At 41.2% G+C, this 72089-nt stretch overlaps 2 protein-coding genes across 4 annotated transcripts; one reads left to right on the top strand and one right to left on the bottom strand.

Moving 5' to 3' along the window:
* Window positions 1-11888: 11888 nt before the first annotated feature.
* znf385a (zinc finger protein 385A) lies at window positions 11889-67221 on the bottom strand. 3 transcript variants are annotated; one of them, XM_026153826.2, is made up of 8 exons: window positions 66993-67221; window positions 34133-34284; window positions 28561-28671; window positions 22912-23086; window positions 16355-16714; window positions 12905-13089; window positions 12549-12641; window positions 11889-12243 (listed from the first exon to the last, which is right to left on the bottom strand). In XM_026153826.2, the coding sequence occupies exons 1-8, from the start codon at window positions 67003-67005 to the stop codon at window positions 11995-11997; spliced, it is 1338 nt and encodes a 445-aa protein (XP_026009611.1). In that variant the 5' UTR covers window positions 67006-67221; the 3' UTR covers window positions 11889-11994. The 3 variants fall into 3 exon arrangements, with proteins under 3 accessions (XP_026009611.1, XP_026009612.1, XP_026009613.1); XM_026153827.2 differs by lacking the exon at window positions 66993-67221 and adding an exon at window positions 60646-61300; XM_026153828.2 differs by lacking the exons at window positions 34133-34284; window positions 66993-67221 and adding an exon at window positions 31028-31368.
* Window positions 67222-68746: 1525 nt separating this feature from the next.
* On the top strand, window positions 68747-71098 carry birc5b (baculoviral IAP repeat containing 5b). Its single transcript, XM_026154221.2, has 4 exons — window positions 68747-68927; window positions 69585-69694; window positions 69871-69985; window positions 70085-71098. The coding sequence occupies exons 1-4, from the start codon at window positions 68802-68804 to the stop codon at window positions 70166-70168; spliced, it is 435 nt and encodes a 144-aa protein (XP_026010006.1). The 5' UTR covers window positions 68747-68801; the 3' UTR covers window positions 70169-71098.
* The last annotated feature ends 991 nt before the right edge of the window (window positions 71099-72089 follow it).

Genomic DNA, 72089 nt, shown 5'->3' with positions numbered 1-72089 from the left:
AAAGCAAATGACAAAAATGTTTTTCCAAATCTTTATTTCCTGAAATAAAAAGACATTAAAGAATCTGATAGCTGATTGTTTTCATTCAAATACTAAATGCTCAAACCACAAGCACAAAAAAACAAAACAACAGCTGATAAGGTTATATTTTAAATTGCATATTAATATTCATTGGGAAATTAGTCAAAGGAAACATGTAAACATGTATTTTAAATTGTAATTTGTAGATATATATTTATTTATTGGTTGTTGACGTATAAGAACCCGAATATAAAGTTTCTTTGCTGTTGTCAGGTCAATATTCTTTGTTCTTAAATCTTTTTTATTTGTTTGTTTGATTTCACTGTTATGCAGCACTAGATAAAAGTTATGAAGTATACAAATAAATCCTAAATCCTGGTACACCCATTGTCAGTATGTGGGACAGTTAATGGAATATATCTATATATCTATCTATCTCTCTCTATATATATATATCTTAATTGCCCCTTGGGGATAAATAGAATCAGAATCTTTCTGATTCTGATTGTCTTGCCCCTGAGGGCGGTCTATCCTTCAAGCTCAGGTCCTCTACCAGAGGCCTGGGAACTTGAGGGTCCTGCACAGTTTCTTAGCTGTTCCTAGGACGGCGCTATTCTGGACAGAGATCTCCGATGTTGTTCCTGGGATCTGCTGGAGCCACTCGCCTAGCTTGGCAGTCACCGCACCGAGTGCTCCGATCACCCCTGGGACCACTGTTACCTTCACCTGCTCTTCTCTGAGCCCTTGGTATTGGTCAAGTTTCTAGCAGCTGGGTAGCGTAGTGGAGAGGAGGGTTGCCAGATCAATTCCCGCCTGGGGCGTCTGTATCCAGTCCTGAGGCTAGAACCCCCCCCCCCCCCCCCCCCCCCCCGCCTTCCACATTCATGAGTGTGAGAGATAAATACGAAGTCATGACACAGATGTATATTTTAATGTGTTAAACATCATTTTCCATCAAATATCAAATTGCTGTGAAAAAGTATTTTCAATGAAAACATTGGCCAACCAGTCTGAAAAGTGGCCCAGTCATCCAGAATAACTTTAAACACCCGTGTGGGAAGGATGCTGGAACAAAATGGAAAGAAGGACGACATCTGCCTTTAATGTGGAATTTGTGATTTATTTAACTGACATGTTGATTTAGTGAAGTCAGCTTCAATTCTTTGATGTTAGGTTTTGGTTCTGACTGAGAAACTCTGTGCACTCATGGTGTTGACTTTTGAATCATGAGACAACCACGATTTATCCTTAATTTTATATAAATATGGATATAATTTAGAAAATCATTATGTTATCCTAAATTAAACTTGAAACTGAGCTTTTATTGATGTTATTAGTCAAGTTACTGGTTCAGAGCAACTTCATTCAATCACAACCACTGTTGTCTCAAGGCTGTTTCAGGTAATAGTGGAAAATTTTCTAGTACTCTGCAATTTAGGAAAAACATTTACAACCTGCAAATGGGAACTCTTAAATATTTTTGATGATTTTTGTGATTCTGGCTTCAAGGCTCTTGAGCAGCTACTTTGCGTATGATAAGATGCTGCAAGATAAAAAGATAATATTAGCCCCAAATTTAACTGATCACTATCTGAGCCCATGTATTTGTGTAATTATTGTAAACAGTGCTACCAGTGCTGATTTCAGTCAACTGTTTGTTCTCTCCATGTTGTTCAGGCAAAGCTTCTCCACGAGTTTGAGCATAATTTAAAGATTCACAAAGAAATCAAGACTGAGATTAAAGTAGGGAAGCTGATTGGGGGTTTTAGGTCATTTTTAATGTAATGTAATAATAAAGTATTTGTGGGTGCTGTTGGTGATAGTTTTCATTAAAGGCTATAATATACAAAAATTGTTACATGGCTCATTTGCCTTTTGGGAAGCATGGGAACCCTGCTGACACCTCAGAGCTAAGTGTAGCTCATCAGTAGCTGCCCACGCAATCAGGGGTTGCTGCTTGTAGAGGCCACAAGTGCTCACCAGAGGTGCAGTTTTAAATAAATGGTTGATAAATAAAAAATAACAAAAGTAGGTTTGCACCATATCTTACATCTGCCTGCAGTCATTGTAGCCTAACTGCTCAATGGTCATTCGTCAGAGGTGGGCATTTCCAGAAACTTCACTGTAGGAGTTGCCCTTGCTGGCAGTTGTCAAATTGAAAGAATCCACATTTATGGCACTTTTCAGAGTCATGTCAGTCTGTAATATACAGTGGATTATACAGGATGTAGCAATTCATGTGAACAATCAGGAAACTAACTTCTAGATGTTTAGGTTGCAGCTGTTGTGGCTTTATATCAAAAAGCTATACATTTTTCCTCTGACAGTTTTTAGCAGGATTTATTAATCATCATTTATTAATCATCCGGTTCTTTATTTAGATGCTACACTAAACACCAAGACACATTAATGATATTTGGCTTTAACAGCTAAGAAAAGGAAAACAGATGCATGACAGGACAGAAAGATAATTAGTGAGTGGCTGTCACAACAGGATACAGCTGAATGACAACATTATTTGTTTCCTCTCGTCAGTAACTCATCTTCTAATTAAAAGTGGCACCCTATCTTTCACATTGCATCCAGTGTCTGACCATCAAGCTTCAGTGTCACCATTTCTCTCATCCGCTGCTCTCCCCACCATAGTTTTCATCACCATCATTTCCTGAAACGCTTCAGGGTGTACGCTCATGCATTATGGAAGCTTTAAATAGAAAATTCTTGGAAAAACATCTGTGTCTCCCTGTGGCTTTTGGCTAATCACAACAGCAAGGTGTACAGTACTGACAGTAGTATATTTGCTGCTAAATACTCCAGGGGCAGTATGTTAAAATGATACTATTACGGTCATATTGTCTTTTTAACCTTGAAGAAGTAATCACAAATATTTTAAAAATGAATACTAGTAAAGTTACTTTTGGAGTTGCAGCTGCTTCTCTGTTATGTTTTCTACACAGTGCTGTAATGGATGCACTTAAGAAAATTAAGGTTCTGTTACAAATTCTGCTTTTTAAATTTTTTATTTCAGTGTAGATGTCCATATGCTGCTATATGGTGCATGAACTTCTGTCATTGCCGGAAGACTAAATATCGAGCCACAGATCTGGTAAAAGGTTCAGAAAAACATCTGCAGCATTGGGGGTCCCAATGAGCACCTCCATCATCTCTAAATGGATGGTTTGTTACCACCAGAACTCTTTCTGGAGCTGGTCGACTGGGAAATTCTATGTGATTGAGGAAGAAGGGCCTTAGTCAAAGAGGTGACCAAGGACCTGATGGTCACTCTGAGAGCAGAGAACCGTCCAGAAGGATCTCTGCAGCAGTCAACCATTCAGGCCTTTATAGTAGAGTGGCTAGACAGACGTCACTCCTCAATAAAAGGCACATGACACCCCTGCTGTAGTTTTTCAAAAGATGAAACTGCAGATCATGAGAAACAAAATTCTCTAGTCTGATGAAACTTGATGGAAGATTGAACTCTTTGGCCTGAAGTCAAGCATCATGTCTGCAAGAAACCAGGGACCACACATCACCTGGCCCATACCATACCTTTGCCAACAGTGAAGCACGGTGGTGGAAACATCATGCTATGGGGATTTTTTTCTGCAGCAAGAACTGGAAGGCTATCCAGGGTTAAGGGAAACTGCTGAATGCAGCAATGAGATATGCTTGGAGACAAGAGGCAAAGGTTCATCTTTTAACAGCACAATAACCCTAAGCACACAGCCAGGATAAGAAAGAAGTGGCTTTGCGCCCACTCTGTGAATATACTTGAGTGGGCCAGCCAGAGCCCAGACTTGAACCTGATTGAACAACTCTGGAGAGATCTTAAAATACCCGTGCATCAATGCTTCCCATCCAACCCGATGGAGCTCGAGAGGTTCCGCAAAGAAAAATAGGTGTTTCTAGCTTGTAACTTAATACTTAAAAAGACTTGAGGCTGTAATTGCTGCCAAAGATTTTTCAACAAAGTATTGAGCAAAGGCTGTGAACAAACTTTGTCATTTTGGGGTATTGTGTGTAGAATTTACAGGTGAAAATGTATTTTGCTAACAAGCTGTAACATGACATAATCTGAAACAAGTGAAGTGCTGTGAATACTTTCCAGATGCACTGTAGAGGGCAAAAAGAGGTGAGTGAAGAAGAAATGCTCAGTGCATTGTGGGAAAATAAATAGGCAGAGGCCTCAAATTCTCAAGCATTTAAAAGATATTTAATATATTTTATTTAAATGCACTGTGCATTTTTTTTCTATCACATTTGTCACAAGGACAAAAATCAGTGCAGGCAGTGGATTTTATTCATGGGTTTCAAATCACTTCTTCGTAATAGTTAATTCAATTCACTCCTTCCGTGACCCATGCTGTGATAGAGCAGAAGGCCAATTCGACTGGCCCGCCTACTCCTGCACGAAGGACTGAAGATCATTCTTTCACATTTGCGTTATGAGATCCCGACACCAACACCGCAGCCTTGAAACTGCAGAGATGCTACATGAAAGCATATTTGGCAACTGTCTCTCAAGAGTTCATAATGACCAGCATAGTAGACTCAAGGTCTGCTGCAATGCACTTACATTATTGTTATATTACATGGGCTCTTTGTATCCACACATTTCCTCTGGGACCGTTTTCTTGTGAGTGACCCCGAGCTGCAGTTTGGCTATTGTTGAGGACTGACTTAATTTCCCAAAGGAGAACAACATATTAGTCAGAGGATTGATCGCTTAATTTCACGTTTTCCTCGGATGCCTGTTGGGTGTCTAAAGGTTTCTTAATTTTTATTAAGATTGTTCTTTGTAGTTAAGAAAAATAGAAAGAACATGAATGAAACAAATGAGAGACATGTTTCAAATGAAGGAAGGAAGTCGTTTTATCTGAAACGAGGAGCCTATGCTATACTGTAATTCTGGTAAACGAAGTTGCACAAACACTGCACAGAACAGAAAGACATTCAACATTTGAAAAAAGAAGATGACAAGTTGAACTGAAAAAAGAAAGAGCTACATTTGGCATCAACACAATATTGCAACTAGTTAAAGAAATTGCATTATGGAATCATTTGCTCCATTGCGTCTTCTCTGTCTCCTTCCAGGCTATCTGCAGAGTCTGCTCTAATTATCTGTTCTGATGTACCTGACCCTGCCATGTCATGTTGGTGGAGGCAGCATGCAGTTAAATTAACCTTAGCCGTAAGAGTGAGAGAGGGATGTCTTTTCATGCTGGTGATCCATTAGCTCTGTGTCTGATATGATATTAATTATCCGTGGGGTTTGAATTGTAATTACGATTTGATTTGCGACTCAGCTTGGTCATTCTCTAGTTGAAATGCAACAACGGGCTTTGTAACACACCGAGTCGCTGCACTGGCAACTATTTGCTCAAAAAATATCTCAGTGGGCTCCCATGACTTTCAATAATTCAGAAACCTTTACAGTTTATACTAATATCTGCTTTCATTTCTTGCATACAGAAAGTGGATTAATACTCAGAATATGTCAAATTGATGACTTTTTTTGTGCATGTTACAATTTGTTTTTCCTCCAAGAATTTTCCATTGGTGATATATTTAGACTTCATATTTTCTCTACTGTATAACACTTTTAGAGTCACTGTGTAAAAATTTCTTTGTATTTCTACAGATTTCGAAAAGGTTCTTCCACAAAATGCCTTTCTTCTATTTTTTCTTTTTTAAATTCCAACTTAAAAAGATGTTTAAGTTGGAAGAAGATTGCACGGCATGCAACGATTATTTATTTGTCATGCACTAAACTGGCCCAGATGACTTTATAGAGTTTAAACCTGCTGAAGTGCTGAAGTAGACACCTGTATGGCAAATTATGCAGCGAAACCTGCTAAAGAGAAGATGTGTGTCTCATGCGTGTATGTTTAGGACTAAAAACAGGTGTAGAAATCACCTTTCTCTGATTTTTCCCCCCGTTAGCACAAATGTAAAACGGCTCCATCTACAATTACATAGAAGGAGCTCTTTATATGCAATATTTTTGTTGAGTGACTTTTGTGAATATTTATTTGAACGCTTTTGTTTTTGATGGTAGATTTTGGTTGTTGCTGCTTGAACAGCTGCACCCATTGCCCAAAGTGCTCCAGGTACTCTGCACTTTATTGCATTGCGTGACTTCATGAACACATAAACTGAAACAGCAAACTCTGTATGTTGTATGCCTCCTTATTTACACAGACAGGATGTGAGTTATATCAACATATCTTATTTGGGATGGTATGATAAGGTGAAATGTTAGAATCAATATAAACCAGCTTTATAAGTGATAATACCCCCACTTAGTGTGCCAATATGACTGTAATGCATTTATCACATTGTCACAGTCTGTATTTTTAACTAATAGCATATTGATAACTTGAAACTATGAGTTACTGATGGGTATACATCGTCCCATCATCCCGTCTCATGGGATGCAACAATATCTTATACTTTTTCCAACTATGCCACCAGGAGGGCTCCCTACATATCTTTCTTTTTCCTGCAACATGTATGATACAAAACTATTAAAAGAAAAAACCCTCTTAGAAATAAGAAGAGTGTCAGGAAGAAAGAAAAGTAGACCTGAAACACACCCTCTCCACTCAAAAGCAGACTTCCATTAAGAGAAAAGTGCATCTCTGCCTCTTCAGATTCCATTTGAAAACCTCTTTCTGACCACCTCACTGTTTTATTTCCACGTCTCAATGCATGGACCTCTCGAGAAAGAACTTGTCATGTCTGCCTCTTATAGGCAAAAAAAAAACAAAAAGAAGAAGTCGTGGCACTCTAATTTTAAACCAATATATTTTCCTTAAAATGCAATAATCAAATAAATATCTTAAAAAACTTTTATTTTTATTAGTGTTTTTTATTCCCACACTGGTACTTCTTACGAGGCTTCAGCACATAAAATAACAACATGGAAGGACCCAAACTTGTAAAATTCTCCTTTGAAACTAAAGACAGTAGCATAGGAGCCATCTGTACAATTTCCCTATCCTGTCTCTGCCATATGGCAATGCATTGCATCTGTACGTTGCCGACAGGCAGTCAAACAATAGATATTTATACGTGGTGTACATTCAATACTGAATGTACGTGATTATCAGTCTTCATAATTTTAACTGAAGAACTGCAGTGTTACACAAGTCTGACGTGCTTGCATTGTGAGACTTGCTTCTCGGTAATCACAGCAGGACCATCTAGTGGCCAAATTGTGTATTGATATAAGAATCACACAGCTACTGTCAAGCAGTCGATCTGTTTGGTAATGCTCAAAAGAAGTCTCGTGGGAACAGCTTGAGGGCTGTGTATCACAAGAAATCAGCAATAGTCTCCAGGCAGTACAATGCTGCTTTTCATTTGAAGATGCAATGCAGGACCAGTCAGCTACTCCTTCTCATAGTTGCATCTGCTGTCACAAAAGATATTGTTCTTCTATATGCTCTTGTGGAACACATCTTCAACCCTTAGATTTTTTTTATTAAGGTCCCAAAGCTTTAACAAACACCAGTGCCACCAACTGTCCTCCCACTGTCTAGTTTTCCTATGACTAAAATGTTCATTTCATGACCTCAGCTATCTTTTAATATATATTTGACCACTGAGCTCATAGAGTTGGTGGGCTATTTTTTAAAAACTGTTTTATTTGTCTAGCTAAATTACACCTTCATGCAGGGATTTGCAGCCATTTTTACTTGTGACCTATTTAAAATAAGTCACTTTGTGATTTTTCTGACAGGTTTGACATAACAGTGAGACATGAGCTCTTTTTTAATAGATTCATATGTTTCATAATAATCACCTTTCCTAATAGAAAAGAAAGACAAACAGAATTTGTGTCACAGAGCCATTTATTGTCTTTACTGTTCTCTTTGTGTTCTTGTGACTGTTGGAACAGTTATTTTCTATGTTGCTATGTTATTTTCTGTCGTCCAGTTTAGGTGAGTGGGTACAAATTGTAGCCTCAGTTTTCCTCATAGCTTACTGGAGTGGTACCTCGTGTGGTCTTCTGCTGCTACGGCCCCTCTGCTGTTGTACCTGCAGAAGTACTCTTCTGCATACTTTGGTTGTATCAAGTGGCTGTTCAGTTTACTGATGCTTTCCTTTCAGCCTGAAGCAATTGGGTATTTTCCTTTGACCTCTGAAAACAGCACATTTTCACCCAGAGAACTGCTGCAAACAGGATGTAATCTTTAATTTGGATAGTTATATTCAACCCTAGACGTGGTTGTGTGGAAAAATCCCAGTAGTTCAGCAGCTTCTTAGACCAGCCCAGCTGGCACCAACAACCATGCCACGTTTCAAGTCTGTTAAATTGCTTTTCTTCGACATTCTGATGCCTGGTTTGAACTTCAGAAGGTTGGCTTGACCATGTGTACATGCCTAAATATATTAAGTGTGATTGACTGATTAGAGGACGGGGAACTCCAGGCCTCAAGGGCTGGTGTCCTGCAAGTTTTAGATGTCCTTGATCCAACAATGGCTAAATTACCTCCTCGACTTGTCTTAAAGTTCTCCAGAGTAAGAGTCCTGGTAATGAGCTAATCATTTGATTCAGGTTTGTTGATAGGGTGATATCTGAAACCTGCAGGACACTGGCCGTTAAGGCCTGGAGTCTCCACCCATGATTTAAAGCAGTTCACTCATTTTAATTCCAGCTCTGTGACTGGACACTCCCAGCTAGGGTCATGCAGTTGGATGGCTGGCATTAGAAAGCACCACACTGTTTGATTCATAAAAACTCCACAGACAGTATCATTTAATGATTTATTGACATTTACTTTTTCCACCATGGTTTCTCTTGATACCAGTAGTACTTACCATAAAGTTTCTTTTTCATTTAAATTACATTTATAATGTTTTACTCACATACACATTTATTGTTTAATTTTCTTATTGCAATAAACAAGAGTAGCCAGAATGAGTCAGGTATTGCTACAATTCGCCATACAAAGTCTTTGTCCCTCTAATAATGAAATTCAAAAATAAATTTATTGGCAAGACAAAATTACACCATAGCCTCTCCATCTCTCTCTCTCTGCTCTGAGAAAGACCGAGGGCAGAATAAGGCTAAGGCTAGTAGCCTAAACACAGCTAACATGAAATACCTGCCCAGAAAATAGGAATACCATTTATTTCCCACATGTGAATGATGAAAATGACTCTCTGGTGTTTACCACTTTATGAACATATCAAGGACAAGTGGTGCTACTTGACTGACCTACCAGGGACATCTTTGCAGTACTCTGATAAGGCTCGGTTATTGGTCAACTCTGTGACTTGAATCGAGAACGACTGATGAATCTCACTGTACCAAACACACGCAGGTTTTTGTCCCCATAGTTGTGTTAGGCCACTCTATAGATCCAGGCTGCCTCTGTCTCTGATTGGTGGGGAGTGGGGACAGAGCAGGTCCCAACACACACTAGAATACTTATAGTACACACACCAACAGGAAGAAAAGCAAGGATGCTGGAATAGCATTTCACTCACAAAATGAACTTGAAGATTACGTTCAGCAACAAAAAGAGCACAATGGTGGAAGCTGACACAGAGCCAGCTTCTCTTTTTAAGTAATGGCATTGATAATGTTCCTCTAGGTTTTCACTTAGACATATTTCTCACACACAGAAAACAAAAAACAAAAACAACAACAAAATGCAATTCGTTAAGTCCAAATAAAACAAAAAACCCGTTGAACAGATCTAGCTTTAATCCCTTGATACCTGGTGTTGTACCCTGTTCCCCAAGCAGAGATTACCATAGTAAAAAGGCCCTTTAATATGAAGGGTCAGTCCCTATCTCTAGCTACACCTCTGTCTCTCCGTCCCCACCTCAATCCCCTCAAGAAGTTGCACTCCCCATGGAAGAACAGAAAAGTCAGTCAGCTGGCGTGCTCCCACTTTACACATGACTCCAGACAATATGTCACAACATGTCACAATGATAACAAGTCACTCTGATAAAAATTGCTCATTGCATTGCAATATTCAGACAAAGGTAAGACATTAGAGCTCATTGCTTCTCAATGAAAGGGCACAGTGTACATCTCGTTCAGAAAAGGGTGTTAGTTTCAAGCTGTCAGGCAAGATAAGTCTGCTGCTGCTTAGCTAGTGTTTGTGGCTCCCCACCGAGTCAGTCGATCTGCCTGTTTATATCATTCTGGCTGAGTCCCTTATATAATTCACTCTCTGATAATTTCACCCTTTTCCTTGTTTCCCTTGATGACGTTAATAACATTTCCTACCTACAAAAATATTTTTTTTATCATGTTTTCTATTTTGCTCTTTTTTTAAAATGTGTGATATAAATGTAAACCAACAGTCCAAACCAAACAAGAAAAACAAAGTGCTCACCAGTCTTTGTAAAAGAAAACAAATCATGGTGTGTTTCATGGCTTTCAGTTGTAAGACAGGAAGTATCAATAGATGCCTTGGGCTGGACGTCTCGGCTCCTGCTCCGGGCGGCTTCTCTGGGCTTCTGGCTTGGTTGTCGCTTCAGCTCAAGATCATTTGTCAAAGAATGTATTTGGCTTTCAACTTCCTCTATTTAATTTGTTGCCTTTCAGCATCGTGGTTGCCAGTGTTGATGTGTCTCCCACAATAGACTCATATGAACCTTTGGATAATAGGGAGCTGAGGAGAAGGATAGTGCAGGAATTGGGAGAGGTCAACCCAGTGATGCAGAACGCTGTGTAGCATCCTGTTGTGAGGTGGCATGGAGAAGAAATTAGGACAAAGGGTGGTACACAAGTCATACTTGCCCACCTACACAGACAGCCTGCGAATGAAGACCAGGGAGATGTGAGGATGATGATTGGCTTTGAAATAATTCAAGCTGAAGCATAACACCTATTCTCTCTTTCTCTCTCCCAAGTACTTTATTTCAAACTGCTGTTCGTAAAACTGCAGAATTCTTTCCATAAAATGCAATCAAAGCTAAAGATGGTGATCGAGTATTTAAACCCGGCAGTACAATATGTATTAATGTGTGATTTCTGCTGCTTCTTTCATCTCCTCTCCCCTTTGGTGAGCCTATTCTCTGACTGTTATGGAGGTTGGCAGATGTGGCCTGTAGCAATTTTTGTTGGTACAATCTATTTTAAAACATATTTGTCCAGGCCTGTGTATGTCTGCAAGTTGCCTGTGGTGAATCCATCCAGTGACCCGTGCCAGCCTTCCTCTCACCTCACCCTCTCAGGAAATGACAGCAAAGAACAACCCCCCACAGTCACTTTTCTGCTCCACTCATCCCCCCAACCATCAGACATGTTCGGATGTGGCTACCACCTGCCTGTCAGCCAAAGTCATGTTGTATCTAGCGGAGACCTAATGTCACAAATTGGAGAGCTGCTGACCTCCGGCACGGAGCAGGACATGTACAGTGCCGTTGAAGCCTGTACAGCTACATGTGGCGCACACAGCAAAGACTGATGGAAGCAGCTACCCTACTGACATAACATTATTGTCTTTGTTTTTGAGGTGCATAGGATGAGAAGAACACATTTAGCCATGGTGACAGGTGGAAAAAACAACCTGTCCCGGAATAATTATGTAACACTACATGTGGTTGAACGTTTCTAGAAAGGTCTGCATGTGTTTCTTCTGTAGCTATTGAGGTGGCCACAAGAGGGCCACAGTGCAAGGGAGGGACCAGGAGGTGAGAAATGTACAAGGGAGTTTGATGCATAATGACTATCAATCTCTGATAATTCCATCTGCAGATCACTCAAAAAGTCTTTTGAAATGGAGGGAGAGTGAATGGAGAGTTTCAGGTAAAGGGAAAAATAGAGATACTCCTTTCCACTGTTCCCTTGCTATTCTCTCAGTCAGATATTTATATTATCAGATCCCCCCCCCCCCCCCCCCCCCCCCCCCAATCAATTGCTGTTAGTTGATCATGTTTGTAGCTTCACAGTGTGCTTTTGGAGTGGATGTTCCTGACTGGCTGAAGTCAGATGGTTATGTGTCAGTAAGGAGAGAAGAGGATTGGCCCGTGAGTGGTGCGGATGGGCCCCGGGGCAGGTCTCAGGATTGCGTGGCTGAGAGGCGGGCCTTGCAAAATGTGATGAGGTGGATGGTGTGCGGGAGCAGCCGCGCGGAGAGCCAGTGGGTTTGAGGACGCTGCGGCGGCCATTGCTGCCGCAACCGCCAAAGGGTTGGGCAACAGCCCGGCACCCAAAGCTTTGGTGAGATCCTTGGAGAAGGTCAAAGAAGACTAAAAACAGAATCAATAACAGTACAAGACAAGAGAGAAAGGAGGGGGGGGGGGTAACATTGATTAGTTTCAGAAGGTCAACACATGCAAGTGAAACAACTGTACACCATGCACTTTTGTAATTCAGAAAGTTCAGTTAGGTTGAGGTAGGAGGATGAAGACAGAACACCTGATGGGCTTTTGTGGAGATCAAACCAACTCCAAAGCTTCACAACCTTAATGTCCTTAAGTATCACTGGCTATCTGATCTCTGGAGTTCAGGTGTGCTTTGTCATAGGAGCTAAAAATCAGCAGTAAAATGTTACCGTTAGATCAGCTCCCCTGTGCTTCTTGTGTCGGCTGAGGAGAGGGTTAGGCTTGCCCGCCATACCATCCCGGTGCCTTCTACTTGATATGTGCTAAAAAATAAAGATCACAGCAAACTGCATTACTTTTCCTATTGCCTTACACCATGGACACTGACTGGAGAAAACATAATGAAAAAATACAGCTATGTAATTACACAATTGTTTAACTTGAATAAACATGAATAAAACAACATAATTTAAAATTTAGAATATTGACCACTGAATTGATCTTGTGCTTAACAAAAAAAATCAAATCTAAATGCCTGTCTAATCTTTAGACTTTAGGTACAGAAATATATCCACTGCTACCTTACCTGTTTTAGTTGCAGTTCAGAGTTGACCCGCACATTGCAGATCTCACAGTGGAAGGTTCGTTCCTGAGTGTTGGGGTCCACCGGCCCTCCTCCCTGCTCTCCACTGGGCTTGGGGCCCAGGCGAGGATATGCCTTTATAGGGCCCAGCCCGCTCCGTGCCTCCAGGATAGTTTTGTGTTTCGTACCTGCACAGAAAGAAAGAATTTAAAAGCTAATATAATAAAATGAAATAATAAGGTGCCAGCGAAACATTAATTGTAACATATGAGTCATACTGCTTCCACCTGTCTGAAGTAAAATGAGACTGGACAGAATTTCTCTGTAGTTAACATTGCAGAACAAAGACAGTGAAAAGTGTCACATCATGGCAGAAAAAAAGAAACAACCACAACTACAATCCACTGGCTTGAATAACCACATAGCACAGCACAACAGAAAGAATGAATTCTGCCTGAAGTTGTAGAGCAAAGCTTTCCCCACAGGAGGGCAGCAGTCACCCATCTGTGCAGTTAGTGATCTGGAAGGTCAACTCAAAGCCTTTCTAATAATAACCTAATAATATAAGTGATTCATGATGTTTGACTCAGTGGAGTGCGTAGGATAAGGCCAAATAGTGTGTACTGTACAATATTACATCCATTATCCATGATCCACATCTGGCATTATCAATGAAAACGTGAATCACTGAGCCTTTAATAGAACATTAAAAAACACTGACAATAAATGTCAGTGTTTGGAAATTTAGGAGCACATTTTTATGAGATGCAGGCTTGGTCTGCTCTTTAAATGGCTCTTCAATCAGGCATTCGTTATGCTGTAAGAGCATGGCACCCTGCTTTGTACCGTTTGAAGAGATCAGTATTATTCCAAACATTAACACTGCTGAGCAAAGAAACAGGGCAGGTTACATAGCAGATTGTAGCAACCAGACATATATTACTGAAGCTCCTAGAGCCGTTTCTCGGAAACATAAAAACAGATTAGCCCCTTTAGATGTTTGCTCGACAGAGCCCATTTGGCATGACGTTATCTACTCAGTCATGAGTCAAAAAATGAAAATAAATAAATAAAAAGCTAATTTCCTATTAACAATATGTTCTTCATTTGGACAAGTCCTCGACTAGCTGCAGCTGCAAAAAGGACATCATAGAGAAATATGTTTTTGCATACTGCATATTATTGTGTGTGCTAAAATAGTCTCTCATTAAATAATCACACATTTTGTACTTGGATGAAACCTCCCACTCCATTTTACTGCAATGCTCCACTACACTGAAAAACAGCATTCAACTGTCTTTGGCTCTGACTTTGAAATACTAATTTGCCCCACTCCCTAAATTCCCTTTGAACAGTGTTAAGGTTACAGAAGTTGGACAAGTCATCTGGGTGGGGTGGAAGTGGGGAGCATGGAGGCTGTGGGCTTCAGTGTGGAGAAAGGTTTGCTTGTGGCCAAAAATGTGCTCTTGGGTGCCTGTTTTTGCTTTTGTTCTATTTTGGTCTGGCAATGGCTGGCCCAGTGGAATTTTTTTTTGTCTTTGCAAAGTTGACTCAGGGTGTAAACCAAACAAAAGGGGACAACATTGTTGCATGAATGTTACATGAAGTAACATGACTTACAAATCTTTATTCCTGTTTTCATGGTTTTGGGCAGGTCATGGTGTGCCACGCACACTGTTCATGTCTGGGTGTCTGTGTGACATATGCTTCCATTTTTGAACCCTGCTAATACACACAGCTCTGATTTTTAGAATGAGTGAACTTGATTGTTTCCAGATGGCTTTCCTCGTGCAGTTTTAGCTATTTCAACTTTTAGTCATTCAGGGTTTGAACTCTGGAGCCCACTGGGTGCCAGCAGGCTTTGACCCAGGATCATGTTTAAGCTGTCTATGATCTTTTTTAATACTATAAACACAGTAAATGTGCAAATGTTTTCTTGCAGACAGATACAACACAAAAATACTGATGTGTTTTTGGGAAATTGATAAACTAGTAATCAGAGGGTCAAAAAATATGAATTTCCAAAATATACAAAAGGTAATATATACATATTAGTGAATGCTATGGCAATATTATAAGTGCAGCATTTATCACCTGCTTTCATGTCTGACTCAGCCGGCTCAGGCTGAGAGTACTCTAAGCAGAGAGGAGTCAGTCCTTTATAAGGTTTATTTGGGGCCTCTGTCTGTGGTGAAGTTTAAGTGTACTTCATGCATGTGCATGTGCATATACTATACTCCCATAAGACAGATAGAAAGCCCAGCACATACATATTGTCCTGTGAGACATGCAGCAGCTATCCAAGTATGCAGTGCAGAAAGGATTATAGGATGCAGCCAGTTCCTCGAGGTATATGTAACCATGAAAGTGTTGTCGTGTGAAAGCCGTCTGACAGAATATTTAAACCCATATTATGGTGAGCTCACCCACACAATAACCAACATTTCCTTTTATTTTCTCATTCATGCTGTGGTTTTAACACCTTAAACATCACATTTCTTCTGGATGCTCCCCGCTGCTAAAATCGAATCTTTCAGCGGGGAAGGTATATTTACACTAATTGTGCCAAGAGTAAAATAAGAACGTAGGCTTGACAATGGCTGGGATTCCAGTATTAAAGACTGGACTGACACAGGTGAGGTACAGATGACCCTTGAAAACAAGCAATCCTTGGTTACAGCGGCCAAGCATGTCAATATTAAAGTGATTCATCTGCTAATTAGTATACTTTTAATGCTCTCTACTAAATTAACAAAAGCAAAGAAACTTACCAGTGCCATTTTTAAATACACTAAATATGTTAAGGTTTGATAAAACCGAGTGTAAATTTATAACATAAAGTCTTCAAAAATTAAATTTTTTTCACATAACACCTTCTGTTTTAGTACCTATGAGATGCTACAACAACTCAGTAATGTGTTTTTAATCATCATTCTCATTATTACTGAATTTGCATTAGGGCTACTGCGATAATTCCAGGAACTCAGTAGATACTTTGGGAGTTGTTTAAAAGACAACTCTTACACACTGTAAAATATACAAAACTATAGCTGCCAATTCAAGTGCACAACAGCCTCAGTGAAATTCAAACTGGGCTTTCAACAAACTGAGCAATTCTTTCAGTTGATTATCTGGAAATGCAAAAAAAAAATAAATAAATAAAAACAAATTGTTTAGACTTGCTACTTTTTGTGATTTTTAATTTCTTCCTTAGGAATTCAAAACAACATCTCTGCAAGTGTTTGCATGTGTATTTCTTGGCTAAAGTCCAGGCAGGATGTGATACATTTTGTTTCCATCAAAAACACTGTGGCTTGTGCAAACAGAGAGGAATCCAAGCCAAACTTCATCAGAACAAGAAAGGCGCCACAGTTAATTCCAGATGACTGTATTTCCCGCTAAATTCAGGAAAGCTCAACTATTTCAGCATATCATTGCTCAGAGATTACTGACCTTTGTTGTGCGCCTCCAGTTGTGACAAGGAATTCACAGCCACCTTGCACAGTGCGCAGTACAACAGCTTCTTGGCCTTGTCCTCCTCGGTCTCTGGGTTGGATGGGCTGTTTGAAGCCGAAATGCCAACGGCTCCTGAAACCGGGGTTCCTGATCCAACCTGCTCTGAGTTGGTGAGGCTGCTCCCGCAGCCTGGGGAAGAAGAGGTCGGGGGGACCAGTGGAGGAGTAGGGGTGGGAATGAGAGGGCACACTGATGGCACAGGGGAGTCCATGGGTGGGGTAGGTGGGGTTTGAAGAGGTGGAAGGGGCCCCGGTGCCAGTAAGGGTCCATTTATCCGTGACATAGGCCGTGTTTCATCTAAAAAAAAAAAAAAACCCAAACAAAAACAAAACAGACAAACAAAGGAAATTATAATGAAAGTCACATCCATCCATCCATTGTCTTCTGCTAATCCTTACCATAGCTGGAGCCTACCCCAGCTTGAAAGTAACACATTAAATGTAAAACTAAATAACTAAATAAAGATGATTACGAAGAACAAAGAGTTCACAAGTCAAACAGCAATAAAAAAAAACATGGAAACTCTGTGTAACCACATCCCTACCACTCCCAATTAAATATGGAAGCCAAAGTCTGCTCTATAGATCAGAACAACCAACATAAAGCGCATAAAGCACATTTAGAAGTGCTTTTTATTTCCTATACTGCAACCCATAATTGGTCAAAAGAGTTCCTTTTAATTTGAGTTACACATAAAGTAGATCAGAGGAGGAAACCATATGACCCAAATATAAGAACGGATGGGCAAGCGTTTAATGTTTCCAAGCTTTTTGAAGTTTTCAAGTCAATTTGTCAGTGCTGTGGGCTCATCTTATTGAAATGTTTCCAAGGAAGCAGATAATTGAACCTGAGCATGTTTTGGCTTTTCCCCTCTGTCCCACCCCCGTTATTTTTGGCTGGGATAGAAGTAATAATGGCATTTGCTTTGTCAACGAGCAATACATGCAATCCAAAGAAAATATCTTTAAGTGAGCGCTCCTCTCACTTTTTCTTTTCCATGCCCTCTGATTTTCTTTCTATAGCTTCCTCACTGCACATGTTCATGGTTACATTTTCTGTATTTATCGCACAACATGTTTATATACAGTATACGTTTCGGACTAGCCACCCACATACCTTTGAGCTTTCGGCATTCACTAAGCACTCAGTGTTAGCTGAAGAAAGACATCTAAATTTGGATGGAGTATTCAGAGCTACCCTCATTAGCAGGGACTATAAGGTCTTTCTCCAAACTCCACTCCACAGGATACAGCGTCAAAACCAGGTCTCTATGGATTAGGGTACTAAAGGGATGATATATGATATTTTCTGGGAAGAAAACAAAAATTCACTCTAATTGCTTAACTTCCTTTTATAGATTCTATCATGCGTTCACAGAGCATGTGATTTTTTCACATGACAGAGACCATGATATGTTTATCTATTGTTCCACTTTTAGTCTTATGACTTTATATTGTTTGGTATATTCTGGCCTGGCTACCCCATTGCATCATCTCTCATGAAGATGCCATTGTAAGTGCTTTCCATTCCACTACTTTCCAAGATTAGAATTCCCTCTCTTTCCAGATTGGAAGTTTCCAGCTGCAGAGCTGCTGGCTGCACAGAGCATTTCTCAAACAGATGTTCCGTTAAAAAGAAGAAAAAAAGGACTATCTCTAGCTCTATGTGGCATTGAGGATCCCATAAAGCAGTCCTGGATCAAAGTGCTGTTTGAGGTTTATGACTCATAATATGCCCACTTTTTCACAGCACTGACTGAACATGTTAAGCTGAGTAAAGAGCTTGTACCTGTAAGTGCAAAAAGGCAGCATAACAGAAAAACCAAAGTAGTTATCCGCACTGTTATGAGCTTTATGCACACTTAGGCACGTGTCTGTGCAAAGAAATGTTAAGAAACAAACCCCAAATCCACATCTATAACATTTGGTTTTGGTTAAAATCAAGTGGGAATGGTGTTGGCTGGCCAAATAGTAATGAGGGACTTCATGATCTATGATGGCCTGGAGTTCTGCCACACCAAACCAACATCCAGTCACTATTGCACCTTACACAGCACTACGGTAAATGTGTCATGCACTTTTCCCCCTTTAGGCTTCCAGGCCAAAACAATTCACAATCCACTGAAAATCATATTTCATTATATTAAATATTTTTATGTCATTTTTACTGACTAAAATTTAAATCATGAAACATCCTCTCAGGGTAGCAATACAAAGCGCTATTTTTTCTTACCCCAAGATTCCCACTGTCAGTTACTCCATTGTTTAAGAGTACAGGATACTCTCTAATGAGACTTGGCTCTCTATTGGCTAACTGACCATTCTCTCTGCTAGCTGACCTCAAATTACAACAGAAGACAGTGTTATTCATGGGGAGAGGTCAACAGAAGGATAACTCAATCCAGATGCTTTACACTATGGCCTGCTATGCCTGTATTGCCTTGATCCACTTCAGGAAATTAAAGCTGGTATGGTATGCTGTCCATGTGGAAAAGTTTTGTTGTTTAAGCTGCAGGATTTAATACAGTGTTTTCTTCAATCCATATCCTTAATCCCTATTCCTGAAGTGTGAACATTTATTTTGTCTGATATAATATTATTTGATACAGCGTGATGTTTACACACCATATATAAAGCACATAAACTGCATGTATGTGGCTGTGGCTTGGGAGGTAGTGCAGGTCACCTACTAATCGGAAGGTTGGTGGTTGGTGGTCTGTGGTTCGAGCCCTGGCACAGTCTCCAGACTGTATCTTTGGGCATGAAACTAACCCATATGAATATGTGTTAATGATAGATAGCACTTGCATAGGAAAAGCAGAAGAAAAAGTGCTTGTTTAAATGGGTGTGAATGGGTAAATGAGCCAAGCTGTAAAAAAGTGTTTGACTTAGAGTAGAAAAGCGTTATATAAAAACCAGTCTATTTACTGAAACAAGAGAGTTATTGTTGGTATGATTCTGTTGTGTGTAGGTGGAAAATTACACAGGGATACTTTTGCTTTGTTTACTTTAAATGCCAAAAGAAACTAATGTAATATAATCCCCACCCTCCCCCCTCATGGATCCAATGTTCCCCCACCCCCATAAAAAGATGCTTGCGGTATTTAGAGTTATAAGTCATCATCTTACTTGTCAGGCAAAACTGCCAGGAGGTTTACGGCAGGACTAGTGTACTGACTTTAAGTGTGAGCGGTTTGTCTCTTTGTGTGTGTGTTACATGTGTGCCATGATTAGGCAGAATGACTCTGAGTGTCACCACTGCCCCCATCATGCCCATTCTCAATGATTAACGAGCTACGAAACTCAATGCTGGCCTTACAAGAGTTGAGCCACATTCATAATGCATTTGGGTGCCTTTTCCCTGTCTGGCCTGCATCCGAACCCTGAGTCATACACACACGGACACACACATAAACACACCCACACAGTCATCCCATATCAGGTACTGTTATTTCAGGCAGTTTCATCAAATAATTCACAAAGGAGGTAAAAAGCTTGTGAATTCCCAGATTTCCTCAATTAGACTCAAATGCTAACAATAAACAGACAGAGGATGGAGCAAACATTAGCTCAGTGTAACTCAATACTACAGTCACCTCATAGCCATGAAATTTGAACCCTCACATGAAAGTCATCTGTTTAATTGACCTTGGGTGTGTGCGCCTGTGAATGTTTGTGTGGACCAAAGAGTGCTATAATATCAGGGTGGTTTTAACAGAGCCCCTCATTAGGATGGGAGTGTCAGACGGCAGAGGGAGAAAGAGGAAAGGAAGGAAGGAGGGAAGACCAGAGTTTCTCTCCAGTACAACAGCTGGCTCTCCATCACTTGCAGGCTCAGCCAAACCTCAGCTCACCAGTCCAAATTTCTCAGAGCCAAGTGCCTCCTTTTTTGGGGACAACGCTAACCACATATCCTTTGACTGGTGTAAAACTCACGACCTGCTCTGAAAATCTGTAAGGTTCAAGAAGCACTCTTTAAACAATATTGAATAACCTATCACTGTTTCGGCCCTCAGCAAGTTTGTATATGTACTCTGTTTTTGATATGTTAATCACAAATTATGGTGAATTCTTTTTCACAAACGATATATCTGATAGTAGCCCAGACTATCTGAATGTCTAAAATGACATTGATATTGTATGAAATCTGAGAGCAACAAAGAAGCTGTTGATAAGAAATGTTGCTCAGCATCAAAGACAAATACTGCTCTATGTTATGAGGTGAATTCCACCAAAACTCCACAGCCCAAAAAAATGTCTGTTCCCCAGACAGTAGTTTCCCAGTTTTGAAATGGACATCTGGCTCTCCTCCGAGAGACCCCCCCCCCCCCCCCCACCCAACCACTGAGATCACACTCAGGGCATGCATACACGAACATATATACACACAAACAAGCATGCAAAAAAATCAGGAAGAGGCAAGGTTCCAAGGTCACAAGAAAGACCCTTGGTTGGAAAAAGGCATTTTTCACATGTTGCTACTTTCAGAGCTCGATCATTGCAAGCTTGTTCGGCTTCTCATGATCTAGGAGTTCACTGCAGGAAGCTTCACTAATGAGGACTTATCTTAGCTGACCTTAGATCCCCTATGAGGGAAGACAGCACAAAGGACTGGCCTTGGTACTTGCCTGAGACTAACTATAAGAAAACCTTAAGTGTTATGTTCATGGACAGAAAGAGACACTGAAATGTGAAAACCTTTGCTTCTTCGCTCTGGCATGCTGTATTGAGGCTTTTTCTGGACCTGAGTTTCATCTTTTAATTTATCGTGTTTGCTCTGTGCCCTCCCATCAATAAGGTGGAAATGTCTGGTAAACAGTAGGCTACAGAAACCTTTGTAAATGTCACCAAAACACGACTGGTCTGTTCATTGGCTGGCGTTTGATCCGAGACCAGAGTGGTGGCACTAAGGGAATGGAAACGTTTGGTGCACAGAGAAGAATGGCAGACGCGCACAGAACCCAGCCTCTAAATTATACTGTGAAATGCAAAGATGAACCAGAGGGATAAAGGAAAGACTAAGACAACGGGAACAAAGTTAAAGATCCTTTGCTAAAGAAAGATCTTGCACTGCTTTGATCACGCCTTGCATCATATTAACTAATAAATTAATCTGCTTACAGTTAATTACTTTTCATTAAAGTCAGATCAGCTGCTGTTTCTGTCCTTTTAAAGGCTGGATGAGATTTTCGTTTATTCATTTGTCTTAATCAGTCTTAGGACTCTTTACTGACAAGTGGATGGTCAGGCAACGTAGTCTATGTTGAATGTGGTATACATGGTGTGGTACCTCCCAGTAGCTTACTACTGTACAAAGACACACCACACACCACAGAGCGGTTGATGCAGAGAAACTGCCATGTTGCCATACCATGTTCTCCTGCTCATAGACTAAATGGACTGACACAAACCAGATTTAGATTGAACAACTAAATAAAGTCTTGCTGTTTATCTTGACTAACACAGAAGATTAACTCTGGCACTGTAATGATGATTCGATCAGCCTTTCATGTCATGTTTGATTTCAGTGTAAGAGGTCTACTTCTACTACACCCTACTGTGACTGAAAAGGATTTTTTTAAATGACCAAAAGTTTTGAAGCATAGTTGGGAAAAGCCAAAATAGTCTGGATGTCAGTGGAAAAAAGAAAATTCATACAAACTTTGTGGCATATTGTAATTGTTTTGAATGGGAAATAGACTCCTGAATATCCTCTTGTCTGAAAAAACGAATCCATTATGAAAGACTCTGGCCAATTAAATTCAGACCTGATCAGGTGAGGAAAAGCAGAGCTTGAATCCCACATGAAGCCAAAAGTCTGTCTTTTATCAGACTGGACATACTTTTATTAGGCGGGGTATTGAGAAAGAGAGTGGAGAGCTGCAGGAGGAGGGCAGTCTATTTTCAAATTTTGTTGGGGTTGTTTTCCTTTTGTATAATTCTGCCTACTTGAGCTTGAAGGCTCAATTAGGTTTAATAATATATGTTTTTGTGACTAGGCAGTAAAGGCAATTTGAACTTATTGCTTCAGCTATTTCCAACTCCTAAAGGTCAAAGCAACTTTCCCGATATTCTGAATTTCAACATTTTCATCTGAACTCTCATTACAATTATACTTAAAAGACTCCCCCAATACTGGCAACTAAAAAATGTGTTCAGCTATTAATCTTCCAAATTAAATGTTTATTTTTTAGATTTTAGGTGGGACAGTCATTATCAGTCTCAGCAGTTTGTGGAACCGCACTGTCTACTATAAGATGTGCTGCGGCTAAATCCGACGACAAATAGAGACGAGATGCTCATAAAAACAGCAATACGCTGCGGAGCCACTGTGATTAGACACTTTTGTTATTCTTGCATATTTTTCCATTCATTTTCTGACAAAGACCATAAGCTGCCGAACATCCTGCGTGGACTGAAATGATTATTTCAACAAGGTTCCTCCCGAGCCTTTTCCCAGTTTTTGCTTGTGGCAGTAGTTTTCTGTTCTCTCACCTGCTTTGCTGGGCTCACTGTCTGGGGCTGCGCCAGGAGCTCCAGGCGGAGATGGGGAGGAGGTGGGGGGCAGGGTGTGAGGTTTGTCTCCTTCTTGAGGACGACTCTTAGAGGTCTCGATGCCTTTGACTCTCCTGGCATGGCGGTTCCCTTTGTAGTGGGCTTCTGCCTGGCTCTAAAGAAGAGCATGGAAAGGAAAACAAGTTATTTCATTAGTGAACACCGATGCCAAGATGCCCAGGTATATAACAGGGTGGAATTAGACTCGGTGTGGCACCTGGCATGCATGCATGCCATTATGACAGCACGATATTTAATATACTCTGGGGACTAAAGTCATGATGAGCAGCAGGCAGTGAACAGAGAGATAGATTACATGCAAGATATTAAGAGAGATGCAATGATGAAGTGACTGCCTGCCCTCCTTGTCCCCTTATTTGAATTAAGAACAAATTATGAAGGTGTGTGTTGAAACATTAACAGTATAGGTTATGTGGAGGATTGGCTGAAGTTGCCATGCCTGCTAACTAAAGGATCAGGAAACTGCCATATAAGCCCGGAGGGCGCATTAGTCCATTTCTAAGCCTTCCCTTTCTTCCCTTTCTTATAGAATATGCACAGTCTTGGAGAATATCAGTCTTGGAGAAAAAAACAAAACAAATTTCCCACGTGTGGGACTAATAAAGGTTATCTTATCTTATCTTATCTTAATATACATCATCTTACTACACGGCATCAATGCTGTTGTCTTTAATATCTGGCAGGAAATATAAAATAAGGATCTGCACGCTCAGCCGGCATTCCAGCAAAGACAAAAATTGCTGCAGAGATTTATTATGGAAGTCACTGTGTCCAATCTCCTGATGACATGCTCTCTACTGCCTAATGTGTTTGCTCACTGAGTAAACAAGCGAGTTATTTGTGAAGAGAATATGGGACATTATGGGAGTCTGTTTCTAGCCTCTGTGTTACTGCACAGATGTTTGGAAGTCGGGTAAAATGCGACGTATGTGATGCGGGGTTGCTATACATAGCTGTCTGGCTTCACAGTATGGTGACTATAAAACAGAAACACACGTTATTTCATTGGCTCACTGACTCCCTCTCACACACTCACACTCACACTCACACAAATATAGGATTATGGCCCCTTTTTTCATCACCCCTCTCTCACAGTATGTGTCCAACTATGAAAAAATAAGTAGCTACTTGCTGATACAGACATATTCAGTCAGTACTGCACTTGTAAGTGAAGTGAACTGATGTGCCATGGCACGTGCTGTGTCGGCCAAACGATTGCATCAAGGGACCAATGATGAAGATATTTATTAAGTAGCAGGATTACAGTTGGTTACCAGGGATGAGTCATTGACAGCTGCCTCAGGAATTTGACTGACACTTAGGACATCGTGCTGACCAGAGGCTCAAGTGTGGCGATAGACTGGCTCGGCAAAACAGGCAGGGGGTGATGAGTAATGTTACCGAACCCTGTTGTCTATATTTGCTTTGTGTGTGTCTGTGGGAGTGTGTGCCTGTGCCTGGCAGCATCTATCAAACGAGCTGGCATGGCAAACACTGAGCACTGGCTGAAGCAAGTAAGAAGATCACATGTTTCTTTTAAACCAGGATGACACATCAGGCTGTAACTGTACCCTGTCAAAGGGGTCTTAAGGACCTGCACTTGCAAAGCCTACAGATCAAGGTGGAGAGAGCTGCATGCAGGCAGAAAGGGGTGGAGGTGTAGACTGCTGAAAGAGAAGTAATCTCTCATGATGAAGAGGGGAATGTGGGAAGATTAAAAGGTATATGGCAGTGCGTGGCAAAGCGGGCACAGAGGTTTTCTTGACTTCTCCCAGCAAGTCAAAGGGATCAACTACCAAGCAGCTGAGTGTCACTATGAGGTCCTGGGCGGAGAGGAGGGAGGGAGAATGAAGGGAAAAGGAAGCACAGGAAACTGAAAGTCAGAGAAGGTAAACGCAAAAAAAGCTGCTCTCAGAATGGAAAGGATATAAAGAGACACAAATCTCAGAGAGAATAAAAACTGCACCACGCCAGTTTGTGATGCATGTGTTTCATTATGCAGAGAGTTTGAAGTGAACAACTGCTTTCCTACATGATCATCACTCTGAGGGGGGAGTTGTGTTATTAAAGCAGAGCTACTGCAGAGCTGCATTTCTAAAGGAAGAAATAGGAAGAGAGGGAGAAAAAGAAAAGAGAGACAAAAAGCAAGCAAGAAGCGAAGTGAATATGGTTGGAGGAGAAAAGATAAACGTGACGTGAGCAGGGAGGAAGCGGATGAAAATAAGAGATGCATATCAGCATACTGCAGCAGTTGTGACGCTGGTCAATGCAGCTCCACAGAGCCTGTGATGTCACTAATGCAGCGTGGCATCAAGGTTATTCTGCATAAACCACCATTAAGTTCTTTACACGGACACACACAATGCAGAGACAATGGGGCACAAACTGTCTCCCCCCTTATCCTTTCCTCCTGCCCCTCCCCTTCAAGTCTCCTCTCTACCACTTTCCCAACATGCACTGGGGCTGTCAGAGCCAGACACTAATCCATGCCCTTGACGAATGCATCTTATAATAAGTAGTGGCAGGCAATTTTGGGCATTTCCACACAGTAAATAATGCAGCATGAGAGAGGGAGACAGCCAGTAAGAAGGGGAAAAGGTTCTTTGGAGAGAGAGAGACAGGCAAAAGAAGAGAGAGAGACAGTAGAGAATGATCATATGGGATGAAAGAAATGATGGCAAAATGATGTGGGAAATGAAGAGAACGTGGGTGGGAGACAGGAGGTAAAGCAAGACAAATACAGTAGCCATGACATTCCATAAAAAGCCCACTCGCTTTCTTCTTTGACCCAAAATGTTTTCAGCTCACATGTGGCAGATAAAGGAAAAGAATGTCTACATCAAGGACAGTGCCCGAGCTTGAAAATGAAGCTGAGAATGCAACATCAGATTCTCCTGAAGTATTTCTCACTGCATTATCTTCATCCATCATATATTCATTTGAATTTGATTTCACTAGCTCAGAGGCCCACGTCCTCATTTTAGGTTTGACAGCGTTTTAGTAGGTAAGTGAATGCTTTGACATGAATCGAGCTGCGGTTTGGTGAAAGGCCTCGAAGGGGACTGGCAATGGCTCCCGGGCCCGGCAGATCCCCACGCACTAAATAGAAATGAAGAAGTCAAGGGTGGGGCACGTAAACGAGAATGAACAGCTTGCAGAACTGGAGGAACCTATATAGATGACAACTGGAAGGAGCGTGTTTGGAGAATACATAATCTCCAAATAAAAACAAAAATACTGGCATCTGCCTGTATTCCTCTCATTCTCCCAGTAGATACATAAATGGTATCAATTTAAAAGTTCTAAATAGCCACATTCTGGACTTATCCCATTCACAAGAATTTAAGGAAACTTTGACCTTGGGGACGAGATCGCTGTGATTCAAACTCGCCTGAGATTTTAGTAGATACACCTATGCTTTCAATTTAAAGCTCCTACATTGCCTCATTCGCAAGTGATCGCATTCAATAACTTGTCCACGCTGCCCACTCGCCCACCCACCCCATCAGCCTTGTACGCCTGAGATGCAAAAAGTGTGGATGGGGAGTCACACCTAGGGCAAGACTGCAAGTCTGACATTGATGATGTACTGCAGTATGTTTTTACCTGTCCAGGTAATGGGAGTTAAAGCTGATCTGGAAAAACACTAACTTATTAACAAGACTTTTACTCGATTAAAGGGACAGTATATAGCCGAATTAAATTTACATGATATATCCCCCTGCTATCTACTCTCCTTGCAGTAATACTGCCAGAGGGCTTAATTGCTTATTGCTTATTGTATATTTGATGAGGTGTGGACATAGGCATCCCCAAGGTCCACTTGGACTAGACTTTTTTTTTCTCATTGTGGGCTGTAAGCTTTAGCTGAGATTTTTATGTCATTTTTAAACAATAGCTCTACAATCTCTGTCAGTTTTTACTTTATGTTGTGGCTTTTGAATCGGTCGTAACACATATTTTACTTGGCTTGTAGTGTTGTTTATCCATTTACGTTATTTTGGGGTGAGCGGCTGAGTTTTGGCAATGTTAGTTGCTTTGCATATTTTTGACAGTAACAACATCTTTTTCTAGTAGCCATCAAATAAACTTTGTTGTGTTTTTCCAAACTACAGCCACCACACAGGCCCTGCATCCACCTACCCAGAATGAGAAAAATACTGATGCTGGATTTGAAAAGAAAAGTATTTCTTTGATTCTCTGACCACCAAATGCTCATCTGTTTTATTAGAGTCAAGAGAAAGCAGACATCTCTACAGCCTGATATCTCCCAAACTTCGCAACGCACACCACTGCACTAAACACTGATATAGTACTAAGGGAAAAAGAGTCATCTTTCCCTGAGCAGAGAAGATCACGCCAGATACCACTCTCAAGCTGACGTCAGTGAATGACAAAGAGAAGAAATTAATCTCTGCAGGGTGCTGGTGTAAAGATCATTCACACATGAACATGGCTTCCAAGCAGAAATGCTCCCTGCATACTTCTAAATAATTGCGCTTGCTTTGGTTAAATTTTAACCTTCATATGATTTCAGGGGACAGCAGGTTAGGTTCTTCACAGCAAGTACCTTCTTGTTCTTTAGGCAATATTTTAAATATAAAATCTAATATTCAAAGTCTTCAGATTCTTTATTGATTGTAACTTCATACAAAAGAACACATCTTAACTAAAAGTCAGTATTGGCTCTCAATCCTTGGGTCTTAAAGTATTCCATTATATAAACATCTCGAGTTAACTGTTTCCTGTTTCTTGTGAAGATATACAGGACAGATCCTGGCTAAGAGAAGCTTCATGATTACAGCCTTGCAGCTCCCTGACCACACGGAAACCATGATTGTAGATCTGATGTGTATATATAGCCCTGACCCACTCCTTAATGTTGTGTATTGTGGATGGTTGAACGCCCTGGCCCTGAAGTCTGCAACACTGAATAGGGAGTATTGCAGCCAAATTATACACTACACATATGACATTTGGTACTGGTTTTGTCATGAGTCTATCCTATTTGTTGACACAAAAAAGGAAAAAACTTATTTGGCATCACAACTCATAAAATACTTCCATATGATTTTTTGCTTTCATTAATTTGTCATCAGTTGTGTCTGCGAATTGCCCGAGGGTATAACATGCAAATAAATTCCAATTAGGAGTTCCCAATTAATTAAGCTTTTTAAAGTTTAATATTTTCTATAGAGAGAAATGGAAATCTACAACTTTAAGATCAAACTTATCAGTACTGATGAACAACAGAATTTTATTCCTCGTTCACACATTCGTCAGGACCGCTTAAGCCTCTGTGCTGCAGTGCACTACTGCTGCCTTAAAACAAATTAAATTCCAGTCAGGTCGCAACGGCCAACACATAACCCAAACAAACGCACCACATCCGCTTTGTTAGTTCCAGCTTCCAGGGGGAGCAAACCAGGACAAACAGTCCTCCGAAACAAATAAAAGGTTGATTCTTACTTGGAGAAAAATAAAATATTTTCAGTGCCATAAAGAAAATGAAAACAAGATGAGAGGCAGTGATGTTGTGTGTGTGTGTGTCGTCATTTATTTATTTACCTCTGAGTTGAAGCGGATCTGGCAGACGTTACAGGAGATGACTGGTCGCTTGGTCTTGATCAGAGGAACTCCAAATGTGTGGTTGATCACAGCCTTTTGCACCGGGTCCATCTGCGAGTGAAAGACAGAGAGCAGCTATAATTCACACTGGTGCCACAGCTCAATGGGCCAAGCTGTCATAACGTGCAATAGACTAAACCAAAATGACCACATGCAGAAATCATAAGGTTCACAGTTAAAGAGCGGTTGCAGAGTCTGTTTGATGATATCTGTAATTCACTTCAGCAAACAGTGGTCAGCAGTGTTGACAGTTTGTTGCTACAACCGAGACACCTGTTGCATCCCCACGATTAGGAATCTGATGGTTCTGGATCCTCACTACATTGTAGTATAATACTGTCCCTGTGCTAATTGCTTCAGCTGGGACATCCATCATCTCTGTGGTGTTAAGCACCTTGTATAAATTTAACTAACTTGCTTAGCAGCCCTCAGTAGTTAAGCTGCCCATATAAATTCTGTCCCAGACACAAAAGACCCGGCCCGTACTGGACTGTTTGTGTTTGAAGCCGAATTTATCAAGCAATCACTGTTGGTTGACCTTAGCATTACTCTGGATTCAGTGGCTGGCTTATATTTCAGCCTCAGACAACTGTCTACAGCTAAAGTAAGCAACAATCATAAACAAAGACTGATGTAGCAGTGCGCGGGTATGCAAGAAGAATGAAGCAAAAAAATCCGTGGCCTGAAGAACAAAAGGATACAAAACTTTGGATTTTGAATTCAAAAGACAGCGAGGAAACGTTCAAGTGTGTCCACCAAGAGTAATGAAAGCATAATGCAGTGCCAGGCAGATGCAAAATAACTCACTTTTGATTCATTACTGTATTTTGGACTATTTACTAAGCTTTTCTTTAAGCCTTGTTACACTGAGAGGCACAGTCTCATCCAATATAGAAGCAGCTCAACATCCCGAGGAGTGAAGGACAGGATAGAAGGGGCTTAAACAAATATTGTTGTTACTTAGACTCAAATAAGTTTGTTTTTTTTTGCACAGTGCTCGTTGCTTGGCAACTCCCAACAAAAAGAAGCAAAAATAAAGAAAAATAAAAGATCAAGGGGAGGAGCCTCAAGACATTTCAGCCACCCAGCTGTGGCCGGAAGGCACAGAAACATACCATCTGGAGGAGAGAATGAGTGAGCGAATGAGAAAAAGAAGAGTAGAGAGTTGGAGGGAAAGAGAAAGAGGCCCAAGTTGGACATCCTCACATCAAGCATGCTTATCTCTTTTCCACGTTCCAACACTGTCTCTGTTTCTCTCCCAAGAAACTGTATAAAGAAAGCTCTGCTGCTCTGGCTGTGAGGACAGATTAATGGGGAGGGCTGGGGTGGGGGTGGAAGATATATTGAACAATTACAAATGTTTACTGTGTGAACATCTAAACAACAAGAACTAAGCTTTAGCCAGCACAAACTTCCACACCAGGACTGCATTAAGCTTCCTATTAATTTTTAAAAAGTGACACTGTGTTTTATCAAATCTTTCCAAAGTGTAGAAAAATTTCTTTCTCTCAGTGTCCATAATGTGACCCAGACTAGATAGAGTTTAGCAAGAATTTGAACCTGCCTGGTGGCGTAACCGCATGAATCATGGGCTTCTCCGCAGTCATTCCACCAGTCTGGGTGTGGGTCAGTTATGACCCATCCAGTTAATTCAGCTGTTGAAAACACAGTCCAGCTGCCAGCAAATGTCTTTGGAATGTTGCTCGCATGGCCTCTTCTCCAAACGCTCTCCAAAACATGTTCTCATGAAATAGGAGGAGAGCACTATGATGTAACTGCAGAGGGATTTTCCAAAACTCGCTCGTATAATTTTGTGAACATCCATAACTGTAACTGTACATTCTCATAAAAAAATAGAAATCAAACATATTACAAAGTTTACATTTATCTGGGAAAATAATGGAAACTTCATGTTATTGTGGAGCTGTGTGAATGTGGTGAGGTAAGCAAAGCACACAGACCGCAGACCGCTGACTTTAGCATCACTCGGCAGTCATGTCAACAGCTCCATGCAGCCTTAAAACTCCAAACACTCAAATATCACCCAAGCATCATCCAACACTGCACAATGACACACGTCCTAACTCACCAACATCCTCTGTTCTACAGTTTCTTTTCATCTTTCATTTTCTACAGTTCTGATTTTCTTCTCATTCTTTACTGTGTTTCCATTCGGTCTTAGTTAGTCTTTCTTTAGTTCGTTTGATCAGCTAAAACCCACCAGGGGAGAGTGCACTACAGCATGACTCTCAGTAGAGCCATTGTGACAGTCACAGTAAGGTCCACACTGTGCCAGACGAAAACAGCCTTTGAAGCACAAATTCAGCATTACGTTTAAGCTGGCCCAGTTTAAGACACAGTTGGGCCGACAAAAATGTGACAAGCTCTTTGAATTTTAGGTACTTACCTTCATCTCCTCTTTGTCTGTAGAAGCTTGGAGCTGCATTGGTCCTCCTGTGTGTGTACTGCTGGCCGAGGTATGTGTTTGGGTCTCAGCATGTGCAAGGCTCAGAGCTTGTGGTGCACTATCCTTACTCATTCAGCCTGTTTGGTAGGTGGTCAACGCTGAATACAGACTAGCTCACAAAAACTGAGCTTATGCCTAGTGAAGCATTGGTAGCTGCGATATCTTTATTTCCTTTCAGCACACCGTCTGCTTCTCTTTTGAGATGCTTTAAGAGAAATCTCTCCCTTACTTCTTTTTTCAACACATGACCTAACAAGTGCCTGTCCCTTTTTTTCAGTCTCCTCCTCCTCTATTCTCAACTACATTCCCTCTCTGCCTCACACTCCACTTTAATGCACTTCCTTCTCTGCTTTCCAGTTTTCTCCTCCCTCTCTCCCTCTCCCTCTCTTCCCCATGGTCTGTCAGTCTGCCCATGTGCACCCAGGATTATGTATCCTACTCTCCTCCTGCCAAACTCTCACTCTTCTAGGAGTGCTGAATAGCCTTGGTATGGATATTGATAATAATTTACTGATAACAGTTTTTTTTATCAATTATGCTCATAGGTCAGGTTCTTAGCTAATCAACTTCTTGATTCCTGACTTTGCTGTTTAGGCTTCCTTTAGGTTTTCAGTGTAAGTTCAGCTTTGTTTTTACTACCTATGAGCCAGAGCTGAGGTTCACATGTGACTCAGGTGTACAAGAGCGCCACAGCCGTGTCCTTTCAAGCTGCTAGAAAAACATGCGAGCACTGATAAAAGGAAATGATAAAGTGGAAGGCCTACAGTCCTGATGAACTGGAGGAGGCAGAGCAATTCCCATCTTTAATTCACACCATCCATCGAATGTCGTCATCCACCACTGTAGCCGGCATCTCCCCCACAAACCCAGAACTCACACTTGCATGAAACTCTAGCTAGACAAATATTTATTGGATGTGACATATTCACACCAAAGTGATGACAGGGCCACATGTGGTGCTGGACAAAACATAAATGTGTACTGTTTAGATAATGAGCTATTAGTCATGTCTTGCTGTACTACAATTATTTTTGTTAGGGGGAGAGTGAGAAAAGATATATATAGTAGTTAAGATTCAACAACTGCACATGATTATACTGGACCAAGAAGTCTTGTGATTGTGTAGCTTCAGCAAACAGTGCAGGCAACACAACTCTGAGTTTTACTCAGAGTTTTATGAGCAGTTTTATGTCTGTATCAGTACCAGCTGATGCAGATAAATAATTCAGCCTCATCATTGTCTACAGGCACATTGCACGAGACAGGCAGGTGGAGGACAAATCACATCAAAGGACTATTAAAAGCTGTATATGGCTTTAGGAGAGGCCATTCCTCCGCTATGGGGCTAATAACCCTCAATGTGAAGTAGAGCCTCATTAAGGCTGTACAAACTCAGCACAGATCACTTATTAAGGCAGAATGATGGAACAACTAGCTGTCAGCTCACTGCAGTGCTGTACCTTCATTGAGATATTTTGTGGATCATAATGTGTTACTGTGCAATGGTGCAGAAAAGCGCCAGGAAACATCAAAAGCACTTGAAATGTTATGTGAAATAGCCCCAGTTCAGCCTAACAATCCATATAAAAACCTCCAAAACAAAACAGTATAAGATGTAAATGGAGCTGTGGACGCTTACTCTCTTATTCTAGATCTTCCTGTATAAATTTACTCATCTTCACAGCACTACATTGAACATAATAAACTCTGGGAAAGTGTAAAGCTAGGATATCCCAGCAAAACGTTAAAACAGAGCCTCATATAGGGGCAAACAAAGCGGTTTTCATATCTGCAGCATATTTACACCACATACATGCCGCATATCTAATAAAATGTGAGATTATGTCATACACTTCAGGCAACAGAAGCTCTCCTTGCAAACACCAACAGTGATATATTAGTGAGTCATTTCTTCATGCTTTTGAATGTGCTGCGTATACTATGAGTACGCTGTAAGGTCAGAATGCCCTTACAGCTTCTCTTATGGCCCCATCTCCTGGCCACAGAGCTGTAAAACAGCACTAACGGTTACCTCGCAGTCATCAGCAGGAACACCTATTAACATTCACAGTGTCCCTGTGGGCCTTCCTACCTAGTTGACTCGTTGATAAGGAGGATGGTGAGCGGATGGACGTTACAGAATAGGTGAGAGGAAGTCCAGAGGGAGTGTTGCAGAGGCAGCAAGACAGGAAATAAAATCAAGCAAGAATGATTTTAGGGCTACGCTAACAGAGGCCAGAATGGAAACCGAGTGCCTGCATAATCTCAGTATCTCAATTAATGCATGTCTGCTGGGTGTAGTGCAGTTTGGTAGTGAAAATGCTTCCACTTATGTCATGGTGAGGCCTATTAAAATGACTATATTGTTAAGATGTGTTTAAGAGTGTCTGGACTCCTGTTACAATCCCTGTAGGGCCATGCATAGTCAAAGCTCATGCCAGATATTTCCAATTAGTGAAAGGTTATTATGTTGTCTTGTTGCAGACTGCAGCTAAATATACCAGGGTGACACATAACCCTGTTGAAGCCATGGTCCGCAAATAGCATTGCCCCAGTAGAGTACATATACAGTTCAGTGAATTTGCATATTGCTGATGAGAAATGTGTTGACATTGTTCAGCGGAGTCTGGAGGAGCAGGTGCCACATTATGCTGAGTTGGTGAAATGGTAAATGTCTCTATGGTCTAATCTAAATGCCTGAGGTAGAAGGAACAGGAAGCCTCCTCTCCTTTAAAAGAAAAAAAATATTACATCAAACAAACTGCGGCGTTTGATGTTGTTAGTTATAGGGATGGCCTTAAAACTGTTCTTTAATTATATGGCTACGATTTTACGGCTTTGAAAATAGTCCTGTTTCCAGCATATCTTAAAGCTGACTATTGCATTCAAAACTGTACATAGAGAAGAGTGCAAGTTAAAGCATAACGGCGGTAACCTCCAGCACCCAGCACAACATTTACAATTTTGCGTCGCGCGTTTTTCTCGCTGGAGTCGATGACTTAAAAGGCTGCAGTGTTTGTGCTTGTTGTCTGCAGCAACTCTTACCGTATTGAAGTTGTGGAAGAGGCTCATGCTGTGTGGAGGAGGGGGGGTCTCCACTGGGAACTGCAGGAAGGGCTTCATGTCCAAGTGGGGTTGGATCACTGTGGGGGTCCGTAAGAATGTCGGCACTGCTGCCCCAGCTCGATTGATGCCTCCTAAACACAGAAAGAGACAGAGATACATAAGTATGCACGGTATTTTCCAGCATTCATGAGCCCAGGCTCCGGGGTGTGTTTACTCAAATGTGTGACAGAGAATTTAAACAGTGTCTTTAGGTGATATAAAGAATACAAATTAAAGCAAGAGACAGAGAGAGGAAGGGAAAAAACAACAAAAACATGTGCTTTTTATAACAGGCTGTGTACAGTTGTTTCCTGGAAGGTGCAGGTGAATTCCAAAATGCACAATAATGTATAATTTCACTGCAAAAGCAATTATCTCTCTGTGGACAGAACAAAGCTATGTGATGCCCCATAGAAGCATACAGTTTCTACACAGTGAGGAAAAAAGATGCATTTGGTCAGTTAAGGGCTTTTCATTGATTGCTGCACAGATCTTCTGGTTTTCCAGACGTGTTGGCAAGACTGAATCTACAAAGTGTGACATTGCTTTAATACATATGGAATGATGTTGAGGGTTTTGTGGACTGAATGATTCACATCCCCGAAACAGGAATGCCATAAGGAAGAAAAGGATGCCACAGAGGCAGAGGGGATTCCTCTTATCCACCTGTCTGCCAGTGTGCTCTCTTCTTCTCTCCTCTCCTGGGAGACATCTGCAGCTAGATGATAATGAGTTCCATCTCAGGCAGCGCTGCTTTATGTCATCCTGTGTTGTGCACTACAGCTGGATCACTTAGTTGAGTCTAATTATAGTATGAATGAAAGAAGAAGTACCACATACTTCATTTGGCTGGATTTCTAAAGAAATCGAAAAACGCAGTCACTTAAGAAAACTACTGCAAGGGTACCCTTGCACACAGAGAGATACACATGCACACGCGCACACACACACACACGCAATATTTAATTCGCCTATAAGAAACATGTGAGGCTGCCTTAATGATACGCAGTTTCCTATTCTCCCCATTGCTCCCATCTGGCTTCTCTTCCTTTTCCTCCTTATTCCCTCTCGTCTCCTCTCTAACCTCTGTCAAGGATGATAGTGATGGGGCCCAAACAGCAAAACTCAGCCTCAGCAAGCTCTTAGATTAAGCCTCTTAATATCCGCAACTGGATTTCTATGGCTTTCAAATTCCTCCGAGACTTAAAGCTCTGCCGCTCTCCTTTTCGGGATTGCTCTAAGCTACTTTTTTTGCTCTGTTACTTGCCATCCCTCACCGTGGTTTCCACAGCAGTGCTTTTCTACCTTCCTCCACACTTCCACATGCTAATTTGGGCATTATTTGACACCTCTGCGATTTCATCAAGCTTTATGTCAACTGAATGTAAACAGAGAAAATATTATGACTGCTGCTTTGAAGACTATGTTACCAGATGGAGTCGCCGAAGTTTGGATTAGAGTGAGTGGGAGAGAAAGGGATAAGAAAGAGAGAGCGGGGGGGATTGACTTTGTCGGGCTGGAGTGAAAGTGCTGTCTCAGCTGCCTTCTGCTACGCATCTGTAGGCCTCGAGGTGCAGAGGACTGCATCATTACCTCTAGTTAAGCATTTAAATTTTCTAGTCTAAACAAACCAAACATATACACATGCAAACACGTGTATGAAAGCACAAAACCACACAATTATTCTTACAACATGTGAAACAAGTTTGAGGCTTCTTGCCTGCTGGTTTTCCAGCTGGTGCAGTCTGACTCAGCAATCTTAAACTCTTTCATTTTACATTAGGTTTAAAAAAACTGACAGGTTTTTTAGTTTTCCTAATTAAATATGTACACTTGCAAACATGCAGAGTTCACCCTTTAATCTAAACTCCTCGTGAATGTAGCTTCTTCTGATGAAAGAGGATTAGAATTAACTGATGAAGCCAGTTTGTCCCCTATCAGGGCTGCATCACTAATACAATGATTCTTCACTGCATTTATCATGGCGTCGTGCCGTGTCTCAATACATCGTCTCCTTTAGCATCTTTGTACAAGTTCATGTGTGAATGTGTGTTTTGCTTGTATGGAGTGAGACTCTGTTAGCTGAAATTGCACAGCAGTAATGTTTGCAGCTCCCCAGCGAGTCTGTCCTTGAACACTGAGACCGTTACTGGCAGCGGGTCAGGCAGTGTCTGGCAGGCTTACAGAGAGATTGGCTGAGTGGAGGGCAAAACGCGTCTCTGCAGCAGCACAAGGAGCTGAAATCCGAGGAAGTGAATGGAGCTGTGGACCAGACATGAGCAAGAAGAGCAGTTGGCCCTTGAGCCCAAGACATATGTGTGTTTGTCAGCGTGCATAAATCAGAGTGTGGCTGCACCATATATTTATCCCATTAATTTAATCTCTCTCTGGGGATCTCCTTACAATGTTAACTGAACAAATTGTTATATGGTGCAGGAGTATGGCAAGTGCACAAATGCATTTTCGCAAACATATGGGCATTTTATGTGCAGTGTGTAAACAAGTGCATGTGTTTAAGTGCTCCCACTTGGCTTTTACGGACCAGACTTCAATGAAGTCAGAGCTGATAAAACAATAAATTGTAAATGAGTAATAACAAGAAGTCTCCTCTAATGGCTTCTATGCAAATACTACACATATATAATTTTTTTTGTTGTAGACAGGAGGACAAACAGAGTAAGCAACTTGGCTGTCTGTGACTGGCATTTTACAGCGTTTTCTACCCTTTAAATGACTAAAAGAAAAACAAATCAATTTACTTTAAATCGCAAAAGGCCTTCACAGTTCATCAAAGAACTGTTATGTGTACTGTTATTAGTAAAACTAATTACAGCATGCAAAAGTAAGTGATGACAAAACAGGATCTTTGCTCACTGTAGTCTGATATTCCCTTCCTCAGTACTCCCTTGTGGCTGTTGGAGTACCTATGTGTGGTAGAAATTGACAGACAGGGCTGCCTGGAAGAGCTGAGAGAACTCAGACAGTGATTTGGATGTTGTTAAACCCTCTGACATGCCAGGAATCCTACCAGGCTAACAGGGGCCATAATCAGAGCTCATAAACAGCCTGTGGGACGCTGCCAGAAGGCTTGGATTTGCAGGCTTTTTTGAAGAGTTTGTCTTCATATGAGCCTTTATTATTCACTTGTTGTGAGGACCATCACGAGTTTTGTACCTTGATTAGAATGTCGAGTTAGGTCTAGGTTATGAACAGTACTGAGGGCAAGAGACAGCACGAAAATAAGCACCACTCCAAGTAGTTATATGTGCCAATACTAAAAATGGCCACAAACCCATGCTTACACTGTATAAATACAACAGCAGGTAACGCCGACTCCTCCTGTAGCTGAATGTCAGTGTTCTTGGGCAAGATATTGAACTGCCCCCCATTCATACATCAGATGTGAGTTTATGCATGCTAGTTAGAGAAATGCTTAAATGCATAGAAAAAAGCATTAGATGAATGTTTGTATGAATGGGTCAATGTGGCTTGTAGCAAAAAAAAAATGCTTTGAGTGCTCAGTTAGAGCAGAAAGGTGCTATGTAAATACCAGTCTGTTTATGCATACGCACTAATAAATGACCCTCATTCCTGCTTCACCATGTGACACATTTAATCCCTAAAGCTGTTTCTGTTTGGGGTTGAACAAGTGGAGGCAAAACTGAAAATACAAGTACACATAACTGATGGTTGATCAGAGCAAATTAATGTGGTTACTGCCTTTCTTTTGTATTTCCTGATCCTGCCTCCCCCACCCAAAATGATGATACCGTACACTAATGTAAAGATAGTGAAAAGAACAGAAGCTATTTCAAAATCAGTTCGAGCAATCGGTGAATCAAAAAGGAAAACATGCTTAAGGGTGATGATTTTCATACGATAACCAGCGTTTTACATATAATAAAAGTAAAATGCGAACATAAAATGTGATACTAAGCTCATACAAAGCTTTGTTTACTCCAACGCATGTGAAAAAAAGAGAAAAGAAATAGAGCTGATTTGGTAAGAATCTTTGGAGAAAACACCATCGTGTGTTTTCCTTCCCCCGTTCTGCTAGACAAAGAGCTGTTTCTAGAATCTAGGCTAAGAGAATCTTTTCATGTCTTGAGATTATCTAACAGGCCGTGTAGATTGCGCCACGCTGTGTTCAGCCTTCTTTCCCATGGGCGTTGGATGCATTCAGGGGAGAACAATGGGCACAGGGTAGTTGGCACCAGCCATGCTGGACGGCCACAGATGTGCCAGGGTTGTTGGCAGTGGGGGCAGGGAGAAGGAGGTGGAAACAGTGAGGATGCCAACTTGCCCTTCTGCGGGGATCTGAAGCTGGCACCTGTCCTCCTCATTGCCCAGAGGGAACAGAGACATAAGAACTTATATATAAGATCAAACATATCTGCGGCACTGATTATAATCAGTGCCGCAGATATGTTTGATGCAGGAATATAACCAACAGATGTGTTGGTAAGTCTGGATGCATAGCAGCTGCCTGAAATCAATGTCATGCCATGACAACTACGAAAAATAATTTGGGATTTCAACATTTTATGTGAAAAAGTAAATTCAGTAATGAACTGTGATTTTATTTACCTATCGTATGCATGTAGCGCATTAAGCTCTCAGACTAAAGAACTCTGATTCAGCGACATGAATACAAGAGACCAGAGCTCCAAAAGTTTGATAAGACGGGCAACTCGGCTTCAACCATATATATTTAATTTGTGCTATATACTGGGATATTTATAATTGAGCTATTTTATTATATTTTGTAACCTTGTAATATACTGTATTATTCGATTAAGTTTGGTCAGTAACTGTTCTTATCGTCTTGGAGCAACTGTGGCCACAAAATTTCATCAGGGATTAATAAAACATTCTGATTCTGAGTTTACCACAGACCATAAATGCTCGTCAGTCCAGTCTGACTGAATCAGAAGATGATTTCTGCCTGAAAATGGACAAATTCACAGCAGATTTATTTACTGCAGATGGACAACTGTCTTCACAACCAGTAAAGAGGAGAGTGTAGTGACCTTAATAACAATCTTATTATTATTTAACTATTTGTGAAGCTAATGTGGGATCAAGGCTAGTTTACAATTCCATATCCCATACGGGCTAAAGCGTGCAACCAGCAGCTGCTCATCTGTCTCCATTTGTTTTCTAAATTTCTTACTCTTATTCCTTCCTTGTTTGCCTTATGATCAGCTCAGTGTGAATTTTGTGCTGTACACAGCTGAGCCCAGGTCTGGAAGAATAGCCAATTCATTACAGGCCATGGAGGGAGCATGATAGAGAGTGGGCACGGGGTATAAGAAGGGGAGAAAGAATGAAATTTTGACCCTTATCCATTCCTATTCCAGTCTCAGTCCCAACAGGACACTGTGGCTGGCTTTCACTTGACCATAAGCGCAATCAACAGGATCACAGGCTTGGCCAAAAGCCCTGAACAAATGCAAAGAAAAAAAAAGTCACTCGCACTCTACAGATGGCTGATTCATACACACACAGGAGACAAACCAATGCACATCAAAGAAACAAGTACATGCGCACATACAGTTTTCTAAAAGACTGAATGTAGTTTTTGTCTAACACCCACTTTTACACAAGAATGTCCTGTTTGGTTCATGAAGGGCATAATTCCCCTTGAGTCACCTGTGTCCATGAGTTTAAAGCGGTGTCCTTCATAGAGAAGGAAACCTTTATGTCCACATACACACACAAACAGGCAATGTTTCTGCAACCTGTAACACAGGTTTGTCCTGATATGTCAACTGTCACCTCAAAATCTTTGCAGCACTGTACAGTTCATTAGCCCCAAGAGACTTGCTACAGACTGTATCCTGTTCTGTCTACCTGTCGATGCTCTCTTCACAGACAGCTGTGCCAGCAGAATCCGTCCTTCAGATAGCTGCCACAGCTGGCGCTAGGAATGAATTATGGATTCGCACAGTGTGAATGACAGGTAGCAATGTGGTTCATTGGACACTGCACCGAATGCAGCAAGGCTCGTATAGGGGTCCGCATGTCACAATGCAAAATCTTGGAAAACACAAGCAGTTTTGATAGCAAGCAACCACCAGAGTGTGCTGCTGAGTGCATCGGAATATTTCAAAGTCACATCAAGCCTCTGCTCATTTCTAGCTTCCTGTGAAGGTTAATACATTCACACAAGATAGGTGGACAGAGATTAAGATCTGTTTGATTTGCTGCCTGGAACTGCTGGTGTTATGCTACGCTTTAATAGGAGGATTATGCAGGGGGAAAGCGGGGGAAGCTGAAACTTGTTTCACTGCCACAAATAAGAGTAGGCTTCTCTGTTTGTGTTCACGTTGCATGTAAGGTATGTTTGTGTGTGTTTGTCTTTGACAAGAGAGATGTGTGCTTCCCTGTTAGGTCGTAAAAAAACAATTTGAGTCATTAGTTTCTGCAAAAGGGATACAGTGGTTGCTCTCCAAGTCTTTAATGTTAGGTATCAGTTAGGACATGCCTCAGTCTTGAATACAAAATACACTGGAAAGAGAGTTATGAGCACACACACACACACACACACACACACACACACACACACACACACACACACACACACACACACACACACACACACACACACACAAACAGTCACTCAAGAATATTTGTGTACATTTTTCTGCATTGGTGGCAGAAGCTTAAATTTTCTCTGCTAATTGTAGGTCTGTTAGATTTTTTTAACCAAACCTACCAATTTGGAGAAGAGCTGTTTCACATTTTTACTGTAATTGCACTGCAAAGTACAAGAAAAGTACATGCTGCAGCATGCATGGTTTTATTTTGAGTGGCTCAAATAAAATAAAAAATGCCAGCAACTTGAAGGTCAAACAAAGTTAAACTAGCTTCCACTGAGTGATCCATGCTTTACATGCAGTTTTAGGTCACTGTACAAACAAACAGGAAATCATCATCCACATCCTGAGCACACAAATGCACACAGAAAGCCTTGTCTTTTCCAATCTGATCAGGGAACTGAACTCAAGATCTATTGAAAGCCAAGCTTTCCTTTAAAATATTACAAATAAAATCGGGCACATATTTTCTCCTCAGAAAAAAAAATCCCACATGCACTAGACATACTTGATATACAGCTAGGTAAACCTTCCGGCTCTCCCAGAGGGGAATATTGTGCTTAATGATAGCCTGGATGGGACGGTAATGACACCCTATTGAGATAATATGACAGTGGCAGGCCTTAAAAAGCCCCCCAAAAGATCCCACGTTGATCTCTTCTAAGTAGCTGAATCAAGGCTGGGAGGATTTAATTGCCAGTCTGTCTCTTCGTTAGACGCAGAGGAGCTGACTGGGGATTCCAAGAGTCATGGAGAGAAGAAAGATGGGCACTAGGGGAGGAGGTATAATGCAAAAATAATGGCATGGAATGAGGTGAAGACAGCCTGCATCTGAGATCCCTACCTACCTCTAGCTACCAATCTACAACTCAGTGTTACCCAGTGTCCAGAATTGCCCAGAATGCGTACAAGGGCCAGTGCACGTGCTTGATCCACAGAAGCAGATGCACACCCTTTTAATCCTTCAGATAAATCTCCTGCTGGAAACTGAACTTTTGGAGGCTACTGGGTTTTGTTTATTTGCAGGGTATGTGTAGATAGAGGCACTCACACACTGATATAGACATGCGTGAACAAATATCAAGTGGGATGGTCTATCTATCTACACGGACTTTAAGTGTATATATTTTAGGGCTTTCATCAGCTTTAGAAAGTCAAATCTCCCAAAACATTTCCCAGTAAAGGTGGTCCAATAAAATGATGTTTCTCTGTTACTTGACATGATTAATATACAGTTTTTGTGTGGTTCCACCTTAAATCAATGATGGCACTTAAAATGAAACACTTTGGTGGGGTAGCCACTTGCTGGTTCTCATGTTACAACCTGCACCAAACCATTCAGGGCAGGAGGAGGAACTGATTTAATGAAAATAAGTCTGAATTGGCCTGAGACTCATTGCATTCCAGTGTGATATTTATCTCAACAGTCATAAAAAGGGCTATGTAATTTAACTTGAACTATAGCACAAGCGTAAAATGATTTTTCAGGGCAAGGCATAGCAAGTGTGTAGTCTGTGCATGTCTGTCTATGTGTGTGTGTATGCGAGTGTCTGCGATGACAGTGAGGGTTTGTGCTGTTTTGAGGTCAATAATGACAGACGAATAGCTGTCAGGGTTAATGGGAGGGGACAGCCAGGGATGATGAGAACACAGAGCGAACACTGCTGTGCAATTCAACACAGGCAGAAGCTAGAGACAAGGCACACAGGGTCAAAATGGGAGCATAAAGCAAACACACAAACACTCTATGTGCAAACACACACTCTGTGTGGCTGCCCTCGTCAGGGAATCAGTTTGAATTTATTTTCTAACTTTAAGCCATAGGCCCAGTTCAACAAGGGCACAAAACATACAATACATGCTTGGTGCAATATTTTGCAGCCTCACTTAAAATGAAAGTATCATCACTTAATTGTGAGTAATGATTGGGAAGTTTGTATAAAAGTATAAAATCACCTGTGTTGATGCAAATAAGGGCAGTTAAACTAAACTCTAAATGCTTAAGCACCTTTAATGGCAAATGCAAAGCACAGCAGTTTGCTTCCACTAATTTCAGTCTTTTTTGTAGAACTTAGGCTTCTACAAATAAGCCAAAAATATTTTATGTTGCTGGATCTCTCATAAAAAGCCACCAAATGTCAGTCTTAAATAATTTCTGCCTGTATACGTGAACATTAGCTTTACAAAGATGCTGTTTTATATGGACTATATGAAGCTTCTAAGGGGTTTTCACTATTTGAGAACCCTCCATTATACACTGCAGCTGTTGTGAATTTATACTGATGTTATAAGCTGCCATCGTTTGAAGCTGGTGACAATCCTTTCAGAGTCATGTTTGATCATCAAAAGATATTAGACAAAGAAAAATACTGTACAGTTGCATTTTGTATTTGGTCAGTTGTAACTGACAACTGTGACATGAATGTGAGCAATTAGATCAAACCTTAACAGGTTCAACACTTTTATAAAAGCTAAGAGAACATTCTGAGATTCTATATTCCTCCATGCTTCCCTTCGAGTTCTCTGCTGTCTGTTCTCATTCTTTCTCAGGTTTCTATCTTTTTCATATAGTTTTCTTTTGTAATGAATGCTCCTCCCTTGCCAAAAGTCAGGCTAGTAAGATGATCACAGTTGCTGTCCAGAAGAGATGCATCTGAGTATCACTAGCTGCAGGCAAAGTCTGAGTCAGTGATGGATGGACTGTTGGAATGCTGGATGATGAGGGGGAGAGGGGGGCATTGCTTTGTTGTGTCTCTTGAAAAAGACTAATTTACTGTTTTAACAGCCGCTTACACCTGTGCAGAAAGGGGAGAGGAGGGACAGAAGGCAGGATGACAAGATGGCGTTCTTCTGGGAAGGAAGCACACTGGAGCATGAACCTCCTCTATCTCCCTTCTCTCCACCTGTCTTTGGCTGTTTGTTGTTTTCCTCCTTGCTCCCATTTTCCCATTTATTCCATGGCACCCAGCCCCCACCCAACCCCCACCCCATCTCCTCCCTTTCTTCCCTTGTTCAGGGCTCAAGTCACACACCCAGGTGGAACAATAGCCTGTGACTTCATTCCCATGCACCGCTCAGAGACTAGTGCCCTCAGGTATGGAATTCTATCACTCAACAATAAACAGGTGGATCAACCCAAATACACTTCGGAGGAGATCGACAAAAGCACGAGATTCTCTCTGAGATTAGACCCCCACCCCAAAGGAAGAGAAAGGAAGGAGGCATGATGGCTTGGAGGAAGGAGGAGGCTGGGAGTTAAACACTATATAGCCGCAGTGTTTGAGGAGCAGCAACCATAATGTGCCCCTGCTTGTGTTTGCCACTCTATTTCAACGACTTCCATTCCCCAAGGAGGATGGAGGGCAATATGCTATCAGCCTAATAGAGAGGGGGAGGATACTTTATGAGGTTGACAAGCGCTGCTTTCATTTCAGGCCTGCAGTGCCATTTCTATGAATATGATAACTAACGAGCATGTCCTCTAACACGCGGCTCTCTGTCCAGTTCTGAGCAATCCTACCACGGCTCAATCTCTTTAAGTGCTCTGGGGTCTCTGCTGTAATGTCATTTGTCATTGAGGTCGAGAAATGACAATTTTGTTTAAATCAGAACTCATCACCCCACAACTACAGTCAGATATGGAAGGCAAGCCACAAAGCAATTTTAGGCATAAAATTGAAATTCTGAAATTCAAAAAGCTGAGCTGAAAAAGTTCTTGAAGAGATTTTTAATATAAATTTGGCCACACAAAAACACCCCGCATGGATGCTAATTCTCATGGCAGTGCTCACTTTATGAAAAAGGGAAACCTCTGTGAACCAGACCCCAGCTCGTTTGTCAAAGCTGAGAGGAATGCTTTCCTTTGGTTGTCTCGTACTTACGAGCTAAGTCGAGAGCGAGCTTTACACTTCTCATACCCACTTCCACACCTTTAAGCTCAGCTGAGACATATTCAGCATATTTTTCCATGATAGCAGGTGATGCATTATTCAGTGAGCTCAGGTTGATCTTAGCTATAATAAATCTTTGGTCTATAGAAATGTGAAGCACAAAAGGCACACACACAAACTTGCCTCTCTTCTTTTAGTGTTGATGCATGATGAATAAAGAGGAACTGAGCATCCATGAATCACACCTCCATGGAGAGATCTTAAACAAAGCGCATTATGGATAAAAGGAGCGCTTGGCTTTTGAGAAGCAATCCAAAGCAGTATGGTAATGAGAGTAATGAGGATATCAGACACTGAATGTGGTGCAATATGCTTGTTAAATGTGACAGCTGAATTACATCAGAGCTTCGTCCCTGTGAAGCAAAAGACTTGTGAAGCAAACATTCACGCTGACATGTGACGACACCTTACTGTAGCTGTGTTCAATCATAATCTACAACAGGGTAGCAGGGACACCTGGAGATGAGCAACACTGGCTTCCAATTGGAGAGCCATAAGATTAAAGGGTAACCTGGCAAGGTGTATGTATCTGAATCAATTTGCTCATCAGTTGTACAATATCCTCTTTGCCTTTGTGAGGCGCTTAAGAGGTTTTACCTTCAGTTTGGTAGAATTATATTTTTGCCAACATACACATCAATTTATCAAGCAGAAAAGTTCACCTTTTTGCTTTTCAGGAGAGAGCTATCCAAAAAGGTCAATAAATAAAGGTCTTTATCAATATGCAAAAGAAATAGAAATAAAAAGCATTTATCATGCTGTCTAACAGTAAATGCTTATGTTTCATGTAAGGCTTGCATGTCCGGTATGACTTATACATGTGGCCCCTCCTTCTTTTTTCAAGTTATTTATTTTAAGCTCATGCTTATCAATACATTCACTAACCACATCATTAGGTACACCTGTTCAACTGCTCATTGATGCATATATTTACTCTAATCAGGAAATCACATGACACTAACTGTCCATTTAGGCACAGTCTGCACAGGCTCACTAAAGTTAAAACAGAACATTAGATGAAATGTTAACCATTTGAGCCCGTCAGCCAACTGAGCATCATTTAAATGCCACAGCTTACCTAAGTATTGTTGCTGACCGTGTCTATTCCTTTATGATCACAGTGTACCCGTCTTCTGACAGCTGCTTCCAGCAGGATAACACATCATGTCACAAAGCTTAAATCATCTCAAACTGATTTTGCGGACATGACAATGAGTTGGCTGCACACAAATGGCCTCCACAGTCATTGGATTTCGAGCGCCTTTAAAATGTGTGTGGATAATTTAAATCATGGATGTGCAGTCTACAACTCTGCAGTAACTGTGTGATGCTTTCATGTCGATATGGACCAAAATCTCTGGGAAATGTTTCCAGCACTTTGTTGAATCTAAGCCACAAAGAATTTAGGCAGTTCTGAAGGCAAATGGGAGTCCAACTCATCCAAAAGGTTTAACTAAAAAAGAAACCAAAGTTAATGTTGTATGTGCAAAATGACAAAAGGAGCCACATTCCTGAGCTAACTGTGGTATATAGCCAAAGAGATATTCAGAGATAAAATACATATAAATAATAAACTACTTTCTTCTTCTTTCAATTTCTTTTCCATATGGAGAAGCTCCAGTTTTGCTCATCTTATCACAAAGACTGGAAACGGGAGGAAGAGATGTCAGCTTCTCTCTGTAAAATTTTCCAAAATTTACATATCCGACAGTGACAAGAGCGGGGGAAAGATTAACAAAGCCTGATAGGACAAAGTGCTGATTTGACATAATCTCATAAAGAGAGGGACAGTAGTCAAGGAGAGGGCTCTGAGAAAGCAGAGAGGAAAACCAAGTCCGATGCTGCAGTGTAGGTGCTGCTTGCCTGTGCTGCCCGGGCCTCTTTGTTATTATGATTTATTTTTTAATGAGCGGCACTGCCCTCCCCTCTGCCACACAAAGCCCTGATTGAATCTGGCGTTCCATTAGCATGTTAAAGAGGCCCAGCTTCATCTGTGAGCCGCTGACTGACAGTGGATATCATCTCTGTAATTGCTCCATATACTGGACCCAGAGAAAGCCAGAGACACAGAGAGAAAGAGAGACAGAGAGGGAGAAAATAGTTGTGGGGGGGAGGGTTGAAGAAACATAAGGAGGGAGGGATTAGGATTTAAAAGTGGGGATGCTGGAAAGAAGGGGGAGATGAGAGGGGCTGGTGGATCGAGCTCCATCTCAGAATATCTCAATTTGGTACAGTTGGTACCCCATGCAGAGAAGTGGGAATAGTCTGTTTGAATAAGTAATTTTTTTTAAGCTACACTCGCAGCTTTTGACACTTATCAAAGCAAAAACAGTGGCAGCGTTTCGTAACAGAAGCCCTGCTTTTACGAAGCTGTTACACAATCAAACCAGAAATGTTATGTTTGTCGCTGTCGTGTCAGGTAAGGACGTGACACTCTGACGCGTTTGTGCGCACCACACGTCCCTCTCCGTGTCCTATGCTCTCTCCTTACCCCTTTACAGAATGGTTTTATTGTCTTCCTCTATTTTTGCACTCACTCCCTTCTCTCCAACTCTTTCACGTCTACTTCCTCATCCCCTCCATCACTGAGCGCCTCCCCTCCACCTCCTCCATGGCTCCCGCTATTCCCTTTCACTGTTCCCCTCTCTCCCTCTCTTTCTATCTGCCCTTCTCTGTCTCTGCAGTAAATGGTAATTGAACAAACCATGTGGTGGAGAAGAGCCGCAGAAAAAGATGGTTATCTTAACTCCACATGCCATGCATCCAAAATTAATCCTCCTCCTTCCATTTCTCCCTCGCTCTCTATTCCTTTGCTATGCTGTGACAGTGTGACGTGCACGCAGTCCCACAACATCGTCAGCCCTGTGTATTAACGTTGGAAGACAGCCCAATGGTACCATGGTGAGCGAGTGTGCATGTGTGTGTATGTGTGAGATTACCATGTGCAGTGGCAGCATATTTCCAATCCTAAGGAAGCGAGGTGACAATGAAAGATGTCTCACAAGCAAAGGAGGATGCACAACACAAAAGTGCACAACATTGCAACATTGCTTTCCTCATCACATCCCATTGCGATTCTGGTATATTTACTATAGATAACAATAATCTATTTCACCAATCCTTTTGGGTCCTCATAAATACTTTCAAGTTTTATTTTCACACACTCTTCGGTTAGACTTAGGCACGGAAACTAGTTGGGTTAGCTTAGTAAAAGATAATAAAATGGAGCTATTTATAAAGCTACTCACATTTGAAGCTTTTCCTCCATTTTCTGAGTTATGTGAGACAAGAATGCAGCTCCATTTGACGTATGTTTAGTCGTATAAAAAAGGAGCAGCAGCAGCTGCAGGAAAACAAGATCATAAATGGAAAAGATGTGTTGATTACAAATGTAGGTCTAGATAAAAATAGTGTTTCTTCCAAGTTAATTGAGAACTTTAGTTTCTTTAGTTATATGAAAACTTTTTAGGAGACAGGGAATACAGAGCACAGACAGGGTCTGCATTCCTCCAATAAAAACACATTGCTCTTGACAGAACGTGTTTTTTTATCAGGTAGGAAAGCTAAGTTGCAACATTATTTCACAGGAACACTGTGGTTTGATATTAAATAGTATTTTGAACCAGGTCAAATACCTATACGTGCCACCCTTTTTCTTGTTATATATGAAACCAACATTTCGGCTATTTATTATCCTAAAACTTCACATTTTCTAAATGATCTTAACTCGAGCCTAAAACACAGAACACCTAAAGACTAAGCACTCTACAGAGACACTCAATCGTGCGCACACATTCGCACACCCTCATCCTGCTGCACCCTCCAGGCATACTCTGCTCCACTAACACAACACGAAATCTCTGACACTCACAACACATTTACATGACATTACTGCTGAAGTGCTATAAAATCTGTGCCTGAATATCAACTGTTGAGATGCATCATTTGTTTCTGTGTACGGAGGAATCTGTGCAATAGCAACGCACAACAGGAGCGTTGCTATTGCACACCACTTTACCTTTGGCCTGTAAACTTCGAATATTAGAGAAAGTGTGTGTGTGTGTGTGTGTGTGTGTGTGTGTGTGTGTGTGTGTGTGTGTGTGTGTGTGTGTGTGTGTAAAAAATGAATTTTGAGTTGAAGCTATATTCAAGTGTGCATGTTAGATTTTAATGATCTCCTTTGGGCTCCTGTGGGTTGCTCTGGGTTTAGCATGGTAATCAAGGAGCATGTTGACACACACTGTTAGTCAGATTGATGTGTTTGTTTGGGTGGTGCAGGGCTACGCGGCTTTACACAGTGATGGACTACATTAGCCACTTGCTACTAATCTGAGAATTAATGGCTTTCCCCAGTGATGTGGTTCCCGTGCACAATGTTTTATTCAGATGCTCGCTGGGTCCGTTCGTAAAGTATTTAGATCTATCACTGTTAGGTTCCCTTGGACAAATACTCTATCCAAGTCAATGTAGCCATGTCTGAAGAGGTAGTTTGTCACCAGCAATTATCCTCCAAGTTATACCCTTTCTCAACTATCTCAAACATAGCAAACAGGACACGTGAGATTTTCAGATTCCCCTAAGGTCAATGCTGACATATGTATGCAGGTGCATTTATCTAAAGAAGGAGACCAAGAGAACCAGATGACACAACTCTCTTCAGTTCTATTTGATTCCCCATTTTATGCAAACGTGCTCTGACCAAAAATCATGTGTCTATCGAAGGCTGCTATTGTAGTTTCTAAAGGTTTGACCACAGTTCTTAAATCATGTCTGTTTCTGTTCTTATACTGAGTTTCCATGGCATGCCGATGATGCAGACTGCGCGTTTGTGTTCTAGCTGCTGCTAAAAGGATAGACAGCTGTGACGCTACAGTGATGACGACAACAAACCATTATGTAGACTTTCCCGTTTGTGCCCTGCATGCTGCATACCTCCCACACCCACCCCCTTTACTCTCATCTCTCTCCATCCTGCTATTGGAGGCTCAGACTGCGGCAGAGCAGGGCAGTGAGATGAAAAACACAATGATTGTTTCTGATGAACAAGAGGGGCTCCGTGAGAGGGAGAGAAAAGAGAGCGGGTCTCTAAGAGTGACAGAGCAAAGGGTAGGAGAACGCAGGAAATCAGAGCATTGTAAAGGTCAGTGTTTGGTTATACAGGAACACCGAAGACTGTGGAGAGTAACAGCTCCGCCTCCCAATTTTGTGTATATTTGTGTGTAGTTGGATAAGAGAAACTAAAGGAAGGAAAGAGGGAACAGACAGGAAGGGAGGGCGCTGGGCTGTACAGTAAAGAGTCTCACCTTGTTCTGCACCATGCACACACAGCACCCCAGCTGTCATCCAGCTTCACTCTCTTTCTCCGTCAGGGCCAGTGAGGACATGCATCATTCATGAGCAGAGACTTATTTGGCTGCGTCATCTCCTCCCATAACTGTCAATAACTTTTTCCCGGCTGTGGCTTCACCTTTACTTCAGGAGTGTGCACTGGACGCAGACAGCAAATTTTACATCATAAATAGCATTTTGTCCTAGAGACAGCAAACTGCAGAAAGTTTTAAGACAGACTAGGTGGTGATGAATCTATTTCCTCATAATGTTCAAGATTGGGCATTCCACCATTTAAAGCCATGGGACCTAATATCTGCGGCACAAAGTGAATGATACAAAAGTTTTTTTAAAGGGCCGAAAGCAAGTGGCACTCACTGTAATTTAGAGCAATTAAAGGGAATGTATTTAAAGGAAACACCGAAACATGTCCCACAGAAATGTAATGTTCTAAAATATATATCTGCTCCTTTAGGAAAAGAAGAACCAACATGTAGAAAAATGTAACAAGAAAGGCTAATTATCTAAGAACTGCTGTGTCCTGCCCTCAGCACCCTTTTTGTCCAGCCTGTCCTCTTTCCTGAGCCCATGCGACGCAACCTGCTGCGAGGCTGCCTGCTGTGAAGGTCACTCTCCCTGCAGCTATGGATTACACAGGCACGCACAGTCAGGCAGAATACGATACTGCCCTTGAGGAGAGGTCTGAGGCTTTGGTTGGCAGAGACAAGGCCTCTGGAACTTATGGACCCACCAGGACCAGCCAGTGTGATAACCAAGCAACCTCATGTCAAGAGTTGGTAGGTGGATGGAAAGGAGCAAAATAAATAGAATAAAACCACAAGAAATCTATCACTTCATACATTCATCCATTCAGAGGTGGGAAAGAATTAAATAAATATACAACTATATATACAAATACTGTAGGAATAATAATGATTTTGCATTAAACTCACCATTACACAAAAGAATAGAAGCTACTTAAAATATTAATAAGAAAAGAAGCAAACAGGTATGGATAGAAATAAAACCCCTAGCTGAGGAGTTCAGGATTCACACATGGTTGTAAAGCTGCAGCTTTACAAACAAAATCAAAATCTTACAATCCAATATAATGAGTTGCAATATTCTAGATGTGACAATTTAAAGAAGCAACTAAGACCTTTTGAAGATCAGCATGAAGAAGAACAATGGAGCAATAAAGCTGAATAGTCCAGCTAGTGTGCAGAACGGCAGTAATCAGAGAGACAAGATGACAGATTTGGTGTTTTTGGTTGCTTTGTATAGTCATTTTAAATGGAAGCTACAGTAGAAGATGCAGCAAATATAAATAGAAAAGAAAAATCAATACTGTGCTTTCTAATAATATGCTCCAGTGGAAGCATATAGACAGAGGGGGGGAAATGGCTATGGATAGAGGCTTTTGGAACATATCACGTGGGCGGCATAGGTGAAGAAAAAAACATTTATCATTAACAAATGATAAATGATAAATAAAAAAAAGACTGTCCAATAAATCTGCATGATTCCGACTGACTGAAGACTGGGCGAAAATTGAGGAAAATTAGCAGCGAACAGTTGGCTGTTGTTAAGGTCATTAGTTACTTTGACCAGCCCTGTTTCAGCGCTCTGAAGAATACAAGGCTGGTCTAAAAGGATTAAAATCAATAGTCATCTTTGGTTTCTAGTGAAATGGGTCAAGTATTTCATGCTTAGGGCCGGGTGAAAAACTGCCAGTGGATAAAGGATAAAACAGTGGAATCAAAAGGGTTTTTAAAAATATTTTTAGAGAGGAACTTAGTTGTTAAAGTGTCATAATTTTAGCGTTCAGCTGTGTGATGTGAAAACACTTAAACTAAGCCAGTTAGCAGCTACGGGTCGAGGTCCACAATGTGGTAGTTAGGACCCACACATATATGGACAATATGACAAATTTTTTTAGTGAAGGAGAATAAAACTGATTGTCAGTGTTGGGGACTAATGGAATACATGTACCGCCGTTACGTATTTAAAATACAAAATATGAGTAACTGTATTCCGTTACAGTTACTGTTTAAAAAGGTGGTATTCAGAATACAGTTACTTTGCTGAAATAAATGGATTACACGGCGGTATTTTCCTGTTTCATATGTTCAGCTATGCCCTCTCTATTTCTGGTTTCCACGCCCCAAACAAAACACGCATTAGGAGGCTCTAATGCCCGTGTCTCAATCTCGCCGCCCATAATGATGTGAAGCAATATTTAAAAAAAATATTCATAAAAATGATTTAATATGAAGGCAATAGGCAGAGTGTTACAGGCATAGCATGTAGCCTCATGGGCAGTGTAGTCCGTGCTGCAGGGAGAATGGACTGCAACTCTGTGAGCGAGGGAGGGGGGGAAAGGAGAGTGGAAAAGTACGATTTGTCACCGAGCAGAAACGGGAGCTGGAAGCATGTAAATATAATAATAACCACTGCAGCCAAAAAGAGTGCCTGACGAGCGTATGGCGAGTAACCTTCAGTAAAAGTAATAATTCACACATTCATGTAGTTGTAAAAAGCATGATTATATAATCCAAAGTATTCAGAATACGTTACCCTCATTGAGTAACGTAACAGAATACGTTACAAAATACATTTTGGGGCATGTAATCTGTAATCTGTAGTGGAATACATTTTAAAAGTAACCTTCCCAACACTGCTGATTGCAGATGATAGAAGATGCTTCAGTTTCCAGCTTGTCCTTCTGTTACTTCTTTCTTACCTTTTTTATTTATCTAGTATGGTGTGTGAATTAAGAAAAAAAAGGCAATTTCAAGAAAAGATTTTATTTTTCTGTTTTTAGCAGGTGCTGCTGAAACTGGCACCGCTTTGAAAGTGTTATTAAATTTAAACATTAAACACAATAGGTTTTCTTAGTAGAGGTACAATGAAACTAAAAGCTGAGGATGAGAAACAACAATCGCAGGCACAAAAGGGAAATTTAATACCACGGTCTTCAGTCGTCACTCTGTTTCCTAGTTTGAAGTCAAATGTGGGGGATGGCACCTTTTATCCTGCAAAATGGTGCAGTGAGGGTCAGTGTCCTCTGAGTGGGACAGGAGCCATTTGACAACACCACTCTCTGGAGTCATGCCACTGTTTGGAGGTCAGAAAAGGAAAAAAATATATATATAAAAAATATACATATATACCCACACACAGACACACATGGCATTGTCCTCTCCCTGCTGTGACCTTAATTTGTTCTGTCTTGAGTATGAGTACCTGCTGGGCAGCTGATGCACCTTAAGAGAGCAAGCTGACAGCATTATATATATATATATATATATATTGTTTTGAGCATATGCATGGGAAAGATGCAGACAGACAGAGGAGGGTAAGGATTTGAAAAATAAAACACCACAAGGACAGACTGTTGGTGTGCATGTGTTTTGAAGACTGCGAGTCTCAGGTGAATTTTGCTCATATTCACAAATTCTAACTGGCAGCAGTCTGAAACCAAGGCTGATGTTGGTGTATGCAGCAGCACTAATAACAGCAAAACTCCCCAAAATAAATAAACAATACACACAAGCTGTCTCTCTGCAGGCTAATCTTCTAATGAAGATTTGTGGCAGTGGCTGCTTGGTGATTATTGGCCTAGAACGAACACAAAAGCCATCTTCTCGCTACTGTAAATAAAACCTCGCATTTACACAAACGGTTGCAGGTGAAAATGAGAAAACTTAGGCTGGAGGCAGAAATGTTACTTTTATAGCGTACGGGCTGGCAAATGTTTTGCTTTGCTGTGCTGTCAAACGTCTCATGCTACAGTTAATAAGCAAAACCACTACAAGCCCAAACATTAACCACCATTATTCAGATTTGACAAATGTAATGTGAAGTCGCTTATGTTCATGCGGTAATTCCTGTCTCACTGGGACAAGTGCACCAATCCTGACTATGCTAATTTTATGGAAATGTTTGTTTCCATCCTTCCTCTTCGGTTCCATTTGTTACATTTTATCAGTTCTCTTTTGAACTACATTTACTGCCACTGCATGTTAGCTGAAAGTTATGTTAAATATATAAGCAACCATTCCTCCATCTGTGCGTCCCACAACAGTGTCTGCTGCTGCTGCTGCTGCTGCATTAGGCAAAGCTGCCCAGTGGAAAATCTTTACATGCATAAATGCAAAAAGGTGTTTTTTTCAATGAGATACACGACTCACATGAATGACCTCAGGTACCTCTTCACCCCTGCGTCCCTTACAGCCTTCTAATCCACACCTCTCTTTACCTTCCCTGTGCACCCCCAAGGCAGGGAGCTGTGGTGCAGGTCCCGGCAGAGTCCCTTATCATCCCTCCCGCTTTCCTACTTAGGGGTAGGGCCGCATGTTCAGGGGAGAACTTGTTCAAAGACAGGTGTGCATACCAGACGCCTGTGTTAAGACCTACGCCATGCGGTTTCCATAACTACCTGCTAGTGAGGCTTCCCCGGCACTCATCCAAGACTGCGCTAAACCCTTCTGATAGCTCTAGCTACACTAGCTGTCAATGGGCAAGACTCCACAGAGGGCAGGTCGGAGCTCAACCTACTGACGCCTTTTTGTCACCCAGCCTTTCTGCTACTCATGATCAAGCATCATACATACATTTAAACATGCTGGAAGAGATTTAGTTGGCAGAGGGAAGGCGTTAGGGGTGGAGATTTAAGCTATTTTGAGCTGTTCATGTAACATTAAGGATTAAAAGCTAGCTTAAGGCTTCTTGGAACCAAACGCTGGTAGCATTCATTCAGTCTGTGTGCCCAGCAGTATGTAGTTGAGCAAAGTGAGATTTGTTTAGATGACTGAGGTACCATAGTGAGGACATGTCCTTGTGGTTATAAGTGAAGTTCAGCCAGAGCTTTAGGACAGCAGTATGTTAGATATACTGCTCATATTTCCTCTTGGTATGAGTCAGATGATACAGAGACAGAAGTGCTCCATGTTTGCTGTCACAAGGAAGCATGGATTTCACCCTTTAGCCTAGCTGTAACCAAAGAATTGTCACTCCACCCCACATCCAGCGTTCCTCATCTCACTGTTTTCTCATTTCCTTCTTTATCACTTAGGTCCCAGTCCTCCTACACTACTCACTCAATCCCGCTTCTCATTCTGTGCTTCATGGAGATCCTCCTTCTACCCTTTAGCTTCCTCCTTGCTAGCCATGCTCCTATGAAATGACCTTGCTGCAACTCAATTGATTTCTCTTCTGTCTTTGTGTGAAACCCTATCTCAACAGCACTCAGAGGAATTTCCTCTTCCCCCCCAGAGCTGGAAAGAGCTAATTCTCTTTCATGAGGACACTTTTCACTCCATTTTATCTATCTGCTTTCCTCGTTCTCTTCCCCCTCCACTTCTACTCTCTTCTCGTTTGAGCACACAGAAATAGAACAGGCATGATTAATGCAACATCTTTCGCAGCCAAACGTTAGCTTTGCTCAACCTTTTTACACTTGGCTGCCGTTTGAACCTTACAAAACTGCAAGTGAATTATCAGATCATTACATCATCATAAATGCTTGATTCTTTCTATACATGAGTGTGATCAGTAAGGAGATAACAAAAGGAATAAGAGATCAAATAAACATTTGAGTATAGGAATTATTTCACGATTTCATATATGACATACAAACTGCTGAATCAGATAATAACAGTATACACTGAATACTCAAATCTCTTCAATTTAATTTGCAGAATTTGTGTGCAATTAAATCAAAAATTCAACAAGCAGTGAATATAAAAATGGTCTTATTATAGATTTATGTCACTGCACTGTCCTAATAGTCCAAGTATTTCAAATTATGTTAGAGATGAATAAAATAAACCATTGCATAACAGAGTGCCATGTAAGTGCTCAGCATTTTCACAGGAGTTGTTCTGAACTCAGTTATGATTCACTAACCCTTATAGTGAGAGAGAGAGTACTGAAGAGAGAGCTGAAATGTGATTTTTTATATTTTCATGTAATGTAAAAACACTGATTACTTAAATATTTAACCAGTGGCAGTGCAGTGTTAAAAAGGAAGCAAAGCTTTTGATCTCCAGTCTTTCATCAAAGCAGCTGTATGACACAAGGTGATTCAATACCAGTATGGGCAAAAGAGAACACCTGTGCAATGTTAAGCCACCTTGCATAGGGAATGTAAATAAACATATTAACAATTTTTTGTTGCACACAGGAAACCCTAAAGAAAAGAAAGTCACAGTTCATGAACATAAAATAAAAGGCAATCAAGTTATTAGTAAGCTTTGTCATGAAAAAAAAAGAGCACAATTAAGCAAAGACATCAGGAAAATAGATGACAAAAAATATTACACCTCTACATGATAAAGGCAACACTGTCTCTTTGAAAACACTAGAGAGCTGCAGTGTGAAGAATCATCTGTGCCTCTTTCCACTTTGTGATCAGACAGACTGTTGAAGCATACAGAACATTTTCCAGGCTTCAACTCCCAGGTGTCTTGTAGCCCCAGGATTCCCAGTAAGTAGTCAGCCAGCTTGCCTTGGTGAATGCACTAATGTGACACCATAATCACGCACAGGTGCATTTCTGTGCTTCACAGCGCAGCAGCAAAGCGCCAGGTTTTTTTGGTAGTGGTGGCAGGTGCCGTGGGCCCTAGTGGGTGCTTCATAAACGGCACAAATCGGTTTTATTTTCACTGTTTGCTTTTTTACTTTATGACTATAACTCACAAAAAAATACTATGTTTACTCCAGGATCATTCTAATTTTCACTAAAAAAAACCTTTAATACAGGGCACTGCGGGGAGACCAGTGGAAACATGGGAGTCAGGAAATCACACACCTTTACCTTTTGCTGCTCCGCAGTGTGCCACACACACACGTGCACACACACACACGCACACACAAACAAACACAATGGGTTTCCATCCCACCAGTCCAATAATAGGCCTATTCATTAGAGTCTCTTACAGACAGTATTGACAACCTGCTGACACACAGTCACTCCAGCATAAACAAATGGAGCAACAGAGAAAAGCCAGGCAGGGAGGGGATGAGACCTAGCAGCTTTTTGATGGAAGAGGGATCTCCACAAACCAGGGGTGAGCTAGACTTAAAGAAAGAAGTGGCAAGCCTGCTACTTGCTCCTGCTCACACATATATCCACCTAATATCCCTTGCACACACATTATACAGTCCCCCTACAAATGAGTGCCACATTTATCTTACATGCCAGGTCAGCCCTGACCTTTGTGGCATATTGTAATTACTGTCATGGGAATAAGTCTTTTTTATTCTGTGCCTTGGTATGCAGAGCAGCTATAAAGGTGAAGTGGGTCAAGCACACTGAGCTACTCATCACACAGATCACACAGCACAATGCCATAGTCTTACCTCTTCCTGCTGAATGGCATCATGATATTCTACAACACAAACTGGTGAAACCAGAGGTCCACTTTGCAGAAAGGTAGAAAATGGGGTTGCAGAATTCCTGCAGTTCCAGCAGCTCTCAAGTATTCCCCTTATGTCTTGGATATGCAAAGAAGCATAGAGGAAAAATACTGGGGCATGAATACCAAATATCTGGCTCATTAATGAGTTATAATTACTATGTCACTTTGACATAAACAAAGAGAGCAGCACAGTCATGAAGAAAATGGGGATGGGGGGCATTGCTGATCTGCTCAAACACATTTTTTTATGATGTCTTTGACTTGACCTCTGGAACCAGGTGTGTGCAGTCAATTAAAAGAAGGGGGTTGCAGAGCTCGGTGAATGGAAAAAGCAATAGCTATGCAGACAGGAACAGAAAGATAAACTTTATGGAGACAGATGAGGTAGGAGTGGATGCTCAAACACAAAAACAAAGAGACAGATCGGCTGCATGGCCCTGAGCTCGGGAGGTCAGATCTGACTCAAACAGACAAGACAGATGAGACATGAAGCAACGTTTAAACATGAACTGCTCATGACATGACAGGTCCTCCCCCAAAAACTTTGCAATGATGCTAACAAAGTAGATTTTACCAGGAATGCTTGTCAGATAGTCACCATGCAATATCTGGTGACAGTAAGAGGGCAATACAGACAGTTCCTGTCTAAATGTGGACTCCACACCAGGAACTCACTGCAGGCGTAGATGGTTTGTGCTAGACATCATGGCGGCTGATCACCATGACTCCACAGTCAACTGAGAAGCTCTACACTAACAGGAGCCCAGCGATCATGTTCGTTATTAGGTCGCCATTGTTCTCTTGCTGTTTCTCTCTCTTTTTTATCCACAAACACACACATGCACACGTGCACAGACATGCACACACGCACGCGCACACACATGCGCGCACACGCATGTACTGACCAGCAGCAGTCTCATACCAATACCTCGGTGCAGAGCCCATGCCAGACAGACAGACAGACAGCAGACAGACAGCTATGCTGGCTGCCTGCAGCTTTGTATATAAGCACACTGCCATTGCAATGATCAACTTCAGAATTGTCATTACTATTACAGCAGCCAAAAGCCTCTGTCAGGCCTCCAGAATGCCGACAAAGCTAATGACAATAGAATTGTGTACAGCATCAGGGACAGAGCCGCACTGGTAAAGGTTGTTTGCTCAAGGTCACAGAAAACAGTGGAAAGAGAAAAACACCAGTAGCCATGCAGACACAATCGCTGGAGCATGTGGTTCTCGCAGGCATACTCAAAAACACATTTCTTTCTTTAACTGCATTTTTATAACGACACACATTTCCAATTGAGATATGTTATCACAACGTTGCAGATTTATATCAGGGAGCTTAATCAGGAAATTTGCTGATTGGAGGTCGACATCAACCAGTGCCAGAATTGTAAAGGTCATTACAATGACATTACCCTTTTCAGAAGAAGAAAGCTAGAAATGTCAAATCACTCAGTAGCCACATCATCATGCAAATGGAGCAGAATGTTAGGCACGAGAAAATCTCAGTGTTCAGACAGAAATAATGAAAGATGCCTATCTGAGTGACAACTTAATAAGCAGAAGCCTTGGGTCAGCTTTTTCGGCAGGTGTGAAGTGGAAAGGTTTGACAAATCATTAGATGCAATGAGAAACACACAGATTTTGAACGTTAGAGCCACAGTTCATTATCACCGTTTCTGTAAAATAGAAAAAAGATCTGTGGCGTAACCAGTTAACACTGACATCAGTCTTTATGCAGAGGCCAAATTTATGTTACTGCACAACAGAAGTTACGTTCCGTGTGATATTGCTTCCATCAAAATTCAAATACACACACTCCAATGACTACGCTAAAGTTTAACCTCAACCAGCAGAGTTGTAGTTGAGGGGGGGGGGTGTGTTGGTGTTAAGATATCCTACCCAAATATCATTTACGGGAGCTGCTACCACCTGCAACCTGATCAAGACAGTACTTGTCTGTTACATGAGGCTCAAGTCGAGGAATTGTTCATTTTTAACCAGCTTCAGAAGTGCAAAATATAACCCTTAAAATAGAGATAAATTTTAATGTTATTTAACAAAAATTAAAAACCTTCCCAAAGTGAAAAAGTTATCTCTTTGATGGCTGTTCGAAAAAAGTTTAGTGACTGGTTGAAAACCTTTAGCTCACAGGTACACACACACTTTGAGCTCCCACACCTCAGACTGCATGACTCCCCATAATCATTAAAGTTATCTGCTTGAAAAACATGCCTGCCGGGAGAGCAGAGAAGCAGAACTGCGCCTGAATCAGCCCAGGCATGCGTTAAAACAAAGTGGCCTCTCCGGGAGAGCGTGCATCAACGCACACACACATTTCGAAGTAATACATGGGCAATAAGCACACACGGCTTCACAGTCATGGCCATGTGCAAATAAGAAGACTCTAGAACATTTTTACAAGCGAATTTCCTTTTAAAACCTCTGTATGAATCTACAAGCCGAATGCAAAGCGCACACAGACCACACAGAATCCCCTCTCCTAGACATGGCCACTATGAGACCAGCATACTAAAGAAGAAAGTGCTGGCTGACTCACAACAATGTCTAGTAACTGGAATCTATACTCTCCTGCATGCTAAGGAATGAATCTTCTTTTTAAAATGTGTTTGATGACTTGGACGCTTATCATTAATCAGGATGGCAGCAATGCAAGGTTGAGGAGAAATTGAGTGCCACAGTAACAAATCATCAGAAGAAAGTCACGAATTCTGCACTGACTGTTTGTATAAAACCGCATGACATCAGTTATCACCAAGTTCAGCTGAAACCATCTTTGTCACTTAGCCCCTTCTGACAGAACATGAGAGTGGTGGAGTCTGGTCATGTGACCAAACAGACCATAATGATACAGTCCAGCGCAAATGCTTTGACCTTCTATGTCATCACTCACACCTGCCACATAAATGGCACACTATTAGCGTAATTACAAACACTATCTGTAATTTAGAGGTTGACCCAGGCGCTTGGTATTGACAGATGTCTCTGTGCAATCAAAACCAAGCAGACTACTAAAAAAATAAATAAAACAGAGCTGCTGGTGGCCAAGTTTAAGTAGGGATTAGTGATTCAACAGCCTGACTGATGTCTTCTAAAATCCGATGCACCAAAAAGCAACAACTCACCCAAAATCATTGCTGTGCGTTGCCTTTGGTGTCCCTGGGTTGACAAGTGTTCCCTCACTGCCCCCCGTCTCTCCTGTTTTCTCCAAGTGTACAATGGCTCCAAAATGTCTTTTTCAGAGTTGCTCTCCACTCTCCAGAAAGAGGCAACTCAGAGAGGTAGCGCTAGATGTGAGGAGAGACTGCTGCTGCTGCTGCACATGCCGTCCCTTGCGCCTGCTCTATCCAGGTGAAAAACTGAGTGTGAGAAAGAAACAGCACGAGTGTGTGTGTGTGTGTGTGTGTGTGAGGAGGGGGGTCCTCTGTTTCTGCAGTGGTGGCTCAGGTAAGCCTCAGGACAGCACAGAGGAGACAGAGAGAGAGAGAGAGAGAGAGAGAGAGAGAGAGTGAAGAAGAAAAAGAGAGAAGGGGGAGCCTAAAGTGTGACAGCCAATCACGCTGGCAGGGGGGAGACTACAGAGCCAAGATCTTCTTCTCCACAGCAGCCAGGAGGAATTGTGGTGTGGTCTCCAACAAACAGCTGACAATCAGTTTCCTGTCTACTGTATCACTTCAAAAGGAAAGCAGTTCGATCTACTTTAAAGTCAACATCTGCTTTGGTCTCTCTCTATGAAGCACACAACTCCCTTTCCCATTCTGGCTTTCTCTCCCTCTCTCTGCTCCTTGTTTTTTAGGGATTGGATATAACCTAAAGGCACCTTACATGCCTCTGCTCTGATTGGTGGCAGGTTCGACCAATGGGAACAGCAGCAGGCACTTGTCATCATGCAGAGTGGAAGTCATGAAGGGGAGACAGAGCTTGACTGAAAATGCTGTCTCCCAAAACCAATTTCTCACTTTTATTTGCCACACTCTCCTCACCCATCTCCCCCTCACAGTGAGCCTGGTTTTCTGTCTGTTGCATTCGCTGTTTATTACCTCCGCCTCGCTACCCTTTGACTCCATGTGTGTGTGGACTTGTAAGGGGATTAACCTTAACGCTGTGCGCGTTTGTGCTTCTCTCCCTTTCCTCCCTCCATCTTTTCAACCTACCCAGACAAAGTTACACATTCTTATCAACATCTGTGGTTTCATCAAAGGGGATAGACTTGAGACTGGGAGTGGGACTGGGGGGGAGCAAGCAAAAAGGAGAGATGAAATAGAAAGCGACAGACCGGAGGAAGCAGAAGAAGGAGGGGCAGAGATTAAACTAAATACAAACTGACAGAGGAATGAAGAGACATTGAGTGACAAGAAGAGACAACCAGAAGGATTGAATATTGAGACAAAGACAGACAGAGTCGGACACAGAAAATGGGCTGCGGAAAAATTTAACTATCGACCAATGCAATGCAGTCAGTGAATGAAGAGGAGCTTCACAGCCAGCTTCTTATGGTCCACTTCCTCCACACCGAGGAGCCACTCAAAGAATGCCTGCTGTCATGTTGAGCACTAGTCTTTGCCTCTCTCTTTCTGTCTCTCTCTCCAGCTTCCCTTGTGAAGAGAAATCACAGAGAGACATTCGGAAAATCACACAGCCACGATGTTATTGAGAAGCTCAGCGCTTAAGAGAAGGCTTAACAAAGCTGTCAAAAAATTAATCCCCTTGGGCGGGCATGCTTGCAAACACATACAGATATAAACACGTGAGCCTGGGGCTACAGAAAATGCTGCCTGATGTTCATTGTGCCTCCTCTTGTCCTGCTCTCTCTTTCCCTCTTTCTCTTCTATCTCTAGCTCCACCACTACCCTTCTCACTCTCTCAGGCTGAGGCTGTGAGTCACAGGGTGTTGGAGTGAATACTAAGGAGGCTGGCTGACACCTCCAATACCTCTCTTTACAGCAGCTCCACTGCATACGTTTAGGCTACTGTATGTAAACACTGGCAGTCTTAGGTGCCACAAACACCCACTCAAATTCTTACAGACTCTTACGTTTGGATAAAATCCAATGACTAAAAACTGATGGTATTATGGAACATATGGTAGCTCTTAAAGACACACAGAAAATTTCACAACTGCAAGCAAGATCTGACACATCCAGCAGAGAAAATAATGGACTTTACTGATGTGGAACAAGCTTTTTTTTTAAGTGCAAAGGAACAGACAGGTTAGAAGAAGAATTTTAGCCTCTGGCTCCTTGGACAAACCACGCAGACATACATTACGTCTGCAGGAAATGGACTGAGTACAGAAAATATTCGTTTTTGAAAATGTGGCACTAGCAGCTGGAACAATAGTTGTTATTAATATAGTTGTGCTTGCAAGTTGTTCCGTCAACATTTGTGTGTGTGTGTTTGTGTGTCAGCAAAAGAGCTGAGATAGTGTTTCCTCATTAGTTGTGTTGGTATCAATAATTCAGAGCCGGTCCTTGTTGTTGTTCAATGGGCCGAGAGCTAATGTGCTGTCGGGCCAACAGGGGCCCAGGGCCCAGCGCCACTTTAATGGATGTCATGATGAGAGGGTGAAATTGGAGCATGGAGATCCTGTATCGTCCAAAGACAAGAAGAAGAAGAAGAAGAAGAAGAAGGGAGGGCAAAGCAGACGGCAGGAGAGGGGGACAGGGGTAAGAAGCTCAGGGATAAGGTGAAGGCCACTGGGGAGAGGACAGATGGTATTATTGGACTGGTATGTTTGGAGAAAGGTGATGTAGAGAAACACTGTGTAAAGAGAGCAAGAAGGGAGGAAGCTGCTCTACTACGATTGGTTCCTCTGTTTGTTCATAGAGCCTTCTAAAGCTAATCTCTGTCACCTCTCGATGAGAGAGACACTTATGCCACCAGGGACCTGTTATAATGAATGATAATAATGAATAATGAACTGACATCATTTCACCTCCCATCCACTTGTGTTTCTAATGTTGCTTCACAATCAGTGGAGGAAATAACAAGTATGGTCATATTTAATTTGCATGTCTATAGTTACAAAACTATTTTCTAAAAATGTTTCCACGAACGATGTGATCCGATTACAGAAACTAATCGTAGAGGAGGGGAATTTCCTAAAAATTAGCTCCGTGTATATAAACAGACACAATGTTGCATTCAGCTGAAACATCTGTTCGCTACACAAGCAATTAATTATAGAGATTTAATTGGCAGGGTATTAACTGCTAGATACTGCTTTTGTTTTTCAACTTTAAAGTGCTTAGTCGTTTTAGCAAGCATTTAAAGGAATTTGTTTGCATTCAAATGTGTCCCTGAGACTGTCAGATTTCCCAAGTTTGAAAGTTGTGCTTTACTGCTACAAACCTTTAGGTCACACTACATAGAGTATTGCAAGTATTGCAAGAAAGTGTAAAATGTAAGTGTAAAAACTGCATCTGTACCTTCAATGATTAAAAAAATAATTATCATTATTTCTGATTTTATTTCAAAAGTTATAAAATCACAATGACTTTCACACATAGGTCAAAGGGAACTAAAAGGTCGTACACCCGCCTTTTGTACAAACTAATAATTTATAATAAGGTAATGCAAAATAATAATAAGACATATGTTATGTGTCTTATGTTGAATTTTGTATGATTTACCCCATAGGTCAGTGCAATAGTTGAGATAAGGCAGGATTAAAGAAGAGTACAATAATTTAAGTAGTCTCGAAGACGGTTAATGTAATATAGAAATTCTTCTTAAGATTATTTTTATTACTCTTGATATTTGTTATGATTACCGAACATTTACTTTGATATACCATGTTTTGAAGGATGATGTCAACAATCCTGCAACTTGTTTACAAAATTTTTAACATACTTCGCTTTTACTCTGTTTCTTGAGCCGTTTCTATCAGCGAGCTTTCACTTACCTCTGAGGACACTGTGTTGAATCTAAAGTAGGCTTACGCTAACTTTGACTTTTGTATATAAATCTCTATTTTTTTTAAGTGGTAAGTCTTTTTTAAAGTGCTAACACAGAACAGACTAATACTGAACTTTATCATCACTTTTAAGTGAGTCTGAAGGTGCCAAAGTATGCAGAAGTAATTCTGGATTCCAGCTAATGTTTAATCTATGCTACCCTCTATTGGTGTAAGCCTGTTAATACAGGGTGCCTTGCTTCTGTTTGAGCATAAACAGAATATCTGCTCTGGTACTAGACAAGCATTTGGAAAACTTCCAAAATGTAAAATGATCTCATGTAAACTGAAAGGCTAATATGTTCTCAGAGCCACATCACCACACATAGAAGTAAATAAGGGAACCAAAGAGAAAGCTGACACAACTGGTTATGGCCTTAAAGCCTGTCAGACTGAGACAGATACACCTCACTCAAGTGGAAAAATATATACAACAGATTTGTTGAACAGACAAAGCTGTTGAGGCCAGTGTCAGATACAAAAGGAATGACTGCTGAGTATGAAAGGCTTATAAATACTCATCCAATGATGTTCAGCAACAGACTGTGAGAAATACTGTATATCAAACCCGAGGAAGAGCGTGCACATCTAACTCAACCCTTCAAATAATGCCAAGATAAGTCTTCCTCTTGCTATCCTACTGGGGGAACACACAATAAATCTACGCTCACTGAAATTTGCAATGGTGACTGTAACTCACTTCTCTTCAAGAGCTCGAGCGCAGTCAAAATGCAGCTTCTTTTGATCATAAATTCAAGTCATAGTTCATCTCCGAGTCCTGCAGGCACTACAGTATGTGACTCTCCAGACGTGTTAGTTTTCTCTTTTCTTCTTCTAAAGTCTGTTTTTTTGCATGGTGATGCTGATGTACAGGCCCAACCTCGCTCACATATTGGGCTTTGGGTGCCTCTCGTCACTGTGGTGGTGAATTTAGAGACTGGCTATGAAAGTCAAAAGTGAGCCGGCCAGGCAGGTGCCATCAGCGTACTTTGGCTTTGCCTTAGAATGTGACAAATAAGTCACCATGTCAAAGGAAAACAGCAATCTTTCTCTTTTTAACCAAATAATGAGTTTGTCATAGGACCCAATCTGTCTGGTGAGTAAGTGGAGCTGAGCAGGAGCACAAGGACCTCTGCTTTCCCCTTGAATCGGCCTGAGCCTGCAAGTCTGACAGGCATATCACTTTCCAAATGTGAGGGATAATCATCCCACTAAATTTAGACTATTGATCAGGTGTGGATGTGTGCAGGAAATGTGGCCAGCCATATAACATGTTGCTTGAATTCTTTGTCCCACTTCAGAAAACACAGACGAACAGAAAAATGTTTTCCTGTCATTCCAGATACAGTACGACAAAAATAACTTACCAGCATGAAATCCATTTTTTCCCCATTACTCCAACAGTTGATGAGACACACTATCAGAGAAGCACTCAATGTGCCCTTGTGTACAGATTTTCTCCCTTAATTTTGAATTAAACTATGAAGTGTTTTAGAGTATTTCTATAAATATAAAAATGTTTTAAGCTTGTTTTAATTTTAATAATTCACCGTGTAGCCATGTTTTTAAAAGCTTTATTTCTTTACCTTTCAGCAACATGTTTTGATCAAACTATCAAGATGATTGTTATGATTTCTTTTCAGAAAGAAAGTTAATAAAGTTTCAATGACTGTCTCCTACAGAAAGAGAAAGAGAGAGTCTGTGAGAACACTGTATGTGGATGTGTGTACACAGGTGGGTGTGCCTGTCCTGTGAATCCACACTTGCCTGCGGAGGTGGAGAATGTCGCTGTTGACTGTCACACTCTCACACTTTCCTGACACTTTTACACCAGCACCACAGGAGCACAGGGCACCTCTCTTTCCGGCCATATTCAGATCACACACTTGCATCACAACTCCTTTTTTCCTGAAATTTTACTATGATGATTCGCATTATTCTGCTCTAAGCCAACACATTATAAGCAGTGTATTTTTATTTAGACTAATTATCATCTCTCCAGCCAGTCCTCTATTATTAAACCTCAACATGGGTCAACCAGATAACATCTAAAATCTAGCATCTAATCTATCATCATCAAGAAAGTGTGCAAAGTATTCTTTATTTAGCTTTTTTCTAACAGTTAAACACAAGTGGTGTACTCGTTAACGGGGACAAGTTTCACTCAAATATGTATTCCTTGAATAATGTTTGTGTGAAATTTGAGCAAACTCGTGTGGAGCTCAGTCTGGATGTGAGAGCAGCAGGAAACAGGTGGAGCTGTCAGGACAGCGCTCATCTCCACAGATGTATACTTGAGAAAAGGAAAGACCTTCAAGCAGTGACCTTCAAGCACACCTGTTCACATATTTGTCAAATATAATCCAATTTGAGGTAACCAAGGCATATTTATAAACCCAAAAACTGCACCACACAGCTGCAATATTGAAGAAAAATAGAAGTCATGCATACTCTGCCATTATACGGAAGAAGACACATTGCAGAAGACGATGATATGATATTAGGTTCAGTTCTTACCTGTGCTCCACATTGACTTCAGCTACTCCTGCTCTTAATGACCGGGTCCAGTCTCTAACACTAGCTAGGTAAAATGAGAAACAACTATTTCCTTTGTTGAATCCTTGTACAATTAAACTGATCTGGCTTTTTGCAAGTAGAAGAAAAACAATTAAATTCTCATTATTTTGAAAAGATTCCCACGATCAGTGAAAGGAAACAGCATATACTTGAGTAATATGAAGGACATGTGGACATAGAGACCGCATACATACACGTTGCCTCTGTCACCTCCCCTCCACCTCTCTGCATCATACCTCCTCCCTCCCTCTTACTGTCCGCCCTGTGTGAAAACAAAGCGAGAGCAGGAGAGTACAGCAGCTAATCTTGACAGACCTGGTGAGAGCAGTCGTGTCAGGGGAAGGAGCGAGCCCTTTGCCGAATGCTGTAGCGGGGACTCATCAGCAGCAAAGAGGGCAGAAAGGTGAGCCAAATGTCAGTGAAGGCGTGAGGAAGTCAGATCCAATACCAACAGATGAGAATTACCCACCCGTGAAAGGATTTTTGGTACAGCATGTGGATTGAATTCTCCAACATTTGCAAAACACTCTTAAGCACACAAGCCTTTCTACATCTGCAAATTCTTCAACCTCTAAATAAACCCTGTGGTCCCACTGGATCACAGCACAGCTGCTGTACCTCAAACCAACAGCAGTGTTTAATAAAATCTGATGAAAAAAGCAAAAATTCAGATATAAATAAAAGCAGAGTGACGACATAACACACGAAGAAATTTAAAGGTAAATTCTATTCTGCAGTAAGCAGTCATCCACCACATAGGCCAACTGGAGCTAGCTTTAATGTGACATCAGCTGTACAGTGAATGTCCAACTCATTCAAAGCCTACTGTTTGATATGTCCTTACACAGCATCACTTCCTAGAGTGCCTCCAGTGATTAGTGTGCGAGTGTGTGTATACACAGAGTCACACACTCACATCCTAATAAGCAGGTACTGCAACCCCCACCTCCCCATGCATTCTGCAGAAAGATAAGGTTAGAAGGGGAGAGGACAGCAGTTTATAGATGTAAGCATTTTTTAGCACCCAGGGGCCTCGGGGTAGCGTTACAGAGTAACAGAGACTCACTGCGGACAAAAAACTGCCCCCGTCTCTCTCAGCAATAAACATGCCATTAAAAGTAGCACCAAAAACCATTAATGGCTATAGTGTCTCTATTTACTGTTAGGTTTCTGACACATACACATGTAGGGGAAAAAAACTCAAGCGTATTAATAATTTCTCAGTAAGAATGCTGGATCGTATTTGTGGTTAATACTGTAAGCTGGTTCAAAGCCAGAGGGAAGGAGAGAAGGCAAGGCGGGTTAGGTTGCCAATTTTATTTCAACAATAAAGACAAACAGATGTCTGTGTGGAAAACCTCACTTCACAAGTTAAATTTTTGCTTTGTTTTGTTTGTTTGTTTTCTTTACCTAAATGATTTTTAATTGAACTTTTGACTCATTCCCATTCACTGCTTTCCCCTCAATGTATATCTGCAGTGGTTCTTCTTCTTCTTTACTAGCAGGGCCTAATTTTGCCCACAGTTGTAAGTTAGTAAAGTTTTACTTGTATAACAACTTTCAATCTTAATATAATAAAGATATTCACAACAAAAAACTGTAGAACATAAGAACAAAAGCAAGTCTAAACAGATCCTCGCGGCCTTGAACCTGGGGAGGATTTAATCAGTGAAAAGTGAAAACAGCTGCAGAAGTGTGCATGGCAGTGATTTAAGCACATGTCAGGCTGAGTCCATCCTTGGTGACATTATGGCGAGCGTTGATGTGCTGGCAAAAAGGTTTTACTCATTTGGCAAAATGTACAGTCATGATTTACGTGAGCAAAGTTTTGTAGACTGGCCGTTTAGAGAGGACTGCAACTGCACGCCTGAAAAGGTATGACGCCCATTGCAAGTAACTGAAATCTTGATGCTTTGGAACATGATTAGCTAGCTTGTTTCCATCATATTTGTTGTATCTACAATGTGTTATGGATTTACACAGCGGTTACCTTTGGTCAAATCTATTTTCTAACAGGTTGGTTTAACTGGGACTTCTTGGGAAAATATTTTTATTTAAATAGTTGAACTGCTTTCTAAATATGACTTAACATTTTGTATTGACACCAAGTATTTAAAGGTAATATGTAATTAAGTTTAAGTGTAGGTGGTTCAAACTGTACACAGGAGTATTTACACTCATCTCCATGAATCATAATTGTAACTGATGATGATCATTGGTATTCCACTACATACTTTTATGAAAGCCTGGCAGTGTGCAATTTATGGTTAGGGAGGTGCCAGATTCAGTTTCAAGTGTCCAGTGCACAGGTTTGTCCCGGTACCTTCTAGTCTTGTCATGATAAACAGGCTGCTGACATCTTGCTTTATGAGCAACAACATGTGCCATGTTACCCTCTGAAGTCAAAAGGAGACCATCGTCAGGTTTCATTTTCAATGAAACTTATTCCTTTGCAAAAAAACTTAATTCTTGGCCTGCCTGGCAACAAAAGGGTTCAGACAATATGGTCTCTCTTGCTTTTTACATTTGCAGATGGCCAAAGCTGGGTTTGTCCACTGCCCCAGTGAGAATGAACCAGATGTTGCCTGCTGCTTCTTCTGTCTGCTCGAGCTCGAGGGCTGGGAACCAGATGATGATCCCTGGTAAGAAAAAATATGCTACCTGGGGTGCAGCAGTTAAACATTTAATTTGTATCTACATTACTCAAACGTGTTTCCTATATGCAGAAGACCGACTGCTACATGAAGTTGATAAGTCATAATCAGCATTATGTTTTTGTTTTTAATTGTGTTTTTGCTTATTATGTACATCTGACAAGGTCTGAACATGAGAGGCGCTCTAAATGTGACTTCTTAACCATGGAGAAAGACTTCACCAAGCTAACAATGGCTGAATTCTGTCACCTGGAAAACAAAAGGCTAAAGATTTACTACGTAAGTGCCCATCAGTTGGCTGTGTGCAAAGACACTAACTCTTCCTCAATTCTTACTTTTCTTTTTTTTTTCCCCCCTTTTCCAACATTCTCCCTTTAGAAAAAGGTCTGGCACAAGAAGATGGCTTTTTTGAGGGATGCCATAGACCATACAGTTGCAGAGCTTAAATCTAAGCTGGACTGATTCTATGCATTTATTCATTGCATCTTATTTTATTTCAATACCAGTCTTGAGTGTTAAACAAGAACCCGCAGCCTGACTCACTGGTCGGATTGGATAGCAGTTCATAAAATTCAGCCTTAGGCGAATGCGACACTTTCTTTACAGTACCGTCTTTGACCACAAGATGGTGCTTTTGCATTAAAGCTGCAGTTTTGCTATAACGCTGATACACTTTCTGAAATTCCCAATCTCTCATCAAAACCTTAACAAATGCACCTCACTCTGAAATGAAAGCGCACATTGAGCTGGATTACAATGCGGGCTATATTCTCTTTTTTTCAAACACTTACTTATCATCTCTCTGAACGTGCCACCATCCCTACCACCCCTTTTCAAACCTTGACCCTGGACAGATGGCCTGAAGCCCCTCCTTTTCAATACCAACTGTTGCCCCAGTAACATCTGTTACATATAGGGGGACAGTGCACCGAGGGCTTGCCAGGATACTTCTCTAACTCTGAGGGGGACTGAAATTCAAGAGATGCTGCAGCTGACAGTAGAAGGCGTGGGAACGATGGTTGCATGATAAGCACTTGACTGGGTTTGTTTTGCACTTAAAGAACAACGGTTTAACTCTGAAAATCATTTTAATTTTTCTCCTGTCTTTATGCAAGAGAAACTGATGCAGGGCTCTGTTTGTTTCTCACTGTGTTTTGTGGAAGGCTTGGTTGGATGACGTGAAGGATTAAGAGATGCTATCCCTTCCCCAACCTTCCACTGTTCTGGATTAATGTCTAATGTAACACTCTGGCCACTGAGCCCAGATCAGCTGCTTAATTCTCTCTTATCTGCTCACTGCAGAGCAAATTGAAGAGAATATTTTTAGACAAAACTAAAGTAAAATGCTCATAGGTGATGTAACATTTTTAATAAACTGTTCTGCTTTTATAATTTCCTCTGGTCTCTTTCTTGCAGTGCTGTTGTAAAATATTTCCTCAAACTATATTTTGTTCTTTAAGCTGAATGCATTCATTTAAAAAAGTTAAAGGATATGAAGGTGTATGTTGAGTTAGTATGGGGAAAGATCCAAGCTTTTTACTGATGAGGTGTTTGGGTAAGTGGTGTGGTTTTGCGTGAATACATGGATCATAAGGGGGATGTGTGCAGTAATTGCTAATGTAACTCTAATCAGGGCTTATACCCACATCCTGTGTCAATCCACTTATTTATGTGTGCTCCAGAAAATGAACAAAGAGAATAGCTTGGTATGACTTCTGTCCTCAAGTGGCACAGATGTAACAGATGAGCTTATCTGTGGGAATGGAGTAAAATATTTTAAATTACTGCATCATAACTAAGCTGGGAAGATGCCCTTTCACCTTTTCTCATCCTGTTATTTAAGACCTGAATAAACCTAACAAATCACACTTTAAAATAACAGGAGTCCACAGAGCACTATGACACATGCAGATCTAATTCTAAGCTTATTAATGACTGTGAGAAAGGATTGGTCATGAAATAGGTTTCTCTTTAATAAACTGTAAGCGGCAAGTGTAGCAGATGGACAAATTGACAGATGTTACTAACAGAAACTTTACAACCTGGGCTCTCCAGTCCGGCCCCATCTGTTGCTCCTGCAACCAGTGCCTCCCTCTACCCTCCTTCATCAGCATCTATCACTGAATCTTCTCCTCTCATTCTCCATAGTGCCCAAAATGAATGACATCAGCATTTACCCCCTCATATGACCCGGTTTAACCCCTCATAAACAAAGGGCAAATTAAAAGATGTCATGAGCGCAATGGATACACTGAGAAAGGCAGGATGATGTTAATGTAACTTTTAAAGTCTCACGCTCTTGTCTCCGTCTGAAAAGTTCTGATGGGAATATTATAAAAAGGATAAATGACTGGCATGTAAAGAAGCCAGCTGACACAGAAGC

Source organism: Astatotilapia calliptera, chromosome 20 (genome assembly GCF_964374335.1).
Source record: "Astatotilapia calliptera chromosome 20, fAstCal68.1, whole genome shotgun sequence".
Lineage (NCBI taxonomy): Eukaryota > Metazoa > Chordata > Actinopteri > Cichliformes > Cichlidae > Astatotilapia > Astatotilapia calliptera.
The sequence above is the reverse complement of the archived record's forward strand: the minus strand, read 5'-3'. Positions and strand labels throughout refer to the sequence as shown.

Coding starts and splice junctions, on each gene's coding strand:
- znf385a (XM_026153826.2), bottom strand. Junction 23,087..28,560: donor AGATCCGCTTCAACTCAGAG/GTAAATAAATAA, acceptor GCTCTTCTTTAG/AGCCAGGCAGAAGCCCACTA. Junction 12,642..12,904: donor CTGAACTGCAACTAAAACAG/GTAAGGTAGCAG, acceptor TTTATTTTTTAG/CACATATCAAGTAGAAGGCA.
- birc5b (XM_026154221.2), top strand. CDS start 68,802: ATGGCGAGCGTTGATGTGCTGGCAAAAAGGTTTTACTCATTTGGCAAA. Junction 69,695..69,870: donor GAACCAGATGATGATCCCTG/GTAAGAAAAAAT, acceptor ACATCTGACAAG/GTCTGAACATGAGAGGCGCT. Junction 69,986..70,084: donor AAAGGCTAAAGATTTACTAC/GTAAGTGCCCAT, acceptor TTCTCCCTTTAG/AAAAAGGTCTGGCACAAGAA.